Below are 72089 nucleotides of genomic sequence, written 5' to 3' on the forward strand. Positions count from 1 at the left end.
CTGATGAGAAAAGGCATATGCCATAGCACGCTCTCGCTTAACTGCCGCATCTTCTTTCTGATGTATCCTTGCAATAACTATCTCCATCGCTTCAGGGCCACCACACCATTCTACCTGTTATCCATTCAGACTATTAATTACTCAAGAATCCAAGAGAGAATGAGTTAACTACATTAAGAAAGGTCCATGTATTAAATATAATAATCGGAGACTAGGGCCTAGCAATAGTAGTTAAATTGGATGCTTTAAGTCTAAATCTTTTCTTTTTCCTTTTCTATATGAAGAAAGTGCTACAACACAAGGATCAAGAATATCGGACTTTGTATCCTGATTCCTGACAAATGGTAAGTTCTAAAGGACCAAGAGTTCCTTGATGTAGGAACCAAGCAATTTCAATATCATTTTCATAAACACAACATAGCCTTTTAAAGGAAGGAGATGCTATTCAGTCCAATGATAATTTGGCACTATCAGACACAAGTTCATGATGCAAGTCCTCACACACAGGAAGCAGGTAGTCTTGTTGTGCCTCAAACCTGTCCAAAAATCATACAAGACGATAAAGAGACAAAATTTAAGTAGTTTGGTAAATTGCTTCACTAGAGCAGAAATTCAGTATTTTAAATGTGTTTATACAAAATTATAAACACTCATAAACAAGCTCTCTATCTCTCAAATGACCATTTGTGTTGGGTTTTCCCATAACCTATATTTCGCCCACAACCCTCTGCCTTGATCGCTCATCTTAGTGAGGATCCCTTACATTTTGCCTCTTTCTTATCGCTCACCTTAGTGATGATAGTTTTAATTTTTAGCAAATGACCTCCTTTTAGAGGAGAAGGTATAGGGGATAAACACCCACAATTCTTGACCAAGAGGAAGATTTCCAATAGCTTCTTTCAGTGCAACAATTTATGGTCAATGTTTGTTGCCAAAGAATTGGGGTGTCCTAATATGGACAAGGGACTTTCAGTGGGTAGGTGGATACACATGAGGAGGTGGCTGCGCATGGGCATGCATACTTGTGGGGATTCCAACAATCATTCTTTCCACCCAAGTGTGCCATATTAGGATGCTACAGACAGTTACATTCTTCACATGATTGCACTCCCTCATTAGAATGCTTGTTAGTTACGAGAGATTTCCGCTATCAACTGCATCTTCAAATGCGTCTTCAAATGGATGTCCAGATGCCTCTCCAAATGCATCAGCATCGTCTACATCCACAGAGCTTGCAAGGGATTTTCTTCAAAGGAGATTTACAAGTGCTTTATTGCACAATCTCAACTCCCTAGGATTCTTCTTTCACTTGAGTCCATGAGTCCACACTCATGTACACGTTGAGCAAACTGAGTTTCGCTTGAGCCACACATACGGTGGGAAGCCCAAAATTGATTTGAATTTTGAACTGTTCAGAATTCAGATCATTTTGGGCTTGATCTATGCCATTTGGAGTCTAATTGCGATGATCAAATAGTGCCGAAAAACTATTTATATCATTCTGGACTCATCTGTACAGTGGAAATGTTGAGATTCGCCATCGGTACTTTTGATTTGAACCGTTTAGAATTCAAATCAATTTTGGGCTTGATCTACGCCATTTGTAGTCCAATTGCGATGATCAAATAGTGCTAACAAACTATTTGGATAATTTCGGACTCAACCGTATGGTGGGAATCCTGAGATTCGCCATCGATACTTTTGATTTGAACCGTTTAGAATTCAAATCAATTTTGGGCTTGATCTACGCCATTTATCTACGCCATTTGTAGTCCAATTGCAATAATCAAATAGTGCTGACAAACTATTTGGATAATTTTGGACTCAACCGTATGGTGGGAATTCTGAGATTCGCCATCGGTACTTTTGATTTGAACCATTTGAAATCAAGATCAATTTTGGACTTGATCTACGCCATTTGTAGTCCAATTGCGATGATCAAATAGTGCTGAAAAACTATTTGGATCATTCCGGACTCATCCATACGGTAGAAATATTGAGATTTCCATCGGTACTAATGATCTAGACCGTTTAAACTTCAAATCAGTTATAGGCTTGATCAAAGCTAGTTGGAGTCCAATCTCGGTGGACTCATTTGTTTTGGGTTTGATCTCAGCTAGTTGGAGTCCTATAGGACTCATTTGTTTTTGGCTTGATCGTAGCCAGTTGGAGTCGTGCCAGACTCATTGGTTTTGGGCTTGATGTCAGCCAGTTCGAGTCTAATGTCACCAAACTCAATTTTTTTGGGCTTGATTTAAGCCAGTTGGGATCATGAAGTTTGAGGAGCAAACTTTAGATCATTGGACTATGCTGATTAACTTGTTATATCAGCATGTTTTGACAGTCATACAACTCATGAAGCATAATGTTATTAAAAGGAGAACCGCAACAGATCTTATTGTTGCTTTCTTTGAAAAGCCAGTTGCAAATAACAAAGTGTTGATGAAGAAATTGTTCAAATTCAAAAAAGGTAGAAAGTACTTTTGTTGCCCAATAGTATTTGGCGTATTTGTCAAAAAGTTGGGAGGTCATGAGAATTATTATGAGTAATTCTGCAAAGAAGTCGAAGTTGAAGTTTCATAATGTACGAGATCTTATCCTAGATGAGGAGGTGTGTAGAAGAAATTCTGGCAAAATCTCAAGTTTGTTGGTCCTGAATGTTGATAATCAAGGCAAAAGATTGGATTAGTCAAAGTCCAGGAATAAGATCGGGGGCAAATCAAAATCTAGACAACAAATGACTCACTAGGAATTGTGGCAAGACAGGCCATAAGAGACTATTAAAATCAGGAGAAAACTGAGAATGATGCTATGAATATGGTGACTGAAGAAATACATGACATCGTATTTCTTGTAGTGCACAATGCTGTTAAAGATAGCTTGAAGACAACAGTCATTCAGCAGTGTTTTCTAAAAGATGCGTGGAATTTCACGAATGATTCATTGGTCCTAGCTCATGGTAATGATCGTGCGAATTAAATAAGGAAGTAAAAGGAATTCAGTTTTACTTTTCCTCATCTAAACCTGAAGAAATCTTCCTAGACCATGACATGAAGCAAAGGTGTGGGAGATGGGAATAGAACGTCAAATGTTTTAGAGATGTCTACAACTAAAGTTAATGATCACATGACTGCCAAGATGATTAGACCTCCATGGTGGTTACTACCTTAAATTATATCCTGTTGAATGAAGGTAGTGAACTACAGTATGAAGAAAAATCTTACAAGAATGGAGATTATGGAAGTCGGAGACTACACACAAGATGGACACATCGACTGAAGACAGCAGTAGGATGATGAGTCAGTTGCCTAGGTCAGAGATGGAGACCTCAGCAACAGGTTCTTTGATATGTATCAAGGTCCGTGCGAGATCATTGATTTCCAATGTAGTGGGAGATGTGTTGCCTCATATAGATGTGTTGATTAAGGGCCTTGTATGGATGAACTAAAGTTATGCATCACTTTAGTTAGTATTTTAACTTGAAGACATGAGCTGTAAAATTGTAGAAATGATAAGGGATCATGCTAGAGATAGAGGCTGGCATGTTGAGAACTAGTCTCTAAGTTGGAGATTGGTAATTGTTGGGTTATGGAGCCTGGTTTGAAAGCTGTAAAGGCACTAGGTAGATTGTTCGCTCGGCTATGACTCAAGTGAAACTCAGTTTGCTCAAGGTGTACATGAGTGTGGACTCATGGACTCGAGCGAAAGAAGAACCCTAGGGAGTTGAGATTGTGCAGTAAAGCACTTGTAAATCTTCTATGAAGAAAATCTTTTGCAAGCTCTGTAGATGTAGACGATACTGATGCATTTGAAGATACATTTGTAGAGGTATCTGGAAATCTATTTAAAGATGCACTTGAAGATGTAGTTGATAATGGCTAACAAGCATTCCAATGAGGGAGTGCAATCATTTAAAGTATGCAACCGTTTGTAGCATCCTAGTATGGCACACTTGGATGGAGGGAGTGATTGTTGGACTCTCCCCAAGTATGTATGCCCATGTGTAGCCACCCACCCACCAAAAGTCTCTTGTACATATTAGAATATCCCAATTCTCTGGCAGCAAACATTGACCATAAATTGCTACACCGAAAGAAGCTATTGGAAATCTTCCTCTTGGTCAAGAATTGCGAGTGTTTGTCTCCTATGGCTTCTCCTATAAAAGGAGGTCATTTGCTGAAAATTAAAACTATCCTCACTAAGGTGAGTGATTAGGAAGAGGTAAAATGTAAGGGTTCCTCACTGAGATGAGTGATCAAGGCAGAGGGCTGTGGGCGAAATATAGGTTCTGGAGAAATCCAGAATAGAGGGCCATTTGAAAGATAGAGAGTTTGTTTATGAGTGTTTGTAATTTTGTATAAATACATTGAAAATACTGAATTTCCACTCCTGTGGACGTATGCAAGTTGTTGAACCATTTAAATATTGTCTCTTTATTGTCTTGTATGATTTTTTGAGAGGTTTGAGGAGCAACAAGTCTAACCTCTAGGTCATGAAGCTTGGCCTCAAGTTTTAGCTGATTCTCTAGTTTCTTCTGTCTAAGTCTGCCTTCTGTCACCATGCAGGTCTACGAGTCCTTATATGGGACTGTATGTTGCACCAAGTGTGAAGATGGCTTAACGTTGTTGTAGCTTGCCTCTTAACAGAATATGCTTGGGTCAGGACTTGTAGTCTTACTGCCCCTTACAGACGACATAAAGTTCTCCTAGCCTGCAAGCAACAAAATAAATCCCCAAGACATCAAATAGGAAAATAACATGACATTAAAGTTCCCAGTGTTCACATAAATAACCAATTAAAAGTTATTTTTCAAGCAATTGCTTTAATCACTAGTGGCACGAATGTCTGAATCTCTTCTATGCTTCTTTTTAGAAAGAATGGATAATTGTAGTCGTTACCTCCAATCTCTCCCATGAGAAATAGAGAGGATCCAAACATTTCATTGCACTCTGTAAATAACAGTCGCATTAATTGTCAGAGAAAAGGACTTTTTAAGCATTTGAGTGCTTAAAAAAGCTCAGGGAGATAGGGAAAATGAGTGCTTGCAATTACCAAATTCCAGCCGTTGATTAGCAGAAGTGTTGTGTTGAGCTAAATATCAACTTAGCATTTAAGTTATTTATTTAGGTAATTTACTTCTAGCTGAGTACCTCATTTATATGTGCTCCCTGGCTAGAAGGTGTTAAAACATATAATTGGTTTCAAAGAATCCGCTTGTCTAGTACTAGCGTGTATGCAAGAAACAATCACAATCTCCTCTCTAAAGCGATTTCAAAAAGCTTCAGAGGTGGTGAGTTTTACAGTCCCGTTGGTTCTCATGGCTAGCGGAGAACGTGGTGGAGCGGAAGGATTAATGGCTCAATGGAGAAAGCTCAAACTAACTGAGGAGGAAGAAGAAGTAGTGGAGATAATGCAAACTGGAAAAGAAGAGATTGATCGTAAGGGAGAAAAGAGTCTGATAGGAAGGGTCTGTTCAGACCGTCCAGTAAGCAAAACTTTGATTAGCAATACCATGGCAAAAATATGGCGGATCAGCAAAAGGGCAGTCTTCCAAGAGGTGGAACGTAATACATTCGTAATCTCATTCGAAACTCATGCAGATATGTACAGAATCCTTGAAGGGAAACCGTGGTCTTTTGATTCATCTCTGTTTGTTCTGATCCCATACGAGGGGAAGTAAAGTCAGGGACATGGCTTTCGACAAAGAAACCTTTTGGTTACAAATCCACAACATGCCACTAGGTTGCATGTCTATGGAATGGGGAAAGCAAATTGGAAGATCAGTGGGAAGGGTCTTAGAGGTCGACGTAGAAGAAGACGATACTGGATGGGGAAGGTGTCTAAGGGTAAAACTAGAGCTAACATTGATGAAGGCTATCCCGAGGGGTTGCTTTATCGATGTAGAACAAACAAAGCACTGGGTTAATTTCCGTTATGAAAACCTACCCAGAATCTGTCTTAAGTGTGGATGGATTGTTCATGGAGAGATGGGCTGCCTGGCTAAGCATGCAGACCAAGCAGTGGAGGGAGGGTCAGAGCCTCAATTCGGGTCCTGGCTAAGGGCAGAGAGCTTCTCGATGCGCAACTTAAATTCTTACAGAAATAATAAAGGAAGGGAGGATTTGTACACGAGAGATATTAGTGGTCAGGCCGAGGTGGAGGGTGGCGAGGGAAGTGGGGAAGGATAACGACAAGCCAGTGGAAGGAACATGCACTCTTCATCAACCTTCTCCAACACATAGGGACCAGTGACGGTCGAAGATGGAAGAAGAACAGTGGAAAAGGAAACAGTACGAACCTCAACAGTGTCAGGGGAAGGTATGGCAACCTTGGTCGAAGTGCAACAACCCAGTATGGGAGATATAGTGAAAATAGGCCAACATCGGGAAAAAAAAAGGGCGGGAAGACAAGCTGTTTGAGGAACAGGAGAGCAGGCCGGGTCTCTATGCTGGGCTTGAAGGGGACCCAATAAAAAACCTCTCGGCCCCAAAGCCCATAAGCCAGATGCTATCAACCTCAACGACTAGCTCTCTTGCCAATGGGATCGATAGAGTTGCTTGTTCTGGATACATAGAGTCAAAGAACTGATCGAAGATGGAAGAGGCTAGCAAGAAATCTGAAGCAACCATCCTCCTCAACTATGGTTACCCATCCCCAAGGGGAAAAATGCCTAGCTAAGGTAAGTTTGGCAAACTTTAGCCCCCTGAAAAAACATAAGTCAGGTACTTTGAATGGCAAACTTGGAGAGGAAGCCCTCTCAGTGGATATGGTGGAGGCTGCAAGGCAGCCCCACCAGGGGTTATGAGGATCCTAAGCTGGAACTGTAGGGGGCTTGGGAACCCCCAAACAGTTCAATACCTTGGTATGTTGATCAAGGAAAAGAAGCCCGAGGTGGTCTTTTTAATGGAGACCAAGCTATCGTATACAAAAGCTTATAGGATCTCTAAGAGGTTCAGGTTTCAAGGCTGTGTAGTTGTAGATGCAGTAGGAAGAATGGGGGGGCTTATGCTCATGTGGAAGGAAGAGAATTTGGTAGAACTCATCAACTACTCTCAACATCACATTAATGTGTGAGTAAGTGATGAATCAGGCAGTAATAGGTGGTTGCTATCTTGCTTCTATGGCCATCCTGTTTCAAGTTTAAGAAGTAAGACTTGGAGCTTATTATCATCTTTTAAGCCTGAGGTTGGTGGGTGGGGAGTCATAGGGGATTTCAATGAAGTTCTTTACAGTGATGAAAAGGAAGGAGGAAATCCTAGGAGTGAGTATTTGATGAGAAAATTCAGGGAGGTGATAGAGGAAGGCAGCTTGTGTGATTTCGGGTGGGCTGGAAACAAATTCACCTGGAGCAATTGCCATGAAGATGAATCTGTCACTAAAGAGAGATTGGATAGAGCAATAGCTAATGTTGATTGGAAATCTCTATACCTGGTGCATACAGTTGAGACTCTCCCAGACATCTGTTCTGATCACAGCCCAATATTGTTAGATTACAGTATTGAGAGGTGCTCATTTCGAAGATGGCATCATTTTTTCAAGTATGAGGCCAGCTGGAACAATGAGGAGGGTTACAGTGAGGTTGTAGCAAAAGCATGGAGAAAACATATGGGAAAGAGGAGCAGGATGGAAGGGTTGATGTGGAAGTTAGAAACCACCCAAAGGAAACTCAGTCAGTGGAGTAGGAATTTGAATAGAGAAAGGCTAGAGGCAATAAAAGAAAAGACTCACCAACTAGATACTTTACAAAGGAATGCAGGGTCTGAGAACTCAAGAGAACAAAAAAAGCTTCAAGTGGACCTTAATCACCTATTAAACCAAGAAGACATAAAGTGGAAACAGAGGACAAAAAGACACTGGCTGGTAGAAGGAGATAGAAACACCAAATTCTATCATGCCTATGTGAATCAAAGAAAAAAGAAAAATTCCACCAGGAGAGTGAAGGATATGAATGGGAATGAATTAGTAGAGAGAGATGCTATAGCAGGAGGTTTCAAGGCCTACTTCAACTCAGTTTATCAGTCCACTTAGCCTGATTCTATATGCATCAATATGTGTATGCAAGGAATAGAACAAAAGGTATCTAATGAAATGAGATCTAATCTGGAAAGGAATTTCACTGCAAAGGAAGTAGATGTGGCTCTAAAGCAAATGTCTCCCTTCAAGTCACCTGGACCCGATGGATATAGTGTAGGTTTCTATCAAGAACATTGGAAGATTGTGGGGCAGGATGTGTCCAGTGCAGTAATGGAGTTTCTAAATTCAGGGGTAATGCCATGGAGTTTGAACCATACCCATCTAGTCCTTATTCCTAAGGTAAACCAGCCTATTTCAGTCCAAGACTTTAGACGTATATCACTATGTAATGTTGCTTACAAGCTAGTCTCCAAAGTCTTAGCAAATAGGATGATAGGTGTCTTAGAGAAGGTTATTTCGTGGAACCAAAGTGCCTTTCTACCCAATAGGCTCATCACAGACAATATAATGGTGGCATTCGAGCTGTTACACACCATGCATTCAAAAAGAAAGGAAGGGAGGGTTCTATGGCAATTAAGTTAGACATGTCAAAAGCCTATGATAGGGTGGAGTGGAATTTTTTAGAGGCCATCCTGATTAAGTTGGGTTTCGGCATAAAGTGGACTAATCTTCTGATGAACTGTGTCAGAACAGTCACTTACTCCACCATTTTGAATGGCATCCCAGGAGAGGTAATCACACCTACAAGAGGTTTGAGACAAGGTGACCCTTTGTCACCTTATCTTTTCCTTTTATGTGCTGAAGCTCTCAGCTCTCTTTTGAGTAGTGCTGAATAGAGAGACATCATCAAGGGGGTTGCAGTATCAAGGAATGGCATCAGAATAAACCACCTTCTTTTTGCCGATGACTGTGCTATTTTTTGCAGAGCTAAGTTGGTTGAATGGTACCAGATCAAGGGCCTTTTGTCAGTATATGAGGAAGCATCAGGTCAAACACTGAATAAAGAGAAGACAAGTGTGTTTTTTTAGCTCTAATACAAAGGTGGAAACAAAGAATTTTATCTTGCAACAGGTAAATGGCTCAAGGTGTAACAATTATAATAGGTATCTCAGGCTTCCAACAATTGTGGGCAGATCAAAATACAACACATTCAAAAGTCTTAAGGAAAAGGTGTGGAAGAGGGTCAACAGCTGGAAGCATAAGTTTCTATCCTCTGCAGGGAATGAAATTCTTATTAAAAGTGTGTTACAAGCCATCCCAGCCTATGCCATGAGTGTGTTCAAGATGCCTGGAAAGCTACTAAAAGAAAGTGAAGCTATCATAGCCAAATTCTGGTGGAATCAAAAAGAGGTAGGAAAGGGTATCCATTGGAAATCATGGAGCAGCATGGGGACAGTTAAAAACCAAGGTGGGTTAGGTTTCAGGGACTTTAATAGTTTCAACAGAACCCTCTTAGCAAAGCAACTATGGAGAATGATAAAAGAGCCACTGACCTTAGTCTCAAGAGTTTACAAAGAGAAGTAGTTTCTGAATTGTGATGTGATGGAGGCTGAGTTGAAGGGTTCTCCATCGCATATATGGAGAAGTATTTGGTCTAGTAGGAACCTGGTGAAAGAAGGATTATTATGGAGGGTTGGAAATGGATTTGGAAGGAAAAGTGTCTGCCTCGACTAGTAACATATCAAGTACAGACACCCACCAATACTTTAGATTCAAACTGTAAGGTGAGTGCTCTAATCAACGTAATTACTAAGTCATGGAAGGAGGATCTAGTCAAGGCCATTTTCAGTGAAGAGGAAGCAAACTTGATTTGTTCAATCCCCATTAGCAAGAGGGGGGCTAGTGATAAAAGGATATGGGCAGGGTCTTCCAAAGGAATTTTCACAGTCAAAAGTGCTTACTACATGGATACTAATCTTTCAAAAAGGAGTAGGGGAGAGTCTTTTTCAGGAGGGGAATATGCAGGGATGTGGAAGGATCTATGGAAGTTAGAAGCCCCAGGGAAATCAGAGTGTTTGTATGGAGGAGCCTATCCAACATACTTCCAACAAAAGATATGTTGTTTAGGAAGAGCATTGTGGAGTGTAACCTCTGTCCTATCTGTACAAGAGAGGTTGAAACTGTAATACATACCCTGTGGACCTGTCCAGCAGCTCGAGATGTGTGGGGAGTTGATAGTAGCAAGCTCAAGAAGTGGAACAGCTCCTTCTGTGATTTCCAGTAGCTCTGGAAAGAAATGTCAACAAGACTCGACAGAGAGGATCTACAGATGGCTGCAGTACTGTGTTAACTTCTATGGAGCAGGAGAAATGTTTTTATCTTCAAAGACCAGTTCATGAGTCCTGAAACCATTACAGCAATGGCTCAGGCTGAAGTTACAGTGCTAAGGGAGGTAAAGCTCCAGGTTAGTAGCAGGCTGGAAGAGGGAAGGTCAGTTGCAGTGGAAAGTAAGCAGTGGCAGTCACCTGTGTGGCCTGCTGTAAAGGTGAATTTTGATGCAGCATATGATAAGACTTTGAATAGAGTTGGAATAGGCGTAGTAGTGAGAGATAGTGAAGGAAAGTTAAAAGCATGCCTAACTACATCAAGGGGCCAGGTATTCTCAGCTGCCCAAGCTGAAAAAGCAGCATTGCAGAAGGCTTTAGATATGTGTATAGACATGGACATGAACCAAGTTGTCTTCGGAGGAGATGCAAAGGCAATCATAGAGGCTGTCAATTCAAGGAATGAGGATTGTTCTTGAGGTGGCCAAGATATAGATGATTTGCAGCATGTGATGAGGCTTCATCCGGGTTGGAAGCTATCTTTTGCTTACAGGTCTGCTAATGGTGCTGCTCATAGTGCAGCAAGGTTAGCTATTAAGGAGTCCAACGAAAGGGTGTGGATTGAGAGTGGAACCTTGGTAGTTATGAACTCTGTTTTGAGTGATGTATCAAATCTTGTTGCAAGTTGATTAATGAAAGCAGTTTACTATCAAAAAAATAAAAATAGAAGTACTAGCGTGTATGCAATAAAATAGATTTTTTTCGTTTATCGAGAATATCTTATGATCGAGTTGGCAATCAGGTTAATTTGTTTTGGAAAAAGCACCTTTGTCTCTCAAAGTGACTGCTTGATAATTTTTTTTTTCTTTTTTCTTTTTTAATTTAGTGATTAAAAAAATTTTAAATGTATTGATATATTTTTTTTCTTTTTTAAAAATATTTAAATATATTAAAAGAATATGAAAAATAAAAAATAACTAACAGCCAAATGAAATGGTGCTACTCGAGCGACACAGCTACTTAAGCGGCAGAGTAGCCGCTTCATATGTTTTGAAGAAATATTACATCTAAAAATATTTTATGTAAAAACAAATTTCACAAATTTACAGTGTTTTGATGGACAAATAAATTTGTCAATTTACATCAAATATTCTATTTTAAAATTAAAATATTTTTACAAAATCATATTAATTATAAATTTATTATTTAAAAAATACTACTTTTACATAAAATACCTACCAAAAATTTGTACCGAATTTATTTTTTAATATATTTTTTTACTTAAAATACTTTTTTTTAATAAGTTTATAGTTTTTTTTTTAATTTTTTAAAAAATATTTGAAGTGTTTAAAAGATAGAAATATTTGGTATATCTTTTTGGCTAAGGCTCTATACTGATCTTATTTTTCTAAAATTCTTTCGCGTTGCAACTATTGTGCATAGAGCAACACGCTGAAAATAAATAATTTTATAATAAAATATGTACGACGTGGTAGCAACACAAATATATGGAATTGAGATAGACACCCAGTTCGAAGCGGAAGTTGCACCTTTGAAAAAAGACGAAACAGCTAGCAAACTTACTTGAAGATGTCATAAGTAACAGTGGAAACGTTCGGTTTGACACTATTTTGAATAAAATTTAAGACTCAGTTGATAATATCAAATTTGTATTTTTTTTAAAATTAATTACTCGTAGGTTAATCTCATAAATTAATATTTTCAGTATAAAAAAAAATTTTGATATTTTCAATTTTATCAATTTAGTCTGATTTTTTGATTTTAATATATTAAATATATTAATATTAGTAACGTATTTATTAAAAGAAATATGTTGAGAATTTATTAAATAATAAAATATATTTAATATATAAAACATATGATTAAATAAATATTCATATTCAAAATTAAAATGTTATGTTATAGATTATAATATATTATTTCAGATATAATTATATATTATATATAATATAAAATATATTATATATAATATTAAAAATTATATTATAGATAATATAAAAAATTAATAAAATATATATAATATGTGAACTAGTCTGGCCTAGTTCTGTGTTGGAAACGTAAAATCGATTTTAGTTCGGTTTAATCTAAGCTGGTTTTCTAGTTTATTTTTACACCCCTAACCATAAAGTAGAGCTGTACAAGAATTTGAAAAATCAATCGGGAGTTCGGGGCCAGTCAAGACGGTATCAAACCTACCGTCGGAGTAAGGAATTGGCTGAAATTGATGTAGAATTGATCGGCCAATGGTAGAATTAAGTTAAAACTATCGTCGACTGGTTCGATCCCAGTTTCAGATTGGATCAGACCTTTGAACTGACCGAATATATAACTTATATTTTTTAATATATATTTTAAATAAAACAACCATGTTGGTAGAAAATAAAAAACAAAGAATGAAACAAATGGTGTCGTTTCAATTTAAGTTTAATCCATTCACATTCTCTTCTTCTTCTCTCTCTCTCTGTAGCTCACATCGCATGATTGCGACTCGTACTGCAAGCCATCTCTCTCTCATCGCGATTCACATTTTTGATTCTCCATTTCTAAGTTTTGCACCAAATGCAATATCAATGGGACACTGAAAACCAATCGGGACCACGTTGAAACTGACGTCGCCAATTTTCTCTCATCTTACCAGCTGGTTTCGACCAATTCTATCTATGTTTAGTGAATGTCGATTGGATTTCTGTTTTGTCCAAAAAATACACCGAAGTGATTGATTTTCACCCCTACCATAAAGTATTGTGATTTCAATATTTCGACGGTGGGAAATAATTAAGTTTATTTGTGCTACTTTTGGCCGTCTTTTGCTTACGGTTTTTTGTTTAGCTTGTCGTTTGTCCCAGCTAGGGGTGTGCATCCGGACCGGATTTTTTTTCGGTCCGGTCCGAAAATCCGGATCCGGGTGAATCCGGGCGGTTATCCGCCTAGATTACACCCGGACGGTTTTATAAAATCCGGATCTGGTTTTATAATCCGGTAATCCATAACCGGGTTCTACGTCCGCTGGTTTTATTATATGCCGAAAACGACACCGTTTTAATCTTTTATTTCTTTTCCTCTCAACTCTCTCGAACTCTCTCGAACGGATTGCAAATTTCGAAGGAAAACCTCCCTCACTTCAGAGTCTTCTCTCAACCCTCAACCCAGCCGTGCCGTCTCTCAACCCTAGCCGTGCCGTCTCTCAACTCTCTTGAAGCCTACGGTATGTTAATCTCTCTCTCTTTGTCTCTCTCTTGGTTTGGTTGGTTTTTTTTTTTTTTTTTTTTTTTTTTTTTTTTTTTTCTGGGCTTGTATTTGATTTTTTGGGTTGCCCACTTTAGCTAGATCTGAGTTCGAATTTATATATTTGAGTTTCTGTGTGTAGATCTATAAAAAGTAAAGGATTTCTGTAGTTGGGGCTACGAGCCTTTGTTAGGGATGTGAGTTTTTGCTCCATTAATCTCTCTAGATGCTGTGATTGTGTTTATTATACTTTTTTTTTCTCTTCTTTTTGGTTTAGATCTGGGCTACGTGCCGATTGCTAAAATCTATCCCTATCTCGAAACCGACGTTCTGCTAATCTCTCTCTCTCTCTGTCTTTGTCTTTCTCTCGGTTTGGTTGGATTTTTCTGGGTTTGTAAAGGAAAATATTACTTTCATCATTTTCCTTTCTCTTCACTACATTCCCCCCTAAAAACATTTTTAAAAAACTGATGTTAGTTGCAACACTTCATATCCTGAAATATCCCAAACTTTTCGTCTTTTGTTTTCCTTGTTTTGTATTTTTAAAGATCAATCAGTCCATGAGACCTCAATCTTGTGCACTAAGGAACCAAGGATTAAGGATTAATGGCATTTCATAATAACGATTTTACTCATCATTTTTATATCATATATCATAGATAATTTTTTTCATTTTTTTATTTGTTTTATGATATAAAAATGATGAGTAAAATGATAATAACTCAATATAAAAATGATAAGTGTCATCGTAAATAATCACATTTCTCATGGTACAAAACAATTAATTATGTATAAGTTGCAACATACAATCAAACTTTAGACCACGTACATGTGTATATATATATCCACCATGACCTATAAAAATAAAATAAAAATTAGAAGTTTTCCTTGTGGAAATCAAACTTGGTGGTTGTTTTCCTAGAAAAGTCTTGAGCTAGCCGTCTAGCTGCCCATCCAGTCCATGTACCCCACAGTAAAACACCCCTGCCACAATTCAAAAACACACAATCAACCTCAACTATAAACGAATACTAAGGTCTGGTTTGGAATATGGATAGAGAGATGCTTCCATTTCATTATATTTTCTTTTCATCATTTTCCTTGAAATTATTGTGAATGGGTTACTTTTTTATGTTCTTTGCGAAATATAATCTGAAGATAAGTCAATGAGTAAAGCTCAGCATCCTATGTGTTTTTAGCTTGACAAAAGTCTTGAAATGAATACTAAATTAACTCCACTAATGGCTGCGTCCCCCTCTTCAAATTGCAAAGAAAGTGACAGAAAAAAGTGGACTTGTCCACTAGCATTGATTCTATAACCTACAGACTCAGAAAGTAGAAAGAATATTCGAAGGTATTTAAAAGTTTAGTTGATTCTCTCTGTTATCTGTCGCCCTTTTGGTTGTTCTGATAACATTTTTATCCTGTCCGTCTAATTATTGGTAAGGAGATGTCAATGGCGTCAGAATATTGGAAGGTATTTAAAAGTTTAGTTATTGTCAAGACAAACATGGTTCTTAATTTTCAGTTTGTTCATTCTGTTTTATTTTTCTCTAAGATGAGATAGACTGAAGAAGATGATGAATACTTTCTGCAAAGAAGTCACTAGGATGATGCTGTAGATCCTCCATCTGAAGAACAAGCAAGAGGAGGGGAAGATTGTGGTCATTCTTTTGTCTTGAAGGATGATCTTTTTTTTTTTTAATCTGTTAATGTATTAGTTTAATTAGTTGTGATGTAATATTATTTATTTTGTTTTTTGTAAATTTATGTCTTGCATTATGATGTAAGAACAATATTATCTAGTTTGTATTTTTATTTATTTTGTTCTTCAATTAATTTTTTTAGAAAATTCTTTTCAAGTGTTTTAATTATTTTTTTAAACAAAGCTGAGCAATTTAAATATGAGATCAGATTTAAAAAAAAAAAAAAGTGCTATAATTTTTTTTTAAAGTTATAAAGATTTTTTTAGAATTTTTTTTCTTTCAAAACCCGGATTGAATCTGGGCATAACCCGGATATCCGGGATTAAAGACCAAAAAAATAAAAAAATCCGGATATCCGGATTGAATCCGGTTATCCGCCCGGATTGAGTCCGGGTTTAATCCGGGCGGATAACCGCCCGGATTTGGATCCGGTTATGGCCGGATACCCGGATCCGGATCCGGATGCACACCCCTAGTCCCAGCTGATGAGGTTTGAAATCAAAGAATAATACATACATACATACGTACATACATACAACGTATACATTCAAGTGTATTTAAGGGCGCACGTGAATGTTGAGAAAGGTGGCCAGGGGGGTGGGTTTGTACTTTGCGCATTATTATCATTTAATAGCTCCAAATGATTCAATGCTTGTATGCAGCATTAGAATTAGAAATAAAGTCTTTATTAATGTCATAATAGAAAGCAGGATCTAGCAACAGGATTGGTGGAAGGCTCTTTCAAATCAAGCAAACTTCTCTTCTCTTATTTGTAATTATACAAGATTGCTGCTACATGTCACGGCGTGAACCAGATGTTAGGATGCCAACTTCAGATCGAGAAAGAAATCATCCAAACACCCTTTTTATTTATTTATTGAGGATTTGGAGGGCGGAAGTTTGCTGCAGAAACTCGGGATCCCCACTCCAGCAGCTCTTTGCTGGTGTCATGCTTGTGCACGAATATTTCAATGAAACATAAAGAATCTTTTTGTGCTCCAGTCATTGTTGCAATCGCTTCTGTCAGTTCACTCTCTGTTTTTACCTGCAGTTTACGGCCAGTTGAATCCATGAATATACTTTTGGACCGAATTAAGCAACGTGCAATTAGTTTGTTAACTATAAATAATATTTTTTTTTTATGATTTTTTCTTTTTTTTATAAATTTACGGCGTTATTTAAGATCTGTACAAACAATCTTTATGCATTACTCAGCACCTTAAAGATTTGAATAATTTGTGAATGGTGTGATTTTCCCGAGTTTCCTGGATCGATGAACAAAATACTCAATAAGATGTAAGAACTAATTCATTTCATGGATGCTAACCTTGGCAGTCCAGCATTTGCCTTCGCCATTGTGGATGGCGTCAACAAGGCCAGTGTAGTCCCAGTTCTTAATCACATTGTATGGGCCATCATGAATCTCTACTTCAGCTGTATAACCTCCATTATTGATTAGGAATATAATGGTCCTTTGTCCACATCGAATCATTGTTGAAATGTCTTGAGCTGTAACCTGAATAAAATGAAAACCTCTTTTAATTTTCAAGTTCTATATCCCAAAACATAGAAATCCCATTACAAGATTTGACGACAGCGCCAGGACAATGATCCCCATAAATCCCCAAAGCAGGTACAATAAAAAGTTTGCTTGATGGAAACAGCAGGGACAGGATTTAAAGGAATAGGTACCCGGCCCACCCATTCCATTGCTATCCCTACTTCCAACCAGCACAAATGTGTTAAAAGGTATGTGTAAAAATTGTCCCTAACCTGGAAACTCCCATCGCCAATACAAGCAATCACACGCTTATTTTTGGCAGCCTGAGCATATCCAAGAGTGGCACCGACTGACCAGCCAATAGATCCATACTGCATTTGAAATTCGTACCTTAAATGCAATTGAAATAAAACATTGTTACCCAGCCGATTTTTGATAAACATTTCATATGCGGTGGTTATGAAGGAGTAAGGTGTTCAACGAAAACCCCTGGCTTACCCACAGTTCTCAGGGAGGCGAAGCTTCTGGCAATTGAACCCGGAGTCTCCATTCTCAGCTATTACTGCAGTGTCTCCATCAAGCATCTCCTGTTTAATAAATAGGTGAACTGATAAAAAAACAGCAATATAAATGGACAAAGAAATGGGAAAGACATCAAGACTCGATTGTCGAGTACTACTAAGATTGTGTTTAGTGCTCAAAATAACCAACCCAAGATATCATAAACCTTAACAAACCATTAGAACCAATACAAAAAAACATGAATTATAATTGGTGATACTTGTGTCGTACCTGAATGTGCTTGAAAAGAATATTAACCCTTAGAGGCTCATATTTCTTAGATTTTAGAGGGTTGCCTGGTGGCACAAAGATCCGGCGGTAATTCTCAAGAGCAGTGCTGTTTTCCTTGAGCTTTTTGGCCAATGCACGCAAGAAATCAGCCATGTAAACATAGCCAAAAGTGGGACCATTGGCAATTGTCACAACATTAGGCTGCACCATTATTGCTTTCTCCTTCTTGATCAAAAGGGAGTAGCCAACAGAGCTGTAATCATTAAAGATGGGCCCGACAAAAACATAGGCATCGGCAGACTCCACAATCTCCCCAACAAAGCTGGTGCTGACAGCACCCCAATATGTCCCAATGAAGTGGGGATGGTGCTCTGGAACTAGTCCCTTGCCTGAGGGCATAACAGCTATTGGATACCCGCTAGCATCTGCAAGCTCTACGAAGGCTTTTTGCGCCTTTGCTGCCCTTAACTTGGGCCCACCCACAATTACAGGCTTCACAACGTTATTCAAAAACTCAGCTGTCGCTTCCACGGCTGCTTCCAATGCTAACTGGTTACTGACCCTACATGAAGAGTGCGGCCATTAGGAGCGATCACTTCATTAATATATAACTAAAATTGATCCAATGATTGTAAGGAACTAAAAATCCTTTCTTCAAACTTGATCCCTTCAAAATTGGGCAACAATTAGATGACATGGTTTGGAATTGAGTTTATCAAATCCCATGTGGCTGAACAAAAGTACATATCTAGTCCACATGTGGCTGAAAGAAAGTTTAACAGGTTTGGTAAGTAAGATGATAATTTTGAGTTGAGATGAAAGTTGAAAATATTATTTTTGAATATTATTATTATTTTGAGATTTGAAAAAATTGAATTGGAATTTGAAAATGTTAAATTATTTATTATATTTTATATAAAAATTTAAAAAATTTATAATAATGAGATAAAAATTTTAAGTTGAGATGAGAATATTGAATTGAGATATTTTTACCAAACCTGGTCGCACATACTTGCCGTGATCAGTGAGATGGGAATGATCCACTGCAAAAGTAACGTAGAGCGACGGGGCAGATATATAAAACAGCCAGCTAGAATGGTTGTCTATTAGAAACTATAGCAAGCAAGGTTCTTTCTCTACTCTACAGTCATCTAGGTTCAAGCTAGATTTACAGTGTGTCGGCCAAGTCATGAAACCCCGATATCGACTCAAGATCAGTCCTGAAAAACTAATGAAAACCCAGAATCTATTAGTGAGAGAGAATCCATACATCGGTGCTAGAAAGAAGGGCACGGGCTCCCCAGCGAAAGTCGAATGAGGAATACTAGGCAAATTACAACTGATACTAATATAAGCCGGCTTGCTTTCCTTTAAGGCAATCGAAATTGCTGTGTCAATCAGCTCGTGCGCTTCATCCAAGTTATTCACCACTGCCTGCAACATTACACATCACCACCCAATATCATAGTATATAAAAGTGACTTTCTTTCCCAAGTTACCTGAGCACAAGTGACTGTCTGAAAGCACCTAAGCTCTTGAGAGAAATCGGGCAACCCGATCGTGTGATGGAGAATCCGATTAGTACCAAAATCGTTGGTGTTGGGCCCACCAACAATACAAATCACGGGCAAATTCTCACTGTAAGCGCCAGCAATAGCGTTGATCACACTGAGCCCACCAACCGTGAAGGTGACCACGCACACGCCCACGCCCTTGGCACGCGCGTACCCGTCGGCAGCATAACCAGCGTTGAGCTCGTTGCAGCAGCCAATTAGGTTCAGCTCCGGCTCAGCGACCAGGTGGTCCAGAAGGGTCAGGTTGAAGTCGCCAGGGACGGAGAACACATCCGTGGCACCGATCTCCACGAGCCGCCTAGCCAGGTGGCGCCCCAATGTTCCTGTTGAGTAGGCTGGGTAGATCGGCACGCGAGTCGAGTTGATGTGATTAGCAGCTTCCATGATACTTAACAAACGCTTTGATATGAATCAGGTTTTGGAGTTTTTGACAGGTTTTGATGGTGTTAATACTGATTTCGGCAAAGTGACCGGTGCTGGGAAAGAGTGGCTTTATGGAAATTAAACGTGGTAGATGTTGTGAGGATGAGAAATCTCATGCAGCAACAGATGGAGGGAGGGGGGCGAGAGAGATCAGCACAGAGGTGCGATTGGTTGCAGGGTCGTTATTGGTAGCGTCATATGTGTCGTTACATACTGTTTGCTGTGGGTTTAATTACTCTTGATAATACTGCATGCATCCAGTTCACAAAAGCTGGTTTCTCATGATTCTGAGATCCTACACACTTTATTCAAAAATAAATAAATGTTCTTAGGAACTGTGAACTCACAGTCATCGCCTCTCTTTTCTTGTAATCAGAAGAATAAAATATACATTTGGTTAAAATGAAGACAAATTAGAACGAACAACCGGCACAATAAATAACTCTCCGTGTCGTATGCTTTCTTGTCTGTACGTATTTGTCCATTAATGCCTAGCCCTCCTTAATTATAAAAACCTTGATGTTTGTGAATTATATATCTATATTCTACTTAGCATCTACGCCATATGTAACTGGTGAGTAGAATTTTTTATGAATGTCCAATGAAAAATTGTCTAATATTTAACCAATTGCCGACATTACATTAATATACTGAACTGAGTATACGCAGTTGTCTCCTACGCGAGGGAGGGCCCAATATACCTTGTAAGAGTATGGAATTAATTATTATACAACACGCTATTATCTAATTTATATTCTGATGTAATACATTTATTACTATTTAATAATAAAAAAATATATTATAAATAATTATTTAATAGTAGTAAATGTGATATATCTTATTTAATTAGTGAGATACAAGTAAGATGATAGTAAAGTGTATAGAATTTTTCTTGAAGATAGATAATCTCAACTTATTGTAATTCATCTCATTTCATCAATATAAATTTTTTAAATTATTTCCACATAAAATATAATAAACAATTTAAAATTTTAAAATCTTAAAATAGTTAAGTTCACTATTAAAAAATTAATTTTTTTATATAACTCTCATATTTATTTTTTTTAAAATAATATACGACACTTTTTTTTTTTAAATTAAAGAGTCCGAGCCACATGTTTAATAGTGATATTTTTTCAATTTTCTTAATAAATCTTCACTTATAGTGGAGGAAAAACATAATTACATATCCAATTATTAAAGAAAGCATAAAAGACAACCTTCCAACAAACGTCAAAGGAATAATAAATAAAAAAAAACAACTATTCTTATAGCTCAGCACTTTCTTATATGAGGTAGGCCGACTTTATCAGTTTTATCTGTATCATACATATAAAACCCTAAAAAAAGGATCAGCATGCTAATCCCAATCAATTGCAGCACTAATTATTTAATACTCTCAAGTCCCAAGAAAATGTTGTCATTGATCACTACATATCCTCCCTTACTTGATTATGATCTCCGCGTGTTGTTATGAATTATTTTAATTAGAAAAGTATTATAATAAAAAATAATTTTTATAAAAATAAATTATCTATAAACCGATTTTAACTTTACAAAATAGATTAAATCTATTTTATAATAAAATCAATTTTATAATAAATCTGTTTGATGATGTCTACATTTTATATAGATAAACAGTACCGCATTAGTGAAGAATGATGCATCATGACATGCCTAAATAATAATAATATTAACTACTATTATATCTTTATATATAAAAAGAGCCTATCAAACGGAAAATATTGTTTTAACAGAAATTTCTTGTTTTAATGGAACGATAGTAATTTTAATTGTTTTCGTTAATTTTCCGTTAAATCAGTCGGGGCCATCAAGTTCCTTTATCTCATTGGTTGCTGTAAAAGAATATTTATGAGCAACACGAAGCGCCTGTTTGGATTCCTCGCTCTCGCTTCGTCTTCCGCATGAGAGTTCCCGATGAGGTCATTGGATTTATGTTCTGCGCCAAATTGCATCCTCAGTAGAATACATATATACAACCTCTTTAGAAATTTTGCCAGCCTTTTCATCTCTACCATTGCCGCACCTCTCTCTCTCTGAGCTTGCAATCAAAGCTTCAAAGGCAATGAATGGGAGCAAGTACTTCGAGATTGGAGGAGCGGAAGAGTCCTTTGGAAGACCTTTGAATGCAGAATCGATGCTAGAGGACGAGGAGGAGCTGCGATGGGCGACTATCGAGAGGTTTCCCAGCATTAATGGATGAACTTAGCGTTGTTGAGGCAGACTCCATCAGAGTAGGGGAAAGAAGACTCTAAGACCGAGACGATCAACGTGCGGAAGCTAGACCGTTTTACCCGTGAGCTTGTTGTGAAGAATGCCTTGGCCACCAATGAACAAGACAACGATAGGTTGCTCTCGGCCATTAAAGAGTGCTTCGATAGGTATAGCACTTAAGATTCTATGTCTCTGTTTCTCTTTCTATCATTATTCTTGTGGTGATTTGGTGGTTGGTGGATCGTCTAGGGTTGATATAGGGTTTTTTGTTCTGTCAGATGGGGCAGCAATCTCTAATCTACAGCTTCGTGGCTCGGGGCATGGTGATCCTTGCCGAGTACATCAAGTTTACCGGAAATTTCACTAGCATCTCCTCCCAATGCCTCCAAAAGCTCCCTGCTTCCAACAACAAGTTCACCTACCAAGGTCTCAAACGATGCTGTTAAATCCGGAGCACTAGCCTTGCAACTCGAAGGCGAAGTGGGCAACCGTTCAGGGTTCAGAAAGTTGATTAGAAGAAAAGAAAAATTGATATTAAATGTAACTCTGTAGATGTTTGTATCAAGACTTGTTTCAAACACTGCTTGGAGTTATCTCTAATTTCCAGGTAGGGGAAGTTCTCTGAGCCGACAAGAATGGAACAAAATCCTTATTGGAGTTGATGCTGAGTTTGAGGTTGCGGAGCGGGATCAGAAGAAGAATAGGAGAAAAAAGATGCAAAAGAAGAATGAGGCAACAAAGGATGATTTTGGTTCTCTTTTTGGTGATGGCATAACTGGAACTTGTCTCAAACTTAACAAATACCCTGGAGGGCTGATGCACATGGAACTTGTCGAGGCTGCTAATCAGCTAACCAACTACATGGGCACTGCTTACATTCTCTCCAATTTGGCAGCTCTCCTTGCAGATACTTATATTAGCAGATTCAAAACTGTTGTCTTTGTTGGAAGCCTCGAGTTTTTGGTATGCTTAATTACAAATCCTATATCAATCTTCTTGGCGTCAAATATCTAAGCCGTATACTTCTGTCAAAACTCCTCACTTCTCTTTGAGTTGTGGAATGCTATAAGAGAGCTTTTTAAAGGGAAAGGTTACAGCAGGGGAAAGAATTTGTTAGACTTTCCCATGCTCTATAACTTGAAGTATATTTCAGACTGACCAAAACAACAATGAACTGTAATTATAGAACTTACCGCAGTACTGATTATGGAAATGGATTAAGAGAGTTTGCTTGTTTATCAGGGACTAGCATTGTTAGTAGCTTTGTCGCATCATTGTTAGCATTGTTAGCATTGCAACATCTTTGATCCAGCTTCTCTCTGTGAGAAAATTGATGGTGCAAATGCTGCCCTCCTCTTTGTTGGTCTGTATATGGTTGCTGTTGGGCGTGCATCAGTCAAAGCTGGGCGTGATGAAAAAGACCCAAAAGAAGCAAGGCAGATGTCCAGCTTCTTCAATGGCCTTTTACTGGCCGTATGTGTTGGTGGTGCTATTAGCTTGACGTTAATTGTGTGGATTCAAGATAATAGAGGTTGGGACTGGGGCTTTGGGATCTCTTCCATCTCCTTGTTCTTGGCTGCGAGTGTCTTTGCTTCAGGACTGCCAATTTACAGGATACAAGTGATTCAAGGAAATAGCCCCATCATTGAAATCATACAGGTTAGCATGATTGTTTAAACCTCTTGTATCAATATCTTGGTTTGTTCCTAAAGACAGGAGCACCTTTTGTTGTGCATAATATCGCTGCCTTTCAACTAAGACCAAGCTTAGTGCTTGCATTTATTATCCATTAATTCTTGATCAATGTTTCCTGACTATCCTGCTTGTATTTCTTCTTTTCTCAGGTCTATGTTGCAGCTATTCACAACAGACATCTTCACCTTCCTCAAGACCCCATAGATCTCTATGAGATTGAAAATGACAAGGAAGCTGCTGTAGAAGCAGAATTCTTACCTCACAGAGACATTTTCATGTTCTCTCCCAACCTTGAGTTAATTTGCACATAAATTGACACAACGCATGTCTCTTTTTGGCTCTGGATCTCCAGAATTTGCACAATTCTATTTTTATATCCATCGCAAAAAAGAAGAGTTAGTTCATGCACCAATAGAAAGCTACATGCTCTCCTATATATGTGTGTGTGTGTGTGTATATTTATATATATATATATATATATATATTTGTTCAGTTGTTTCTCTTTGCTTTAACATTTCATGCTAAAATCCCACAAGTTTATCTTATGATTTGATAAATGTTGTTAGAAATGAGTAAGATGCAACAAAATACACGTGATCATTTTGAGAAGATTTTCTTAGAGCATGAGAAGGTTACATTGCATTTCGAGGCTCAGGAAAATGGCTTGAGCAGCATGAGAAGCAATTGCAGCAGCAAGAGGCTCAGAATGAAACTGATAGGAGAAAACTTCATGATGAAGAAAAAAGGGTAATTTCGTTTTATCCAGATTGATTGCTTTTGTAAAAGACCATATTTTTTTTTTTTAAATCTTATCTCACCAAACTAGGCAAACGTGCTTTGCACGTTGCTCCCACCTAGTATATATATATACACACAACACCGACAAAAACATTAATTATCATATCATTTATCTTGTTTATTTGAGGAGTAACTAAGCAAGCGATAAATAATCCATATTATATCTGTCAAGCCACGTCTAGTTTATCAAGAAAATAATTAAGGATCGCGGAAAGCTACTAATAATAATTAATCCCGCTCAACATGAACAACTATACATATAATCCAATGTTAGAGATAATGGACTATTATTCGAATCTTTTCAGATTATCAACACATGCACACACACACACACACACATATATATATATATATATTATCTTATTTCTACGATGATTTTTTTTAATATAAGTAGAAACATGCTTTGCAGTATTCAATTCATTTATAAGAGTCCGTAGTACATGATAATTTTTTTTTTTAACATGTGGGGTATGCCGAGAGGTAATCGTTGGGCAATAGAGTAGCACGACTCTTAAGAAAGTATGCGGCTTTAGAGGTAACTTTGACAAACCAATTAAAAAGCCAACTTTATTATCATTGCAATTGATGATTGGGGCAGTAATTACCAATTAAGCAACTTTCTGCTTGGGGTATTGAGAATTGTTAATTCTTCCTTGCATGGCCGGAGAGTGGAGACACCCTTATGTATTATATATGGCTTTGAGAGCAGTGGTAGGCTGGTAGCATCTTCCTCCTGGCCAGAACTTCCTCTATCTCATCAGGCATGTATTCAAATAAAATCCAGCAGCTGGGCTCTCCTTCGGGGTTGAATTAGCTACCTCATGCATATTGCCCATCCTTAATCTTGATGCACTGTACGTCCTTAATATATAGCCTCCTCAACTCTGATTATTAATCCTCACAAGTCCTCTTCTTTTTTTGAGAGGCCTTAGTGGAAAATGGGGGGCCATTACAGCCCATGGTGTACGCATGCATAATGGAACCTAATTTGGGTAACCATATAATTACAATTTCTTTACAACTATTTTATAACTTATTTAAGTTATTTTTAATCAATCAATATAATTATAACACTCTATTAAAAATAAATTTTAACATTTTAAAATTATTTTTTATTTTATAAAATAATTATAAAGAAGTAATAAGCGGATCATTTTCCATCTAATTAATCAATGAAAATTATGAGGTGTTCTTACCATACAGAGATATTAATATATTCTATTATAATATATTATATAATAATTAGAATTATCTTTAATTTTATATCACTTCTTCGCCTGGGACGTTGGAGCTTGGCATTTGCGCTGTACGTGAGAGAGTTTCTGCCTCCTACAGCTCGGCCTGAAGACTAGGAGAAGTTTAGGAAAGATGGAAAGACCTAACAGCTGACAGCCTGCCAGTCAGGCGGGGATAAGCTTGCTTCTTATCCCTGGAAAATTAAGGATAGCTACTCGTATCCAAGTTCTGACCGAACTGACTAGCTTTCTTTTTCTTTTTATTATTTTTATTTATTTATTTATTTATTTATTTTCTTTTATTTATTTATTTATTTATTTATTTTAATAATAATTTCCTGAACAAAGCCGGCATGCTTTGAAACCTGGCCGAGCAGCAGAAAGTCAGCACCAAAGACAGAAATACTAAAGCCTATCTCATTTTGGCCCTTCCAGTGGATCTTGAAGGATCCTTCACTGATCACCATCATATCCATTAATTAAGCCTAGAAAAACTTTTCATGCCTAATTGAAAATAGATTGGCGCTATTTATAAGGGACGAGGATCGATCTACTTGTTTCATCCCTTGGCCCATAAATATATCCTTTCGGCTCCCGGCCGTTCGATATTGATGGAGAAAATGATGGTATACATTCTTGGTCAATTTAACCGACAACCTTTTCAAGTTTTCAGGAAAACCAACGGTTCTCAACTCTGAAGACAGAAAGTCTCATCTGATCAGTGTATCGTATTCAGTATTCATGTAGGTTTCCTTTCGTAGTACTTGTCACTCTAGCATCCATAAAATTACGTTTCTTCTTCGTATAATTTCCTGTTACTTCTTTTCTTCTTCTTCATTAAAGACTGTTCATCATTTGGGGAAGAGAGCGTGCATGGCCTCCGGCCAGTCTCTCCTGGTGGCTCTGTCGCTGCACTGCCCACGAGCTTTATAAGATAAACTCTCTCCGAAAGGCCTTTCTCCCTTATACGACGTTGTCAAAGTATATATATAAGAGGAATACTACACATCATCCCATACCACACATTTTATATATTAAAATATTATTTTTTATTTTTTAATTTTTTATTTCATTTTATTCTTATTAAACTAATTGAGTTATTCTATTTATCATCTACACACTACATATTTATTATAGAAAAAATAAAAAAAAAATTAAAATAAATATAGTGTGTGAAGTGTGAGTATGACAAGAAGAATTTTTCTATATATAATATTTGTACGTAATATGTTAGAAAGCATGAGTTCCAAGCTGCATTGGAATTTGGAACTCTGATGCAAAAGAACTAATAATTATAATAATAATAAGAGTAATATTAGATATAATTATACATTATGTAAGTGCATTCTTTTTTAAAAGAAAAATTTTATACACTATATTACTATCACACTTGCATCATATTAAGTAAGATGTGGTACATTTACTATTATTAAATAATTATTTATTACATATTTTTTTATCATCAAATGATAATAAATTTACTATATTATATATAATAAAATATAAATAAAATAATAATATGATGTATAGCATTATTCATAATTAGAAGAAAGGCTCTTACATATTTACCCTGAAGCGAAGGAAGAAAACAACGCCTGTAAAGAACCGGCCGGGCGCAATATTCATGGCAAAAGTAATTTGCATCCAACTGGCTAATACATAATTAGGGAACGTACTACTGCTAATTAGTAATTAGTACTAGTTTCTTTTTCAGCATATTCGAATAATGCCATTCGTATAAGTACTCTTGTTCACATTTCTTGTACCTCTCATCTAATTGTTTACTTTTACGTACGTGTTGCCTTCAAATAAAAAATATTTACGATGAAGGTGAAAAAATGTACACAAAAGTGTGCACAAAATCTGTGGCAATTAATTCTCGTGGCTTGTGAGCTCAAAAAGAAATGGTTACATCTTAAACAAAAATTTTATGTACAATTAATTTTACGTATTTTTTATACACTTTAATTATGTGATTGGTTGTATTATTTTTTTAAAAAAAAATATAAAATAACTATTTTAACTAACCACATTAATAAAATGCACAAGAAATATACAAAAATAACTATATATAGCAGAAGTCGTAAACTTATATATTTATGAAGTCCTGGTATCTAGAGTAGAGTGAGCTATATATCCATCCTGGCCATAAATGTTTTCTTGGAATGATATTATTGATAAGAGAATTGCTATAGTTACATAAATATCTCAAAAAAGTAAAGTTATAAATTGATATGGATCATATATATATACTTTAGATTTACTTTATCATAGAAGTCATTCTACAGTAGAATGTATATCATTAAGCTATATCAATTTATAAATTTATTTTTGTTAAATTGATCTTTTCGTTCTGTATTAATAATAGATATCCTTGCAACGGAAACAAAATTCCCATGAGTACATAATCGGGCAATCACGTACAAGATAACGAGAATTTGCTTGTTACCGTTGCTTCAATCAAGCTACATTATTAATATTCAAAGTCTCAGACCATGATCCAACACGAGAGAATCGAATTCTGATCCATAAATTGCTCACAAACGGACACTTGCCAATTATATGCATTTTTATTGTGATCTTTAGTCTCGAATTCTACTGACCATATTACATATATCTTGTAACCTCAATATTCTCAGAATTACACACACACACATATAAAATGATAACATAAAAAGACTCTCGCACTACAACAAAATTGAGATTTAGTGACGCTTTAGAATTGGTGACAGTCCCTAAACTGTCAGTTTTTGTGACGGTTTATGCAAACCGTCACTAAATCTAGATGAGAATTCGTATGACGTTCGAATGTAAGCAAATTTACGTTCGAACGTTACATGAACATTCGAACGTTAAAGATTTTTACGTGCAAACGTAATATTTTTTAGCGCCAACATTCGAACGTTAATCCGTGACGTTCGAACGTTAGTAGGTGAAGTTCGAACATTAGATAGAGTATTTGATAAATATGACTATAATTTAAGTTTTATGTAATTTTTAAATAAAATAATGCATCATTTGTGAAATTACAAATTTAAAGATTGAAATTTGAAGCGCAATGATTTAATATTAAAATTAGATAAGCTAACTGTAGTATATTATATACTATATATATAATATATAATACACTATATTAAATACTAGTTAAGTATATAATATATATTATATATATAGTCTAGTGCTATATACTATACTCATTATAGTCTAGTATATATTATATAATATATATAGTATATATATACTCATTATATATTATATATATAGTCATTACATATAATCTATAATATATAATATATTATATAGTTAATATATATAGTATATATTATAGTATATAGTTAATATTATATATAGTTAATATACTATATATATATTATTATATATTATTTATAATAATAGAGTATATTTCTTTCACATACGTTCGAACGTTAGTGGGTGTAGTTCTAACGTTAAATAGAGTATTTGGTAAATATGACTATAATTTAAATTTTATGTAATTTTTAAATAAAATAATGCATCATTTGTGAACAATTATTACAAATTTAAAGAGATTGAAATTTGAAGCGCAATGATTTAATATTAAAATTAGATAAGCTAACTGCAGTATATTATATACTATATATATATATATATAATATATAATACACTATATTATATACTAGTTAAGTATATAATATATATTATATATATAGTCTAGTGCTATATACTATACTCATTATAGTCTAGTATATATTATATAATATATATAGTATATATATACTCATTATATATTATATATATAGTCATTACATATAATCTATAATATATAATATATTATATAGTTAATATATATAGTATATATTATAGTATATAGTTAATATTATATATAGTTAATATACTATATATATATTATTATATATTATTTATAATAATAGAGTATATTTCTTTCACATACGTTCGAACGTTAGTGGGTGTAGTTCTAACGTTAGATAGAGTATTTGGTAAATATGACTATAATTTAAATTTTATGTAATTTTTAAATAAAATAATGCATCCTTTGTGAACAATTATTACAAATTTAAAGAGATTGAAATTTGAAGCGCAATGATTTAATATTAAAATTGGATAAACTAACTGCAGTATATTATATACTATATATATATATAATAGATAATACGTTAAGTATATAATATATGTTATATATATAGTCTAGTGCTATATACTATAGTCATTATAGTCTAGTATATATATTATATAATATATATAGTATATATATACTCATTATATATTATATATATAGTCATTACATAAAATCTATAATATATAATATATTATATAGTTAATATATATAGTATATATTATAGTATATAGTTAATATTATATATAGTTAATATACTATATATATATTATTATATATTATTTATAATAATAGAGTATATTTCTTTCACATACGTTCGAACGTTAGTGGGTGTAGTTCTAACGTTAGATATAGTATTTGGTAAATATGACTATAATTTAAATTTTATGTAATTTTTAAATAAAACAATGCATCATTTGTGAACAATTATTACAAATTTAAAGAGATTGAAATTTGAAACGCAATGATTTAATATTAAAATTGGATAAGCTAATTGCAGTATATTATATACTATATATATATATATATAATATAATACACTATATTATATACTAGTTAAGTATATAATATATATTATATATATAGTCTAGTGCTATATATGTTACTGAAAGTAACGTTCGAACGTATATGCATATACGTTCGAACGTGAAAAAATGCGGGAATCTTCCCACACATTTTTAACTAACGTTCGAACATTAAAATTTAACATTCGAACGTTACTTTTTAAACGTTCGAACGTATATGCATATATGTTCGAACGTGAAAAAATACGGGAATTTTCCCACACATTTTTAACTAACGTTCGAACGTTAAAATTTAACATTCGAACGTTACTTTTTTAAATGTTCGAATGTATATGCATATACGTTCGAACGTGAAAAAATGCGGGAAATTTCCCACACATTTTTAAAATAACGTTCGAACGTTACTTTTTAAACGTTCGAACATCATATCAAATCAGAGTAGTTTTAATGAATAAATGCACGGGAGGAAGCAGAATCATTTCTTCTGCTTCTCCTGTGCGTGAAAGAGAGAGTGAGGGTGAGAGAGGGTTGTGGGTTAGAGAGAGTGTGTGTGTTAGAGTGAGAGAGGGTTAGAGAGAGAGAGAGTAGAGTGAGAGATGATTAATATTTTTGCTCTCTCCATTGATTTTGGTAAGGAAAAACTCTTTTTTCCTTTAAATGTTTTGCAATTTTATGATATTTATTTTGTGTCTTTTTATATATATGTCTTTAACTAACTAGAGTTGTGATTTTTTTGAAGGATTGGTTGTTGTGACTTGTTCAAAACTTGTGATTTGTAAGAGGATATTGTGAGTGATAGGTATATTTCTAAACTTTATTAATATGTTTATATATTTTGTTGTGCTTTTGTTGTGGATAATGATGAATATTTTGACGTGTATAATGTGAGTTGATTGTGGATTTTGAAGGATTAGATATGGGTATAATATTGTGAATTGAGTAGTGAATTTTGATTGTATATATTGTGAATATGTTTTGAATTGAATATTATTGATGAATTAGAAGGAATTGAATTGTTTATGTTAATGAATTAGAAGAAAATCTTTGTGATATGGATTATGTAATATGATGAATTAAAATGAAAATTTGTGTTGTGTGTATGCTTGTTCTTAAAATGAAAATATAAATATTTGTGTATATTTATAGATTAAAATGAATATGTTTTACAATTGTGTATGGGAATTTGAAGCATATGTTATGGTTATTTTTTTGTGACTATGTTTTGGTATTTGTGAATTAGTTATTATTGTGCATATGTATATGTGATTTGTGAATTAGTTTATTCTATAGGGAATATGTTTATATATTGTGAATTTGTATATTACAGTATCTATTAAAATTGTTGGGAATATATAAAATATTGTAAATTTAGTTGTGAATATGTTTATATATTGTGGAAATATATGATATCATTTTGAAAAAATTTGTGAACTTTTATTGAATATGTTGGGAATAATTTATTAAATTATGCAACATGTCATTAATTTAATTTTTATTTGTATTTCTTTTAAAATGTTACTTATTTTGCAGCATTTTTTTTTTATCAAATGAGTATATGAGATCAAGACAATAAGAGTTGGAGTCTCTCTTGGAGCAACAGTCTGATTTAGAAATGCGTTTGCAGGAGCAACATAGAGACCAGGAGGAAAGAATGTGCAGTGAAGTTTAAGAACAAGTGCAGAGGGAGATGAGAGTCCAGATAGGGCGTGTTATGTCACTGTAGTAGAATCGTGGTGGGCGAGGAAAGAAGAAGAAATGAAATCAATTCAGTTTTCTCATTGTATAGAACTTTTAATATCTAATTTTGCAACTATATAAAACATTGTTAGTTGCTAATTTGATGGTATAATATGATGATACAATTTGTATATTTTTTAATTTTATGAAAATAGTATTTTTGATCTATACGTTCGAATGTATATAACAAACGTTCGAATGTTGGTTTACATTAGAATTAACGTTCGAATGTAATTACACAAAATTACGAAATAACGTTCGAATGTACAACCCAACGTTCGAACATGTTCACCTTCAAAATGAATACAACGTTCAAATGTTTAAATGATTTATGTTCGAACGTTTTGTTTGACGTTCCAACGTAAATATGATACGTTCGAATTATAACCAACGAATGTCAAATTTTCTCATTCGAATGTCAATCAGTCGGGTTAACGTTCGAACGTTCTGTTGGACGTTCTGTTGGACGTTCGAACGTTACATTCTGTGACAGATTTCAACTGTCACAAAAAATCCCACGTTCGAACGTGACATCAAACGGAAGACTTCCAACCGTCACTAAAAATATTTTTTGTGACGCTTGTACAGTAAACTGTCACCAAATGTAATCCGTGACGCACATTACGTGACAGTGGTGGTGACGGTCAGAAACCGTCACCAAATATATTTCGTGACGTTTTTTCCATTTCTTGTGACAATTTCATCTATCACTAAAATCTATTTTTGTTGTAGTGTCGGTTAAAGAGAGTTTAAACCGACAAACGCATGCAAGCAATCCCATCTTTATTTGTTAAGGAATCTAGCTAGGGCAATACTGATGGTGGTGAAGTGTGATGAATATGATTGGAGCACCGGGTGTAACCCTATCTGCATCTGTGCTAGTTGTCCAAATGTCGGTGATCAGCGCCCTCCTTTTGTTAAGATTTATCTTCGACAGGTCAAAGCCTAGTTCACGCAAAAGAGAACAGCTATTTATTATTTTCCGCAAGTTCTTACGCCCTTGATAATTGAGCACGTCCAAGCCCCTCACATGTGCAGATAAAATGACTAGGACGATCAAAATGGAAGCTTTCAGGACATTGAAGTTGGCCATTCTGCAGATACACGAAGAAACTGTGCAGCTAGAAGAAGTTTTGTTTTTTTTTTTGATAGGAAACATACTTCATTAACAATAAAGCTTACAAGATATTAGAATCAGACCAAAGAACATTAGAAATTACACCAGGGTATGCACCCCACCATAAGCTAACATTCTGAACACTTAAGCCATATTTGGCAAGTAAATGAGTTGCTACATTGCAGTTTCTATAAGTATGTTGCACATCACAGATACTGAATCGAGATATCAAATCCTTTGCCTCACGAATGATCGACATTGCCAAAAGTAGCCTTTGAAGGGCCTTGCTGATTGAACTCAGTGACAACCAACTGAGAATCACTTTCAATAACCAGGTTATTAATCCCAAGATGGATATAAAATTGCAAACCTCGGAGGATAGCTAAAGCCTCAACTTCCACAACAGTCATAGCAGAAAATTCTTTCTTTGCAGCAGACATGATCACTTCTCCTTTAGAGTCTCTAACAATAGCTCCTATATCAGCTACAAAACCGGATGAAGAAAAGGCTCCATCTACATTTAGTTTGAAAACACCAGGAGGTGGAAGTTCCCATCTGTACTTATTTCTAATAATAGAAATAGGTTTATTTTTGAGCTCTTTGTACGATTTCTGCAATGCCAAAGGATTTCCCAGAATAACATCAATACTCATTGCCTTATTCTCAAACATCTTCATATTTCTTCTATACCAGCAGCTCTAACATATTATGAAAAACAGATCAAGCATATCATGTCTCTTATTCTGTTGCAGCCTCAGAACCACATCCAGGAACATATCATGTTCCTTCATAAGAACCATTGATGGGAAATAGAGAGACCAGACCTCTTTGATAGCTGGGCAGAACAAAGAGCATGAAGAGTATCCTCATTTTCAGCATGACAGAATACACAACCATCCTCTGTTAACACCTTCTTTTTCTTTAGATTTGACTTTGTGGGTAGGATTTATTTGACAGCTTTCCAAGCAAAGATCCTCACCTTTACAGGAAGTTTCATGCTCCATATAGCTTTCCACATTTTCCTTAATAAATCAGCATTTGAGGATTCCTCATTCTGTCTACCTGGACTTAAATCTTTAAACAGTCTATAGGCACTTTTGACAGTATAAATACCATTTGCTTCCTTCCTCCAGCAGATTAGATCCTCTCTATCTTGGCTGAGCACAATCTTTGTAATGTGAAGAGCTACTTCTGGTCTAAAGAGTGTAGTAATTTTACCCACATCCCACACTCTCTGATTAGCAATAAATAAAGAATTAACAGTTGCACTTTCATCCCCTGTCAATTCTGCATTCCCATAATGAGAGGGACTGATATGTTGCCCAGCAATACTAGTAAAGCTAGGAACCCAAGAGTCTGTCCAAATCCTCACCTCCTTTCCCGAGCCAATTCTCCACTGACAGCCTTCTTGTAGTTTGTGCTTTGTTCCCCAAATACCTCTCCATACAAAAGAGGGGTTATAACCCAATGCAGCATCTAAGAAGTGTTTTTTAGGAAAATATCGAGCTTTGAAGATCTTATGGAGTAAAGATTCAGTGTTCTGCATAATCCTCCAACCATTTTTTGTTAGAAGAGCATCGTTAAATACACTCAAATCTTTAAAGCCCATCCCTCCATTTTATTTTGTATTACACATCTTTGACCAGCTCATCGTTAAACACTCTCAAGAAGGAAAGAAGAAGTTTTTGTTAAACTAGCTGGATTGATGGGATGTCATTTTATGAACAGAGGCTGTCACGAATATATAGAGAAAATTCATGGGATTTTTTCAAAGCAAGGCTTATTAAACAATACGGATTTAGATTTACAAGCCTACAAACTCCAACGATGACCGTTGCCTTTTTTATGGGTAAAGTCTTTTATCTTTTTGAGTGAAATCCGCTGATAATTTCCTTAAAAATTAAACGAGGAGAGCTCCTGCTTTGTCCTGGCCTACTTATCGAAAAAACTTAAATCGATAGAAAAATATAGATTTTATTATTTATTCTATATTTTAACACTTTTTCTTATATGTGTGCCAAATTCTCTCTCAATGAATGACTCAAGAAATGAAATATTTAATTAAATATAGTATAGTGTAAAGTCAGTGTTCAAACTCAGGACCTCTATTCGGATATCTTGTGAAATTACTATTTGTCTAGTCAAAAGTTTAAGCTAATTGAAAATAATAGATTTTATTATTTATTTTATATCTTAACATTGCTAATGGTATATATATCTTCTCCATCCTATCACCTTCTCTAGTTTCTTGAATTGATAATTAGCTACATTAATATAGATTCATGTCCAAGTAGATATTGTATATTTGTATTACTCGATCTTGTCATCCACTTATGCGTAGTGTGTACATGTAAGTTCTAATTGGGCAGTTCGTGGAAATAAATCAAATTTTAACAATAGAAATTACATAGATCGATATTGGCGAAGCTGGCCTCTGTACAATAATATAATAAAAGCTCACTATTTTCTGTTTGATAGCTTTGATCATTTAGAAGTAATTAGGCCCCGCGTCCAAATGTGTCTTGCCCACTATAGATGATGATGGAGAATGGTTGGTAATAAAAAAAACTCCGCCCGCTGATTGTTAAATTGCATTATATATGATGTTGTCTGCTTTATGCTTAATTGCTTATCCAATTTATGAATGCATGCTTCTGTTTTGCGGCTTGTAGATTAATCCTAATGGGATCTCTTTTAATTCCACAGCCACAGGTGATACAGGACGTCATAGGAAAGACAAACCTCAACAGATTGATAACATTCTAATTGAGAATCGGTCAATCGAATGATGTTCTGATCTATTTCTTAATTTTTGGCCTGACGGGCGGAATTTGCAGAGTCCTGGAAACTACGTACGTACAAATAAATGTTAATTAATACATTTGATATATCGGGGAAACAAATGATATGATCGAGTTAATGTTGTAGAACAAAAATGGAAACACAAGCGTCCACTATAACAAATTTGACTTTTAGGGACGAAATTTGTTGGGGATGAAATTTATTTAATCTCTAAAAGTAAATCTGTTCGAACGATACATATTTGTTAGAACCGGATATTCTGGGATAAATTAGATTGCCTCCAAAAGTTTAAACCGTTCGAACTAATAAAATTTTGTTCGAACAGATAATTAATCCTATTCGAATGCAATATAATATGTTCAAATGGTTATTACCTTGTTTGAATGGAATTATTTAATTGTAATAATGTATTGTTAAACATGTCCAAAATATTAAAGTAATACATATTTTTTTATATTAATTTGTTGTCATTTTCAAAATAAATAAAATGTGTATATATTATATATTATGATTTACAATGAATTAAAATATTTACGAATTCATAAATTAATTTTATGTAATTAATTTAAAAATATTTTAGTTAAATAAATATTACATTAAAGATAGTGTCATTTTTTTATTATCGTGAACGTTAAGTATAATAAAAAGAAAACATAATTAATAATAAAGAGGCAAGCAAACACCAAAAATAAAAACTATACATTAATTACATCCCAAAAGAAGTTAGACGTTCTATACAATATAAAAAAGTAAAATAATAACTAACAATATTTTGTTAAGTAAATCAAAATTCTCCTGTAAGATATATAAGCGTCCATCCAAATCCCTAAGCTTCTCCATGATGGGCTCAATGAACTCCTGTTTCATAATTTGGCAATGTTCTGCCAATAGAGCTAGTACCTCATCCAAAGTAGCCCCAGCAGGCTGTCTCTCAATACCGGCAGTGGCAGTAGCAGTAGAAGCTGGATCAATAGGTAAAGGCAAATCCTGTATTGCATGAGTCTTCAGCAAGTGACCCTTACTCTTGCTAAATGTGATCTTATTAATGGGGCCCATCTGTGACGACCTCCGCTCACTTGAAGTCACTGCAACCCACGATTGGAGCAGGAAGTTAGATATTAACAGTGTAAATGGTAGACTATCTCTTACCCAAATAGCGTGACTTTGTTTGAATGCAGATGAAGAAATACAATGCCAGATCAATCGGCTCTCCCTGTGCTATCTGTAACAAAAATCTGGCTCGCTGGACCCCAAAATCAATCTTATATTTTTTCGAATTAATGTTATACCCGACAATCAGATTAAGCATTCTGAAAAATGCTATGCAGTGCGCCTATCGAATCACTTTACTGCCATCATATGGAGGAGCTGAAGGGTCTCGCACTAGCTCACGAACCTGATCGTCTGTGAGACTATCATCAGATACCTCATCGCTGCTCTCACTATCATCCAAGTCAGCATCCAGCTCATCTACACCCGACGCTGGCGATGAGAGTACGATTGGTGTGTTTGCATCAGATGGTGTAGTTGTTGGTCACGGTGTAGCCACTACAGGATATGCACTTGGCTCCTGCTGCAAATCAAGAAACTCAACAATAATGCAGGGAGAGAAGATAATACTCACTCCCTGAATAATTAAATTGTAGTACAGAGCCTTACCAGACTGCTCTCCCTTGGCACAGTAAAACTCATCAACCATCTCAGGATATGCTGTGCTCCTTTGCCAACAGATCGATGTCCATCTACGATTGGTGAAGATGTCATGTATGCTCTGTCCCTCCCAAGTAAATCACGAAAGTCATCTAGAATGATCTCCCGCTCAACTAGTATAGGCCTCACGGCCTGCTGAGAAGGAGTTGCTCTGCTACTTTGGCTTGTCTGGGGTCGGGAACGTTTTCTTCTACTGCTACTTGTCATTAGTATAATGTTAATCAACAAAATAATTATGTAATTATATTATTGAAGAAGTTTGAAATATTGAAATGAATTGAAATAATTCATTCGAATAGAACATATTATTCGAAGACTAGTTATTTTGTTCATTCGAACAGGAAACAACCATATTTGAAGACTTATTTGAACGAAATATATTCTGTTCGAATGGATATAATGCTATTTGCTTAGTATTTGGCAACTATTTATTTGAATGGATTCCAATTCGTTCGAATAAGCACTGGTAGACAACATTTTTAGCTCGAATGACCTTGAATTCCATTCGAATTAGAATAAAATTGAGCCAAACAGTAATAGCTGAGTCGACTCAGTCCCAAATTTAAAAATCAAAGATTCTTAATAATGTATAATTAAAAATCATTAAGCACTCTAATTAAAATTATTAATACTTCAAATATACTTATAAAATATTTCATTAAAAAACTATAATGTATAATTAAAAATCTTTAAGAACTCTAATTAAAATTATTAATACTTAAAATATACTTATAAAATATTTAATTAAAAAACTATCATGAATAATTAAAAATCTTTAAGCACTCTAATTAAAATTATTAATACTTAAAATATACTTATAAAATATTTTATTAAAAAACTATAAAGTATAATTAAAAATCTTTAAGCACTCTAATTAAAATTATTAATACTTAAAATATACTTATAAAATTTTTTATTAAAAAACTATAATGTATAATTAAAAATCTTTAAGCACTCTAATTAAAATTATTAATACTTAAAATATAGTTATAAAATATTTTATTAAAAAACTATAAAGTATAATTAAAAATCTTTAAGCACTCTAATTAAATTATTAATACTTAAAATATACTTATAAAATATTTTATTGAAAAACTATCATGTATAATTAAAAATCTTTAAGCACTCTAATTAAAGTGATTAATACTTAAAATATACTTATAAAATATTTAATTAAAAAACTATAATGTATAATTAGAAATCTTTAAGCACTCTAATTAAAATTATTAATACTTAAAATATACTTATAAAATATTTAATTAAAAAACTATAATGTATAATTAAAACTCTTTGTGCACTCTAATTAAAGTGATTTGTAATGTAATTTTGCAATGTATTTGTGATTTAGAATGTGATTATAAACATTGTTATATTTACTACTGAGCTGCTGTATTCACTAGTTAATTTTACATATAATTAAACCTTAGACCCGTTCAAGAGTTGTGGCTAAATATTCGCTTAAAAAATATTTGGATACAACTCTTGAATTGTCCAAAGTGGATAATTTGGGATTCTATCATCTATATGGCATATATATTCAGTTAAAACTTCTGTGTTAGTCAATTAAAATTTTGGCTTAGCATTTTCTTACATTTTTCGGGTATGTAGTTCATAAGTTTCTCGGCCCATAAATAGGTCGATGATTTATCGTGACTAGCTTACTAGGAGAATTATAGGGAAATGCTGTCGAAATTTTTACTAATATATGAGTTTTGGAATGAGTATATATGCAATATAGATGATAGTCTCTCGAATGAAATAACACCAACTATCTTAAAAATAGATCGTAATTAAACACGTATATTGTAATAGTTTCTTGATAGTGTTTATCCCATGAATTGAGATTTTTATAGAAGGATGAGAGTTGGATGTTGTTGTGAGATAGATTTGATCGAGACTATAAGGAGTACGCACAAGGGGTGAAGTCTTTCTTAGAATTTGCTTGTGGGTGTGTTGACGGTCGATGATTTATAAGATGCCTGTGCAAGAAGTGCAAAAACCTTAATTCATATAATATGATTGTAGTAGAGGATCATTTATTCGTAAATGGTATTGACCCTAAATACTCACATTGAATTTTACATGGCGAACCATTTCCTAAAGGAGTTAGATTTGGCAGTCAATGCAATCAGATGGACGAATGTGACGAGATCGATATGGACGACATAAATATTTACGTTTTGTTTATGATAGTTATGATAATGGAGAAGATATGACTGAAATGTTAAGGGATCTTGGTGCAAGCATATTTGGTGCCAGGGATGGAGAAGGAACATCATCTATACAATTATTTGAGGGAAATGAAGACTTTGGATTACTGTGAGAGGATGCACAACGAGAATTGTACAAAGGATACACTCGTCATAACAAGTTGTCATTTACTGTTAGGCTGCTCCATATTAAGTCTATTTGTCGTATTTCTTCAAAGGCTATCGACATGCTGCTTAAATTATTTAAAGGGGTTCTCCCATAGGATAACGTAGTACCTCGTAATTTTTATGAAGTGAATAAATTAAAGCGAGGGTTAAGATTTGACTATAATATCATCCACGCATGTAAGAATGATTGTATTCTCTTTTAGAAGTAATATGTAAAATTTGAATCATGTCCAGTGTGTTATGAGTCAAAATGGATATCAGATAAGCATAATGTAACCCATAAAATGCTAAGAGATATTCTGTTGATTCTTCTATTTTAAAGATTATTTACTTTTCAGATAACTGCAACATATATAACTTAGCTTCACATAGAAAGAGTCTAAAATAATCAATTTTGCTTGTATTCTACATATTCCTTACAATAAAAAAAATTTGATGACGAATACTTATGATTTACCGAAAAACCTTTTAATGTATGTCTTGGTTTTGCAACATGAGCACTTCCAATGTGCTAGCAGGTCAGCTCGTACATTATCCGCCAGCTGTAAGCTGTAATATAACCCAATATTCCACGTCCATTGACCAGATCATGATGACGGCCCCGATCGATCGCATGCATGGATAAGCGCTAAGACCTTTAAAAACATAAAGTAAAACTTGGTTTTAGTGTAAAAAAAGTGAAAGGGACAATTAATTTTGCAGTGTTCACAGCTTCTTAATGCTGCTGACGGCCGGCAGGCAAGTAAGATAAGCCAAGCATTGTCAGCATTTTGATGATACTGTATTAAATTATTATTGATCAATACGCATGTAAATTAGTGGCTGCTGGTGCGTGCATGCATGCGTGAATATTAATGAATCAAACTCCTATTCATGATTACCTTTGATTAATTTAAGTACCATGCCTCCCGCACTGCATTTTGATTCTACAAGCAAAACAATGCCCAAATTCAAATGAGTACACACCACACAACCTTTTAATTGGGGCGTGTAGTGGGTACCCTTTTTGAATGTGGATAATACTATAACTAAATTAAAATATCAGAAAAAAAAAAGAGGACCATTTACACAAAAAGTTTGAAAATATCTACCCATTTATAAAGTACCCTCTATACCTTCTCAACCACTCTTCTATTTAAAGAAAATTCATGAAAATGGACCGATTTTATTAAGAGATTTTGTAGTATTATGATGATTTTATATTTTAGAATATGTAAATATCTTAATAGAATATGAGTTTTAAGTTATACGGAGTAACTCTCCGATCCATGCAAGACCGGGGCGTTGCATGGATTGGAGAGTTACAGAAGGCATCACTGGTTGATTTGATGTATTCAACTTTTTATTTATCTGTCTACAGGATGTGTTTAGATCGGAAAATTAAAGAGCAGACGTGTATCATGTACTATCAAGAGTTGAATAAAAATTTTCAAATGTACCCTGGAGCATAATTGTTTAAATGCCAAAAGATAAAATACCAAAAACAACTCACAAAAATGTGATTTTTTTGTTAGGGCTGTATCAATATTGAAAATATGTAAATGTGAAAAAATAAAAAAAATAAAAAAGATAATATTTAAATGCAAAAAGTCACTTGGCCTTTCGAGGAGCCAAACCCTCTACAATTATCTTGATGAAAATACTTCAATAACTTCTTTAAGGAAATAATGCAAGCATAAATAGGAAATGCAAATAACTATAAACTAACTGCTAGGGCACGTCTAACATGCTGAATCGTGGCCCATAATGGAAATAGTGAGACTTGGACCCATTTCACTCAACATAGCCCAACCCACGTCTTCAACAATAACTGACCCACTCAAATAACGTAAAAGACCCAAATGACCTTAACAAACAAATAAATGACCAACATACATATATTATCCAACAAACCCTAATTCACTTTAGATTCTTTAGACACCTCTCCTATCTTCAAGGCTCACCTAACACACTCCAATTCTTCAGAAGATCTTGCCCCCAAGACCTGGGTATCTCCACCACATTACAGCTAGATCCTCCCACATAGCTTGCCTTTCCATTGCACCAGTACTTGACGCCTGCATATCACCCCTTTTTCAGTAATCTTCTCTGAAGAACTCAATCTGGTTCAAGATCTAGGGTTCCTTCGGGATACATCTGAGGAAGGTTAGGCAAGGGTTGGATCTTGACCCATACTCCATAATCCTAATCCTTACCTGAACAATTCAAAATCATCTGAAAAATATTGTGAAAATAATGAGTGAGTTATCAACAACTCAATAAGCAAAAAATATATACTAGTGTGCAAACATATACTAGAATGCTTATAGGGGTAATCAAGTGTAGATACACTTGATTATTATGTCATACTAAGGAATAAAGACCCAGTGCTATACAAATGAGCTAATCTCATAGACCTCATTTATAATCAGCACCATCAACAGTTTTGAGGAGCTAGGCATAAAGTTCGTTACACAGTTCATGCCCAGCAGGAGAAGAAGGCAATCGATTGCCTACCTTCTTGCCGTTAAATAATGGGAGGATGAAAACTTAAATGAAAAGAGCGCATGACTACAGATGACTAGAATAAAAAGATTACACTAGCAGCACTCTTGGGCAGTATCTAGCCCAGAGTCTCTTCATGGTAGAGTTGGCAATAAAGACCCCCGTCACACTACGAGAATTCATGGACCGAGTTGATGACCTTGTTAATACAGAGTGCACCCTTCGAGGCTTAATTGTGATGACCCCAGATTTCTATTTGGGATAAGATAGACATTTAAAGCATTGGGACATGCAACACAAAGTTACCTGCTTCCGTTCATGACATATAAGATGCAATATTCCTAGCATGCATATAGCACTATGCAATATTTGCAGTGGATAATTTTTTTTTCTTGAGCAATACTATGCACTAAACTTATAATATCCCAAATAGTTAAATCGTAATCCAAGCATACTTAATAAAATAAACATTCACGATTTTAGTACGAGTCTCAAAAGACTGTAATATTAGAAATATGGGAGACCAAATTCCATATTTACATTACCAAAATATACTATTGACGAAGTTTGTTGGGTTACTCATGTAACTCAACTAATGAGGCAAGAATACTGTCCAAAAACTAACTATGGAAGCTGTAAGCTTTGCGTCGTATTTGTGGCATCTAGTCAACCTCCTCCAGTTTACTAGCGTCTGCTCCATGCTCTGATCCTGACATATCGCCTACCATTCGCGGGGAATGGTAGTTGGGACTACTATGATGAGATTTGATTACAAATCTCAGTATGTTAACAGGAAATTCCCACACAGGTTAATGATGCATGCATGACAGTAAAAACGTGAATACATAATTAAAGTCGTAAGTAAGCATAGCATAACTTGACATATAGCATGTCATAATTGGCATAACCTGAACTAAAATGTGAACTAAACTTGACTTGACATGACATAAACTTAAACTTAAAATATAACATGGGCTAGCAACATAACATGAATGTGAACTTGAAACATAATATGAACTTGAATCATAGCATGAACGTGAACATACATAGCATAAACATGAACTTGAACTTAACATAAACCTAATCATAACATGACATAAACATAAAATTGAGACATAATGTAAACATGAACATAACATAACATTAACGTGAGCTTGAACATAACATAAACGTGAACATAACACGATATGAATATGAACTTGAAACTTAACGTGATCATGAACATAACATGTACGTGAACATAACAAACATAACATAACATGAACTTGATCTGAAACTTGACTTAATGTGGACTTGATCTGAAACTTATTCTTATCTCATGGTGTCACCATGATTGCTTATTCTTATCTCATGAGGTTACTATGATTGCTTGTTCTTATCTCATGGGTTCATTATGATTGCTTATTCTTATCTCATGGGGTTACCATGATGGTGTATTCTTATCTCATGGGGTTACCATGATTGCTTCTTCTTATCTTTTTGACATGAGCTTGGACTTGAATTCTAACAATCAAAATGATTCCGCAAGTCGTTTCGTCAAGAATAGTGATCAATCAGAATGATTCCGCTCAACATATTTCATTAGAGATACTTAGACAATCAAAATGATTACATCATGAGTATTTAGAAAAATCACATACCCTAGCAATCAAAATGATTACACCAAGAGTACCTAGTAATATTCTGAAAATCAGAGTGATTATATCATGAGTATTCTAAATCACGTACCCTAACAATTATAATAATTACACCTAATAATATTCTGACAATCAGAGTGATTATATTACGAGTATTCTAAATCACGTACCCTAACAATTATAATAATTACACCAAGAATACCTAGTAATACTTTGACAATCAGCATGATTACATCACAAGTATTTTTAAAAAATCACGTACCCTAATAATCAGAATGATTACACCAGGAGTACCTAGTAATACTTTGACAATCAGAATGATTACATCACGAGTATTTTAAATAAGATACCCTAACAATCAAAATGATTTTTCTAAAAGTACCTCATGTAAATTACAAATGGAGATGCTCGGACAATCATAATGATTACATCGTGAGTATCCTAGACATAACTAACTTGAGCGTAACTCGAAAGACATGACTTACTTGAGATGGAAACATTTCGTAACATGACCTAATATGTATCAGATATCATACTTAACATGACTTACTTGCAACAGTGAATATTATATGATATGACATACATGTAACATATGGCATACTTATAACATATAGCAATATATAATAGAATAAATTGTGTAACAGATAAATATTCATGACAAAATAAATCATGTATAACAGATAAACATGTAATGATGTGGCATGACATGACATATATAGTAACATATATATATATATATATATAAACTGTAGTTTCCTTACCCATCACACATACATAATAAACTGATAGTAAATTAAAAGCTAATTTACCTCGATCGCCTCGTTTTATGATAATAAAGCGTGAAACACGAGGAACTATAAAAGAATATTCTAAGAGTTAAAAATTTAATTACTAACAATTAGAAATGTGTAAAAGAGACAAATTAGAGTAAAATTACCATTTTACCCTCTACACATGAAAAAATGACTATTTTACCCCTAACTTAAGGATTTCACATCCTAATTTCAAAAATTTTCAAAATTTACATTCCTCATTTGCATTTTGTCCGAAACTCAAATATCAACTTAGAAAAAAATTTAAAATAAATCACAATTATGAAAAACACACTATGACCGAAATATCCATAGGTCATTTCTCTTGATTTTTGTTGCAATTCCTTCTAAGTTCAAAACTCATGCTTAAACCAAAATTTTGCAACAAAGATATTCCTATCCTAAGTTTAAAACTATACTTAAAACATCCACTTAGAAAAAGCTAATAATTAATACCAAACTTGTCTGTAAAAAGATCAAACCCTTGAATCACAAGCTTTGATCCTAAATTAAAACATCTCCAAGAATTCTAAAAAATCAAATCTTACTTCTAATATATTTATAAATCATCCTAAGATCAACCATACTTTAAATTATCAAACTAAAGTCCCCAAAATCATAAAATAATACTTGGAATTTTTAGTTTTACACTTAGTCCAAAAATAGAAACTTTTTTTTTAACTAGCTTTGATAAATCTCTTGATCAATGGTTTAAGAAGACAAGATCTTCAAACTAAAGCATCACATGATTTAAAAATATGTCCTAAAGAATATCTAACCATCAAAATTAAAATCACATGGTTAAAAATCAATAAAACATGGATCTAACCCAAAAATATCAAATCTTATGCCTGACCGAAATCCTCTTGCATAGAAAAAATTATATCTTTAAAACTAATACTAAATATCTTCAACATAAAAATAAGAGACTTGGGATTGTCATATAAAAATATCAAAACCTTTAGAGTAAGATCAAACTATGAAATATTCAAATTTTTTCCAAATAAAAACTGTTTTTCTACTTACAGTTTTAAGTTTCTAGATCTAAGAAAATCTATTATCAAAAACTTTATTCATGCAACAAAACCTTTGGAAACTCATAAAAATATACTAAAAACACTTCATAAAAGTTTCGGACCAAGATATGTCCATTACCTTGGTCAAAAACTCAAAAACATAACATACTCTCTAGTTTCATGCCTGGAATGACTTTTCCATGATTAAAAATACTTTTGACCAATGAAATGACCATATAATGATATGAATAATATATATACGGAAACTATACTCAAACAGGAACAAATTATATGAAGGAGTCATCATGTGAAAATAATTACAAAGGGTTAAAATCTCCACACAATAAGAATGGGGTGAAGAAGTGATTAAAGAAAAAGAAGTGTATCTTGTACGACTCTAAAATTCTGGAGGGGGAAGTTATGAGCTTGAATGAATCTTGATTGAAGGTGGCTATGTAACATAAAGTGGAGAATAGTAAAGGGAAAGGACTGTCTACAGAAGCTGTAAGGTATGGAGGTTTATGATATGGGTTTCTCCATCACTTCAAGGCACTATTGGCCGCAGCCAAGGGCAGTGAATGGTCTGCCATGTGGGGGAGAAAACTTCTTCCAGAAGCTTTGCTAAGGTGGAAAAATTCGTGGGTCTTGGTAGGCCTTAAGCAAGCGGGCTTCAATTTGGGGTTTAAAGGGGGTTTGTTTCGGGTTTGAGATGCTATCAAGCCCAAATCCAATTTTTCTTGACCCAATCAAATTTCTAAGGTTTAAAAGGTTGGATAATGATATCATAACAAGGATTTGATGAATTAATAGCATGTGAAAGTGATTTAATCAAGTGACTAAACACAATGCTAGAAATCGAATCAAAAGGGGTTTGGAGGCCACCTTTAGGTTTAGGGTTTTGGTTTTTAACCAAGCTTTTGGAGTTTCAATTGGATTCCAACCATTTCGGGCCTCACTAGGGTTGAAACCCTATTTGTTCTGGGACACTTTGGTTGATCAGATGAAAAGAAGTTTTGCTTAGGTGGCATGATCTCACACCTTGATTTTTTTCACAAATCCATCTAATGGTTTGTGCCAAGTGTATAATACTATTCACTATGTGTAGCGAAGATCTTGCCAAGTGTCCAAATAGAACTTCTCTAACCCAATTTGGATATTCCACAATGTGATTTTGAAAACACTGCACTTAGTATACTTATTAAAGTTACTATTCACTCCAAAAAAATACATAATAAACTTAGTACTGAAAAATATAAATATTCATATTAACCTACCGTGAAAATCATTTACCAAAACTTAACCCCGAAATGCCCCTAAAAATAATTTCATAGTTTTGAACAGGCGTTTCTTACAAAATTATGAAAATGGGTTATTGCTTCATAAAATCCTAAATAGTCAACTGAGTCTAGTAGCTTAGACCATATGTATTCTAACACTTCTAACTACATCAAATAATTAAAATCACATTTCTGGCACCATAGTGAGTGATAACACTGACTATGTTAATAAACTAAAACCTATGAGATTAGTCGATTATAGGGTTTTCATAAGATTCCTAAAGTCAAAATAAATTTCAACAGTGAATTTCTAGCGGGCTGTTACATTAATCACCCCTAGAAAGTTTGAGCTAGAATAGGCAGAGAGTAGGTCCAAAAGAAACATTGGTGGCAAAAGCCAAAAAGAGGAGCCCAAGACAAGAAAAGGATAGTATAACAGGAGGGAGGATAGCGGGGCACTATCCAGGAAAACACAGTCGAGCATGAGTGTGCAAGACAAGGAATAGTCTCAAGTCGATAGCAACCTTAGACAAAAGGCTCGTAAATATTGCATGTATCACAACAATGGAAGGACACCGAACAGAGGGTTGTCATCACTTGAAACCACAAATAGAAGACTTACAGGAAAATAGAGACCTAAGGCAACAAATTGCCCAAACATTCCTTGCCACTCAAACCGACGAAGGGAAAGAGACCTTAAAGATCGAAGGCCCCATAGAAACAAGAACCCAAAGAGAAGAAGGGCAATGAGAAAAATCTTGGAGAACACCCCCTATAGAAATCAAGATAATGTTCCCATATGCAAAATCCGGCTCGTCCACCTCTAGTTGGAAGCCGTACACTAGGAGGGCAAGATATGAAAAGATTTTTTGTGTCGAGGGATCGGTCAAGCAGGCTCGAAGCTAGAAGGCAATGGTGATATGCTTTGATGAAAATCACTATGGGGGATAATTTATCCCCAAGATGATGCCTTAGTGGTAACAATGTTAGTCGCCAACCTCACCACCTATAAGGTATTAATAGACAATGGGAGATCCGTTGACATACTTTTTTTGGAGGTGTTCACAAAAATGGGAATCGACTAGGGCCAATTGCACCTTTCAACAACACTCTTAAAAGGATTCTTGAGGGAGACTATATAGCCCGTGGGTTCCATAACCTCATCGATGATAGCCGGAATAGATGCATGCAAAGCTACCACCATGACTGACTTTCTAGTGGTCAAAACGAGATCACTAGGTGACCGACCATGAACAATCTAATGGCCGTGACTTCTACATATCACCTAAATATGAAATTTCCAACCAAAGCATACATAGGGGAGGTGCAAGGTGAACATGTACTAGCAAGAGAATGCTACGTACAAGAACTTAAAGAAAGGGGAAAGAAGGTGCGTATGGCATAACTACTCATAACCGAGTCGCAAACTCCACCCCCATTGCCTGAACTCATAGTGCGGAAAGTGGAAACTTGAGATGAGTGAAATCTAAAGTAGGGAGAGGCCAATGAACCCCTTAACTGGTAGCACTAGATAGTGCACCCGAAAGGAAGATGAGGATAGGCACAAGCATGGAGCTCGCGATGAGACCATAGTTGATACAACTACCCGCCAAGTACCAGGACATCTTAGCCTAGAGACATGAAGACATGCCCAGAATTGATAGAGCTAGGTGTGATCGAACACCATTTCAGGATGGATCCTAACACTAAAAACATTAAAAAAAATATAGGAGCTTCAGTAATGAGAAGTACACCATAATAGTAGATGAAGTTGATTGACTACTTATGGTGGGGTTCATTAGGAAGACCCATTTCCTGAAATGGATCTCTGATGTGGTCATGGTCTGGAAATTGAACAATAACTGGTGAATGTGTGCAACTTCACTAACCTAAACAAAGCATGGCCCAGAGGTAGCTTTCCTTTATCACGCATCAACTTGATCATGGATTCAATAGTTGGGCACAAAATGTTGAGCTTAACGGATGCCTGCTCTACATACAACCAAATCTGAATGAGTCCTAGTGGAAAGGTGAAATCCATTTTCATAACAGATCGAGGACTGTATTTGTTACTAGGTAATGCCTTTGAGATTAAGTAATGTCAGGGAACCTTTTAGAGATTGGTAAACTGAACATTTAAGGAACAAATAAGGCATAACATGGAAATCTACGTGAACGACTTGCTCATGATAAGAAGCCTTCACGATCCTCAAAGGTGGGGAAACAAGTACCTGAGTGGGCACGTTCGATAACTTGGTTCTTAACCATCAAGGAGCTGCTGAGTGAAAAAGAAAAGGCAAGGAAGGTGAAGAATATGGCTACTCAATTCATTGTCTTGGATGGAAAACTATAGAAATGAGAATTCTCCTCTTTCATTCGTAGGTGTATCTCCCTGAAAGAAGCACATTATGTTATGAAAAAAATGCATGAGGGAATATGTGGGAACCAGTCAGGTGGAAGAACCTTTGGCGGGAAAGGTGATAAGCGCCAGTTATTATTGGCTCCAAGCCCTCAAAGATGTGGAGCAATTCCTCAAGAAATGCACAAAGTACCAAATAGACCCACCAATTCCACACTATCCGCCTAAAAAACTATTGTTGATTACTTCCTTGTGGCCCTTCGCATAATGGGGACACATCATAGGACCCATACCCCTGGAAAAATGAGGAGTGAAGCTCATCATAGTAAAGGTGGACTACTTCACTTGGAGTTTAACTAGTCCAATTAGGTCCATTATGGATATATTTTATAATCGAACCAGTATACACCAGTTTTGAAAATTTAACAATTGATATTGGATGGATTCACCACTGAAATACCCGAATACAAACTTAGTCAGGAAGGGTACCCACCACACGCCCCAATTGACTAAAGATTAAATGAGGTCTATGAGATTACCACTAGGGGAAATGCCTTAGTGGAACTCCTTTATCCAATCAGAAGTGTCTAAAATGAAGTGCTAATCCTTGAATCAATGAAGTACAGTCAATAGATCTTGAAAGGTTCCTAAAAGAAAAGGATACTGAAGTGGGATTGCACTCCAAGCTAGTGTGTGCCCTATGGTGAAGGCGAAAAGTGAACTGCCATAATAAGAATCATTATAAGTAAGAGGTAGTCACCTTGATCAAAGTGAGCCAATGGTTGATGTGGTAACTAGCGGGGATCACATGGTGCATAAGGGAGCCATTAACTATCCATTTATATGTTAAAGTCAAAGATTAAGGCTTTAAGCTCTAAGACATGCGATGCTATGCTATATGAACAAGAACTCGAGTTCATATGCTATGTTATGAGAACAAAAACCCGAGCTCACAAGTATGTTTATAAGAACAAGAATGAAATGATGAAACGATGTTTATGAAAAGAAAGAAAAGGAAAAGTTATGAAAGTTCTGATGCACATGGTGATTTCAAAATGTCACATGCATAAGTAAAGTTTTACATCTATGCATTCATTTTGAGTTTGCTTTCATATGCTTATGATATCTATTACATGTTATTTGTTTACTTACTAAGATTTCTTGAAATCTTACTGTTATAATTTCCATTACCATTCCTCTACCTGGAATGGTAGAAGTTGTGACAAGAGTCCAAAAAGATAGTCATGGGAAAATGCAAGAGATCAGCTCCCAAGATCCCTAAGGAGACTTCAAAGAGACGCGAGATCTCTCAGGAGCCATCTATTTTGGAAAGGTTGGAAGCTGCTGACCAATTCATCACTAAGTTATTGCACTTTTTGAGCAATTGAGGAGGATTATGAATTAGGATAAGGCCAAGTAGGATCGACCTTATTGAAAGACTTTTGTCAAGGGGACCCTTTTGATGAATGATTTGTCTTGATAACACTTTTATGTTCTTCTTCAAGTAAAGCAATATCTTGATCCATGGAGAAATTAGAAGATTCGGTTTCTGAGTCTTCATCAGAGATTGCTATTAATAACACAAGCAGTGTTATTGGCAGAAGTTTTGGTATTCCCATTTTTTACCTTTTGTAAATCAAAAAGCATTTGGTTAATTTTTTCAATTGTTTTGGCTTGGTTAGTCTTAAGACTTAGACCTTGCCTTAATTCAGTAAGCTGACCAAAGGTTTTTCAATCTTGATAGGTTTTTCAAATTTTTCTTCAATACAATCCAATTGTTGACCATTAACATGTAAAGAATTATTGACAAAGTGGTGCGTACCCTTAATCTTCCGTTTAAAACTCAACAAGATTTAAAATCTATTAAGAAAATGTTTAGAGATGGGTATATTAGCATATAATACTAAAACAGACCCTCAACTACCATATCATATATGGTAGTGTTTTGCTAATATATATGCTAATATATATAGTTGAGTTCCCTTTGTTTCTACTTTCTACCCGAGTTCCATTTTTTATGTTGCCATTTATTGATTCTTTAAAACCACTTTTAGATAATTGTTGAGAATGTTATGTAATTAATAGAGTGTGTCCAAGCTGTCTCCTACAACTAAAGAACTTGTAGTTGTTTTTTGGCATACCATTATTGTCAAAACATGTTTGGTTTTTCAAATCAGGTAAAAGTAAAAGCAAATTAAGTAGGAGATAGTCTTGTTTGAGAGTATATTTTTCAGTCCGAAGAACTCTCCAGAACAATTAATGAGAGAAAATTTTCGTCGAATCATTCAAACCAATTAAGTATATATCAAACATTTTCATGAATAATTAATTTTTCTTTTTGTTCTTTAAGGGAAACTAATATCACATCTTATCACAAGATCATGCATCATGTTATAATTATAAATCTACTCTGATGATCATATGATCTTATCATAAAAGGTCATGTGTGTTATTATAAATTAAAGAGTAATACTAAGTACAATTAGCTACAAATAGACAAGTTGCACACATATCTTTTATATAAAAAAAAAAATGTGGGTTTTACTAAAAAAGATATTTTTTTACACATTTTCATGGTGGGGTCTAGTATTTTGTTTTACAAAAGGATTGCACGGAGCTAATCTATTTGAATCTTGTATAAATCATCACTCATCAGTAATACCCATGAGCTTTTCAGATGAGAGACTTCTGAGCATGAGATAGAACATACTTAAACATATATAAGTTGGAGGTCGATTCATGATTTGCACAATATTTATATATACTTGTCAATAAGCTATAAACAGAACGTAAACATAATATAAATCTACTGATAAAAGAAAAATGCCAAATTTGAAGAAAAAAGGAGTGAAGGAATTTGTTATATGCAAAATGTTTACGAGCAAGGTTGGTTTACCCTTAATGGCATGTGTGGAGATTTTTATAGGTTTCTACTATGATCTAAGAATCATGCAACTAAAAAATAAAACAGAAAACTTAATTGGCTAAAAACATTTAGAAGGAAAATTAAGTTCAAAACATAGTTTAAAGATCATTAATTATGGGTAAGTTAATTAATGGCCTTAACTCAAGTTAGAAGCTTAATTATAAACAATTGGGAGTCCGAAGGAGCGTGGGGTACTATTTGAGCTTAAGAGAAACCAATGGTATGATGTATATGGGCTTCAAATAGAAGTGTGAAAATACAAGACAAGGCTTTGGGCCTTGTTAGGTTTAAAAAGACCATGAGTGGGAGTTGCATGGTTTATGGGCTTTGGGTGTGGGTTGATGGGAGGCCTTGGTTCTAGATTCTAAGAGGTCATTAGAGGCCTCAAGATCTACAAAGATGGCACTTGAAAGGCTTGCATTATCATAAATAGGCCATGGGTCAAAGCTAACACCAAGTTAGGCCTAAAAAACCTTTTGCTTTCCTCACACTTGGGCCAAATATTTCTAAGGCTATCCCAAAAAGACTTAAACTCTTATATTGCTTGGTTCAAGGCTTCTAAGTCTTAGCCTACAACATTCTAAGGGTTTAAAGGCCTTAAGTGAAGCACTAATAGGCTTGCTTAACCATTAATGATATTAAGCGCCATAGTTCAATGGGTAAAACACGTCTAACTAACTCCCTTAAGGGGTAAAATATTATAAAGAATAATAATAAATCTTATGCTAAAAATATAAAGCCAAAAATATAATATAGTATTATAAGCTTATTTTAAGGGAGACTAAAGGATAATCCTAATAGGTAATTAGGCGAGGTGTTATAATGAAGAAACAAGAGTCATCATTGGTATTTTTCTTTAGTACCCATTTTTTAGAAATTAGCTCTTATAAATTAGCTGCTAGGTATGTGGTAGTTAATTACACTTCAGGTAAGATCACGCTATATGAATATTTGGCCTATGCTTTGTTTGACTCCAGTGCTACGAGGTCTTTTGTATTGGTTTGTGAGAATGTAAGCTATTGACACAAACATTACCTCAAGTTGTAGTAGTGTCAATTCCTTATAGGAGTACAAGCATTTGTACCCGAGTCCTTAGGAACTGCTTGTGAAGCCTAGGCAGAAGAGTGATGGAAGCAAATCTAATCATCTTCAATTTATTAGGGTTTGATATTATACTTGGGATGGATTGGCTATCCAAGCACTTTGCTATGATAGATTGCTGAAACAAGGAGATCATCTTCGATCCACCAAAAGTTGGACGAATCCATTATACGGGAGGGATTGTGAAGGCTACTGCTTCTCTAATATTAGCAAGGAAGTGAATCGCTAGTGGTGCTATGGCCTATCTAGCATTCATAGTAAAAGATTCTAATAATGATAAGGAGATTTAGGGAATAACCATAGTTGAAGAATATCATGAGGTACTTATAAAAAATATATATATATATCATGAGGTTTTCACTGATTGCCTACTCAGATTAACCCCAAATAGAGAAACAAAATTCATTATAGAGCTGGAACATTTACAACCCCTGTCCATAGAGCACCCTATCACATGGCCCCATTAGAGCTGAAGCAATTGAAGGAGCAGATTGAGGAATTATTGAAGAAGGAATTCATTCCACCTAGTTTGTCAACTTGGGGTGCGTTGATTTTGTTTGTAAAGAAGAAGGATGGATCGTTAAGAATGTGCATTGATTATAGGGAATTTAACAAGGTAACAATTATAGGGAATAACCAAGTATATAATACCATGTATCAATGACCTATTTGATCAATTCCAAGGAGCATTAGCATTCTCAAAGATAGACTTGAGGTTAGGGTATCATTAGCTCAAGATTAGGGAGCAGGATATCCCTAAGACAACATTTCGAACCAAATATAGGCACAAGATTTCTTAGTATTGCCCTTTGGTCTAACCAATGCCCCTGCCACATTCATGGATATGATGAAGAAAGTATTCAGACCCTACCTTATTCATTAACAACATACTAATCTACTCCAGAAGTGAGGAGGAGCACAAGCAGCATCTCTCTTTAGCGTTGGAAAAATTAAAAGAGTAGAAGTTGTATGCCAAATTCAGCAAGTGTGAGTTTTGGTTTTAGGAGGTGAAATTCTTAGGGTATGTGATCTCGAGCCAAGGAGTGGTAGTCAACCCAAGCAAGATTGAAGCTGTGGTGAATTGGAAGCGTCCCACCAATGTACACAATATCCAGAGCTTCCTGGGATTAGCTGGTTAGTATAGGAGGTTTGTAGAGGGATTCTCCAAGCTATCAAGACCTCTCACTCCTCTAACCAAGAAAAATTTCAAGCATGTTTGGACGAAGAAATGCGAGTAGAGTTTCCTAGAACTTAAGAAGAGGCTCACAACCGCACCAGTGTTAGCACTACCTGAACAACATAAGCCTTATGTGGTATATGGCGATGCCTCTAAATCAGGACTTGGATGCGTACTCATGTAGGAAGAAGGGGTTGTCACCTACGCTTCACGTCAATTGAAGAACCATGAACAAAATACCCCACCCATGACTTAGAACTAGCCGTTGTAGTTTTCGTCTTGAAAATTTGGAGACACTACCTGTATGGCACAACTTGCGAAATCTACATTGACCACAAAAGCCTCAAATACTAATTTAGTTAGAAGAATTTAAACATGAGGCAAAAAGGATGGTTGGAAACAATTAACGACTACCAGTGTGAGATTAAGTATCACATTGGGAAAGCTAACGTCGTAGTCAACACACTAATTAATCTATAATATTGTGATTATTTTGCACTTAAATTCCAGTAAATCACACTTTTCTTATTAGTAATTGAATGGGTTTGGCCTCAATAAATAAATTCTAACTCAATTGATCACAACTTAATTTTATGGTCTTAATTTTCAATTTATTACATGAAATTGAGGAAATTAATTGTTGTGCACATGTGCAGGTGAGCGACATATGTTTGACGGACTCATATGATTGAAAATTTAGCATATTATATGCTCTTCAAGCTGATAAGCTGATATGTGCATCGGAATGAAACTAGACCTCACTGAAATTCTATGCAAAAGCACCACACTTCAGGATCCACCGTGACTCACCTTGACCTTTCTTTCCAAAAGCACAACATGTTCACTTCAAGTGGTCTTCCATCAAACGAAAAGTGGATTCAATAAATTTAATTCCATTCACTTTGATTCCAAGTGGACCCATGGTTGCATACCACATGACTTCACTTTGATTCAATGAATTTATCATTCACACGGAAAAGTTCAACCTCACATGGCACGGTTTGTCTTCAAGTGCACATGTACATTTATTCTCTTCATGTTATATCAAGCTGGATCCTACGTCTGGAAGAATGAAAGGAAAACCGGTGCATGATGATTAAATAAAAAGAGCCGGTGCATGATTGAATAAAAAAATAAAATCATTGAGGGGAAGAAGTGATGAGGCGAGGATGATTGTGAGCTGGCTGAAAACGTGGGTTGGTGGAAGAGGCAGGAAAAAGAAGAGCTGAACGTGATCCCACGTCTGAAATGTGAAGGCCGGTGCTGTTTTTTTGGAAGAAAGAAGAGAAAGAACCCGTGATTCAATGAAAAGAGGGTCGATGCAGGAAAAAGAAGAGTTGAACGTGATCCCACGTCTGAATAAGAAAAGTTGGTGCAGGAAAAAGGAAATTGAGCGGACACATAATCCCACATCTGGAGTCGGTGCATGATTAAAGTGAAAGAAAAGTAAAGCAAGTTCATGATTAGCTGTCTCTCCACCGAATTTGACATCATTGAAAGAAGTTGGTGGGTGGGTTCATCATAGGAGTGTTAGTTAGTTTCATGCAGAGTTAGTTTTTGAATTTTCTGAAACGGATACGTGGGGAGTAGTGGTTGTTTCTTGAGTTTTCATTAAATGTTGGATGAGAAGGTGTGAGTCGGAAGGGATTATTTTTATTTTGCTGACTATGAGACGTGTAGGGACGTGGGAGTGGGAAGTCGGTGCTACCTTAATTTCTTGTAGGAGTTCGATCGGCTGGAGATTATTTTCAGACAGTGAAAGGAAGTTTTAGTCGATGTGGATTTATTTTTCTGGAGTAGTTTTAGTCGGTTTTGATGATTTATTTCTGGAGTGGAGTTTTAGTCGGTGTGGATTTATTTTTCTGGAGTAGTTTTAGTTGGTTTGGATGATTTATTTCTGGAGTAGAGTTTTAGTCGGTGTGGATTTATTTATCTGGAGTAGTTTTAGTCGGTTTGAATGATTTATTTTTGCTAGCTAGTCTCTTAAGTTGGAGTGGAGGGAAGTCTGTAGAGAGGGATGTAGGTAGTTGTACCTAGAAGAAAGAAGAGAAGTCATGATTAAATGGGAGTGTGAAGGTCGGTGCTGGAGTTTGGAATAAAAGAAAGAGTCAGTCGGTTTCATTGATTGTAGAAAGGTTGTGAAAAGAAATGAGAGAGGAGAAAGTAAAGTGTGTATCGGTCTGGGATTTGGATTGATTTTATATTGTTCAGTTGGTGGGAACAAGCTGGTTCTTTTCTGCTGTGGATTTCAACTGAACGGTGAAGGGGAGTTTTCGTCTAAATTTTTCATTTTCTATTTTTTTTATTTAATTTCAGTTTAAAGTTTAAGGAATATTTTTGAGATTTTTTGCTTTGAAGTTTGGGCAATTTATTTGCTGTTTATTTATTTCGTGTTATTTATTTTTCTCACTTCTTTAAGCTTTCATTTGATAGTGATTACAATTACTATTAATTAATTTTGAGAATTTGTGATTTGAATACAAGGATGAACTCTAAAATCTTGGTTTTGGGGCTTTTCAATTTTCAGTTTATATTTTGTCAATTACTTTCTAATCTAGTTTAATTCTTAGTTTAGTTTTATTAATCTCTTAGTTCCATTGCATATTAGATTGATTAAAGTTTAATTAGGACTTAAATAATTTCAGTTTCATTGTTTAATTTTCAGATTAATTAAGATTTTTCAGTTTAGTTGACTCTCTGATCATTAATTTCAATTTGTTAGTCTTTTACATTTCATTGCGACACTCAAAAATCTAAAATATGAATCTTGTCCATGACTAGTGCCCTTTTTCATTCTTGTTACACTTTTCCATCCATTGCACATAAGTAATTTTTCCTGAGGAGACGATTTAGGAATTTATTCCTAATTATTACACGACATCCTCCTGCACTTGGGATAGCCTTTGTGCTACTCATTTTTGAGTGAGTCACACACTGAGTCTTAAAACGTAAAAGGATGATCCTTCAGATTGTGCCCCAAAAATGGAGTCACTCCTGAATAGTATGAGGAGTTTACTAATTAAGTATCTCCATCCTTAAAACGCAAGAAATTGTGCTTATAGAATGGGACGAAGTGAAGAAGTGATAGATAGAAGATCCCAAATGGTTAGGAGTCAGGCATAAGGTTGAAAAGAAGGGGAAGCATATCGGACTCCATACACAGTTTATGAAGTACATCGAGCTCCATACACAGTTTATTAAGGAAGTACGAAGATGAATCAAGATATAAGGTGACATTTCTAGTGGGAAGACATAGAGAAGGATGGGATTTTGTAAATAAGTGTTCTATCTGTAAAGTAGTCAAGGCAGAGCATCACGGACTTGCTGGTGAGTTACAAGCACTTCAAATCCTAGAATTAAAATGGGAAGATATCTCAATGGACTTCATTGGTTGGATTACCAAGGACCTCAACAGGTTAGAACTCTATTTGGGTTGTGGTCGATCTCCTAACAAAAAGTGCTCACTTTTTGCCAGGGAAAAATATCGACCCTATGGAGAAGTTAACTCGATTGTTTGTATAAGAAATAGTGCAACTGCATGGAGTTCCAAAGACGATCATATCAGATTGGGATACGTGTTTTACCTCTCATTTTTTGCAAGACCTTCAGGACACAATCGGTACCAAATTAAAATTCAGTAGTGCCTATCATCCTCAAACTGATGGGAAAACTAAATGAACAATCCAGACTCTAGAAGGCATGTTAAGAGCTTGTGTTCTACAAGATAAAGGTGATTGGGAAAAGTACCTACCATTAATCGAGTTTGTCTACAATAATAGCTTTCAGGCCACCATTCATATGGCACCCTACAAAGCTTTGTACATAAGAAAATGCATATCTCCCTTGTACTGGGATGAAGAAAGAGAAGAAAAAATCTATGGTATGGAAATTCTACAAGAGATGAAGGAGCAAATTCAGTTGATAAGAGAAAGGAGAAATGAAATTCCATTCAGATTTTTGACTGGAAGGAGAAGGAACTCAGGAATTGAAAAATTCCTCTAGTTAAGGTTCTTTAGCGAAATCACGATATTGAAGAAGCCACATGGGAGAAAGAAGATGACATGAACACCAAATACCCTTATTTGTTTGGATTGTGACTAGTGTGAAATCACATTGAATCATGGCATACACATCCATTCATGCATGTGTGGAATCCATCTCTTTTAGTCATTATGACCTGTATCTCCCTCGTTATTTACAACATCACAGTGGCTAGTAATGGGAGAGCCGCTCGACGATTATATATGACCCCCAGCCGATTATGGAGGCTTTGAGCCGAGCAATGATGAAGAAGGTTGAACGATATGATAGACTCCTATTGGACTGAGCAAGAAAGATTAGAGTACCACTGGACACATATTCTTGATCATGATAGGAGGGGTAACATCAAGACACAGAAAGCCCTATCTCATGAGGAACATCAGCCATATGACCCCATTAGGTGGATGGGTGAGACTAAGACTCGTTGACTTAGATACCAAACTAGCTCGATTAGTCCCACTGCACCCGATATGCCTGAGTCTAGCCAGACAGCAAAGCGACGATAGGCAGTGCAGAGCAGCTGTACTCTACACCTCCCACTGATACGTTAGAGATGTCTGACTCTTCATCGAGCCATATACGCTTCTATCAGGAAGGAGATCCAGAGATCGAGAGCAATGAATTTAGGCAATGGAAGACGAATGAGCAGCAAGTCAATGCATATTATGACTCTGAAGAGGATACTTACTACTATAACTCGTAGGACGAGTTAACAGAAGATGACACTAAAGGCCCCTCTTCTAGCTCTAAGCCTTAGAGCCACTGGTAAGCTTATACCTTAACAATTGTATGTTGTGTGTGTGTGTGTGTGTGTTTTTGTAACTCAGTCCTTAATTTGATGGGCCAAGGATAGATTCCATAAGCAAAAAACCATGTGGATTTAAAAAGCTTAGGCCTTTCTTGGCAAACCTTAGAAATTAGGCCCGAACAAGAGGAAGGAATGAAGCATTTGGGCCTAACTTGGTGAGAGTAAAGGCACTTGGCCCAACCTTAGAAAGACATGCCATTTTGATCCAATCTTGGTAGACATTTGAGGCCTTATATGAGTCCTCAAATCAAGACTTAAGGACCACTCAATAGCCCACACCAAGAGACTTACACAAATATCCCTAGAAGCCCATCAAGGCCCGAAAATCTTGTCTTCCATGTTTACACTTCTAATTGAATCCCACATACACCATACCATTGGTTTCCCTCAAGCCAAAGAAAAACACACCCCTAAGGTTCCAATTTCTAAATAATTTAACTTCTAAATTAAGTTAAGGGCATTAATCAACTTACACATGATTAGTGACCTCGAAACCATGTTTTAAGCTTAATTTTCGTTTTAATTATTTTCCAAATTTTTTTAGCTAAGCTTTATTGATATTATTATTATTTGTCATCATTGTTAGACCAAATTAGAAGTTTAATCTTGATCCAACACATATCAATGGAGGCAAAGACATGTCAATGCCCAATTACAAGAAATCAGCACACAAGTGCACCTTGTTATGCATTGCATCAAATCAGCCCCCTAGCCCACGCCATTTCCATTACATTTTCATGAATAATTTCACCAATCACACATCATCTCATCTCTTATGAACTAGATCATGCCTTGAGCAAAATTCCCCCAAGTGAGCAAACCATAACCCCAACCAATTTTTGCTCTTGTTTGAGCCATTCCCATATGAAATCACCCCTTCCCTCCAATCTCCAAGAACCCCTTAAGTCATAATGGGAAGTTTTGACCCAAGTGATCCCTCAAAGAGAGCCAAACAGAATGGCTTTTGCACTGAACATCACTCAGCAACACGCTCTTCCTTGAGCAGCACACACTTGAGCACTTGGCAGCCAATCCTCCACCATTCATCACCTTAGAAAGCCTTCAAAGAGTGTCACGATACCTACACAAATGAGCCATGGAGATAAAATAAAAGTGATGCAAGCAAGAGATGGAAATCTATCCATATTTTCAGACTACTACTACCCAACGGCATCATGGCATGACTTCATGCATTGTTTTTCCTCTTTTTCTTTTTATTTTCACACCATGGCAGCACCTGCACCCACATAGAACCTTGCAGCACCTGAAATGAAGAAATCTTGAGATGTTATATAACTATGCACCTGTGTTGAACCCACAGTTTCAAGTTTTGTGTAATTATATATTTACACATGGATTTTGATGATAACAAATTAATTCAAATAATCAAGGAGTCTCAAGCTCAAGTTATCTACACAATGGAGTCAAGCACATCAAGGAACAAAGCATGAGCAAGAAGGTAACAAGTTCACATTAAAGTCATAGAGTAATGTTGTAAATCTCTTAAAAATTCGAAATTAGGATTAAGGCTTAAAATTAATATTTTATCATAAAGCATTAAAATACATTTTCAACATATGCATGAATATTTTGAAAATTATGAAAAATGATTGATTGTCATCTTTTACATGTGTATCTTTTATTTGAATATTTTTAAAAGTGATTGATGTTTTTTTTTACTTATGCAAAAGGTAGACATTTTTGTTTGAAAAATTTGAAAAGTAAAGTGTGCTCCTTTTGTCATATGCAAAAAGTAAAAAGATTAGGTTTGAAAATTTTAAAAAGTAAAGTGTGTTCCTTTTGTTATATGCAAAAAGTAAAAGATTATGTTTGAAGTTTTTGAAAAATCAATGATGTTGTCTTTGACAATTGAAAAAGAAGAACCTTTTATTTGAATTTTTTGAAAAAGTGAATGATGTTGTCTTTGACATGTAAATCTTTTTAAATTTGAATATGAAATCTCATATGCCTATAAATAGATCATTTGAGAGCTTCACATTTACAACATGCAGAGCATACAACATTTATTCAAAACTTTCATTCTCTCTTCTCTAAGCATTGAGCCTTAATCTTTACTCATTTTGAGAGAGATATAGTTTGCGCTGTATTGTTCTTATTTCACTCATTGATGAGTGTTTTCTGATAACTTACCCACCATCATATCTTGTATCAATAAAAGGGTGTGTAGAACCCTTGTGTGTGTAGAAAGTGTTCTACACATGGAATAGTTGAATCACCATGTGTAAGGTAATTGCAAGTGTAGAGGGTGTTCTACACGGATCCTTTGTAGCGGTGTTGTTTAAAGGTGTAATAGGTTTCTATCTCCACCTGAATGAGATTGAATAATGAATTTGGAGATCCTCAAATGGTAGCTTGAGGTGAGGACGTAGGCAGTGGGGCTGAACCTCATTAACATACTGAGTTTGCTTTTTTCTTACCCTTACTCTTTATATTTATTGTTATTTCGTATTTTGTTTATATTTTATATTGTATATTTGATTTATAATTGTTATTTTTTTAAATACAACTCAATTCACCCCCTCTTGTGCTAGTCATCTGGGAAACAATTGGTATCAAAGCAAGGGCTCTGTTATGAGATTAACTATCTTTTGAGTTAAGATCTTATGACTAACATTGTAGCTTCATTTGGTGAAGGTCAATTTAGTAATCGGCCTCCACTCTTTTGTGGAGACAATTACTCATTCTGGAACGTTAGAATGAGAATATTCCTTCAGGTTCAAGGTCGAGAAATCTGGAAATGCATTATAAATGGACCTTATATTTCAAAAAAAGTGGTTGATAGAGTAACGGTCAAAAGGAAAGAAGAAGAGTTTGATCGTGAAGATGATAGACTTTATACTTTAAATTTAACTGCTATGAATTTATTATTTAATGCTCTCAATGAAAATGAGTTTAATAGAATAATAACTTGCGCTACGGCAAAAGAAATTTGGGATAACTTGGAAGTTACTTATGAAGGAATTTCGCAAGTTAAGGAATCAAAAATTTATATTTTTACTCATGAATATGAAATGTTTAAGATGAATGATGATGAATTTATTTGTAGTATGTACACTCATTTTATTAATATCATAAACAACTTAACAGCTCTTGGCAAAGTTTATTTCAAGGTGGAGATAATAAGAAAAATTCTCAACTCTCTACCAAAATGCTGGGAATCAAAAGTGACAGCGATTCTTGAAGCTAGAGACCTCAAGAAGCTCGAAGTGAATGAACTCATCGGGTCACTTGTCACTCATGAGTACACATTGAAAATAGGAGAAGAAGAAGGAAAGCCAAAAAAGATCTTGGTACTTAAAGTTGTTCCTCACGAAAGTGAAAGTGATAAAGATGAGGAAAATAAAGACAAAGATGAAGAAGTTGCGATGATAACCAGAAGAATTCAGAGGTTCTTAAAGAAAAATGAAACTCCTCCAAGGAAATCCTTCAAAAAGTTTTCCAAGAAAGATTCAAGTAAAAATGACACTTTAATTTATTATAAATGCAATAAGTCTGGTCATATCAAACCAGATTGTCCTCTGCTAAAGAAAGATCGAAACAAGGGTAAGAAAGCAATGAAAGCTACATAGGATAATGATTCAAGTAGTTAAGATAGTGAAGCAAGCAATAAAGAATCAGCAAATCTGTATCTTATGGATAAAGATGACATTCAGGTAACAAATCTTGATAATATTGAAGTTCCTTTATATAAAAAATTGCAAAATGTTTTAGAAGAGATATATGAGGAACTTGAAAAATTGGGTATCAAGTATACTGCTTTGAAAAAGAAAAATTCTTCTTTAATAAATGAAATTGATATTTTAAGAAAAGAAAGAATCATTTTGAAAGATAAAAATCTTAAGTTGAAAAAGAAGAACAATGATTTAGAAAATATTGTTGAAAACTTTACAAATGGAAAAAGAAATTTTGAAAAACTTCTTGGTAGTCAAAGATGCCAAAACAAAAATACAAACCTTATAAAAACTTATTTGATCATCCTTCTATATCAAAGTCTAATATTCAAAATTCTTTTCATAAAAATAATTTTGTCAAAAAAAGATACTACTATAATCACTCAAGTTCTTCATATATACCATATACTATTTGTAATTTTTGTAATAAAAATGGTTATAATTATCATGCTTGTCCTATTAGAAGAAAGCATACAATAACTATTAGGGTCATTTGGGTACCTAAAAATCTTGTTTCTTCTAATACTAATAAATAAATGACCCAAAGAACTTGGGTACCAAGAAAAATTAATTTAATTGTTTTTATAGATATGCATGAAATCATCCATAAGCAAAAACAAACGGTTTTTAGATAGTGGATGTTCAAGACACATGATGGGAGACAAGACTAAGTTTTTTGATCTTAGATCTAAAGAAGAAGGATATGTGACATTTAAAAACAACTCGAAAGAGAAGATCGTGGGAATAGGTAAAATTGGTAATGAATCTTCTCTCATAATTGAAGATGTTTTACTCGTTCAAGGTCTAAAACATAATCTTTTGAGCATAAGTCAATTATGTGATAAATGATTTACAGTTATTTTCAAAATAGATAAGTGTATTATTTTGAATGATCATGATTATAATATTTGTTTTATTACTTTTAGAAGTAACAATATTTATATAATCGATTTTGAAGAAATTACCTCACAAGATGCTATTTATTTTTCAGCTCAAAATGAAACTAGTTGGTTATGGCATAGAAGATTAGGTCATACCAATATGAAACTTATTTCCAAACTTTTAAAAAATGATCTTGTAAGAGGTTTACCAAAAACAAATTTTCTTAGAGACAAAATTTGTGATGCATGCCAATTTGGTAAACAAACAAAAACTGTGATGACCCGCTTTTACGTGTATTTTCACTGAAGAGTTGTTTTAATTTAATTAATATATTGATTTATTTATTTTAAATTAATGTATTTAAATTGGTTTTTAATTTATTTGATGTTGTGTTTAATTTATTTAGTCGTTTTACAGTTTTTAATATCGTTTTCAGTGGATCTTTTTTGGTTTCCGGAGTGAGGACTGGACCTCATTTCTTTCCTCCATCTTTTCTTTTCTCTTTTCCTTTTTCTCTTTTTCTCTTTTCTTTCTTTTTTTTCCTCCCATTCTTCCCGTGCGTTGGTCCCTCCCCGTGCGATTCCTCTCTCTCTCTCTCTCTCTCTCTCTCTCTCTCTCTCTCTCTCTCTCTCTCTCTCTCTCTCTCTCTCTCTCTCCCTTGTGCGTCCGTCCAGCCACCCAGACCCACCGCTCGCCGGCGACGTGGCCCACACCACCACCACCGAAATCTTCCCCTCCCTCCGGTGAACCACCCCACCAACTTTCATCCTCAACCGTGTCGCCGTTTAGCCGGAAAGTCACCATCAAGCCACACGTTGTTAGCCCCGATTTGTCGCCATCGCTCCACCTCCGGCCACCACCTCTTCACCACTTCATCACTGACTCCTTGCCGTCCTAACCCACCCATTTCTGGCCTCGATCCGCCGCCAGAGCAGCTCCCACGAGCTAGTTTCCGATTTGGGCGTTTAAGCCCTTCCACCGCCATTTTCGCCGCCACCCACGACCAAACTCTACTTCCTTTAGCTTCATAAACATCCCTAGGCCATTCCCTATCAATCCCAAATTTTGGTTTATCCTCGTTCGAAAGTGGGTAATTTATTACCCTCAGCCACAGTGTAAATTACCCTGTTACGTTGCTTTTGCTCCACCTTTTGCAACGCCGCGAGCTTTTGAAAAATACCATATAGCACTGTAAGTATTTTTTAAACTCTACTTGTAGATTTAAATGTATTTTACTCTTATAATAAATATTTATCTGCTGGTTAGTTGATTCCGGACTGAGTCTGAGGAGTTCGGGGGTCGGATGGATTGAAGACGGAATGCTTGGTTTTGGTTGTTTGTGATTGCTTGATTATTTGTGCCATGATGTGTGCGTTACATATTGCATACATGTGCAATTTATTTTAAGTGAGAAAATCATGTTTTGTTGGCGTAAATGGATTTCGGGTGCGTGTGTCTCACGAGCCCAAGCCGGGATGGGTTATTATCTCGGTGGAGCTCCTCTGGTCACTCGAGAGCGTAATATACTGAGTGACGTCCCTTGAGTTGTCGCTGGGCGACGACGGGAGTGGGGGCTAGAGGATGCTTGGCTACGAACGCACTGGGCATAGAACTGGGCATCGCTCTATGCATCGACTCCGTGGCCCTTTGCTGGCGAGGGCTAGAGGATGCTTGGCTATGAACACGTGAAGCGCGGAACTGGGCATCGCTAGTTTAGGTGTCACACGCGTGGTCGTTACCTGCGGTGTGGCACAGGAGCCAGGGTGTGCGGATGACCCTTAGGGGAGGTCATGGTGCATACGGATTAATTGGTTAATGGTTTGAGTTGGATATGGGCCAAATGCAACTTTTGGCAGGATATTTGGAAAGGTTATGTTTTTTTGGGCCAAATGAGATTTTTGGCGTGCGTGGAAAAATTATGGTTTTATGGGACATGTGCATTGCATTCTTTCATGCATGTTGTTTGAGATAATATGTTTTTATCTGGTGGTATTTGGATTTTACTTACCTGCGGCACCATTTTTGGTACCGTAGATTTTGGTGCAGAGTTCGAGGATGAGGAGGAGGCTGAGCCCGAGGATGCAGTCCGCCGGGGTGCTGAAGTTAAAGTCTATGCTTTGTAGTTAGTTTTTAAAACAATATTTGTGTTATGTAATATTTTATTATGTATGTTTTGAACAGCTTTGTACTAAACGAGAAAAAATTCTGATAGTTAGTTATGACTTTCGTTATCCGCTGCATTTTCTTTTGCACATTTGTTGCTTATACACACACTTGGCACTCGTTGATAGGGTGGTGACCCGTGATGTCATCATCCGGACGTCTCGATTTTTCCGTGTCTATGCGTGGGGATTTGGGAGCGTCACAGGTGGTATCAGAGTGGTTTGGCTCTGGGTAAAACCACATGTCCCATAGGGATTACCAGAATGTTTTTAAAGTTGTGTTTTGAAAACTTATTTTAAGTAAAGTTGTTCTTTGACATGTTTTATTTGTTTGAACTTGTTTGCTTGTTTTTATTTATTTAGTTATGTTATTGCATGCTGGTTTCTTTTGTTTCTTGCTATGTGATGTTGGTTTTGGTTTTTGGTTTTATGTTGGTTTTATTTGTTTTCTTAAAGGGGGTCAAAGTTTGTGTTGTGGCAGGAAAAATGGTGAGACCAAGGATATATACTCAGGAGCCACGGAACGATAGATCGAGAGATGACTCCATAGCCCAAGCAATAAGGCATATGACGGAGTTCATGCAGCAGAATTTTAGGCCCCAACAAGGAAGGCCTTGGCCACAACAAGGAGGACTTTGGCCACAACAAGGAGGTCCTTGGCCACAACAAGAAGGGTATTGGCAGCAACAAGGAGGTCCTTGGCCACCTTAGGGAGGACTTTGGCTATACCCAGGAGGGCCTAGTAGCATGGTGCAAGCCGGGTGTACCTATGAGCGCTTTCTGGCACATAGAACTCCACACTTCACTAGAGAAGAGGATCCACTTCAAGCTGAAAAGTGGGTCAGAGACTTGGAAAGAACTTTTGAGGTGTGTGGTTGCACTGAGGTGCAACAAGTACTCTATGCCAGCTATCTGTTGCAAGGCACCGCTTCTGATTGGTGGTATACCAAGAGAGTAATGTTGGAATCAGAGTTGGGATCTTTTGCCGCTGTGACCTGGCAGCGCTTCAAGAAAGAGTTTAATGATCGCTTCTTTTCCGCTTCTGTAAGGCGCCAAAAGGCAAGAGAATTCTCAAGCTTGGTCCAAGAGAGAATGACCGTGGAACAATACGCCCTAAGATTTATAGAACTTGGGCGATTTGCTCCCCACCTCATCGCCACAGAGGAAATGCGAGTCGAGCATTTCTAGGAGGGACTACGTCCTGATATACGCCGTATGGTGGTCAGCCACCGGATATCCACTTTTCAGGATTTAGTGGACGTGGCCACCCTTGTAGAGCGAGAGAATAATCTGAGTATGGGCTCCTCTCCAGGACATAAGAGACGGAGTTTTTCTGGTGAAGGAAGTTGCTCGGGTTCGCCTTAGAAATTTATTCAGCGGACCGGGACCCGACCACAAGTGTCCTTAAGTGTTCGTATGGGAGGACGGATGCCAATTTGTAGAATTTGTAATAGAGCTCATGAGGGCGAGTGTCGGCTGAGTGGTGGACCCCAGTGTTATTGATGCGGCCAAGTGGAACATATTGCTCATGAGTGCCCCATCAGAGTTCAAGGAAGCCGTGGAGGTAGACGCGGTGGAAGAACAAATCCAAGACAAGCAGTACAAGCCCGGATTTATGCTGTCACACCTGGAGATGTGGATGATGAGGCACCAGCGACCCATAATGCTGGAGTATTTACAGATATGGATTTAATTTAATTTTATGTTGGATTTGATTTTTGGTGTGCTTTGATTTCTTTGTGTATTTAGATTTCATGGGTTTATATGTTTGGTTCAAGGAGAGTCCGTTTATATGAGTTTTATGCTTGCACTTTGTTTGATTCGGGTGCTTCACAGTCATTTGTATCTTCCACTTTTGCTCGGATGTGTAATTTGGTTACGGAACCCTTGCCGAAATCATTGGTAGTGGCTCTACCCAATGGTGAAATGGTGTGGTGTTCCAAGGTTGCTTTGGGTTGCCCATTAAATTTTGATGAAAGGTTCTTGGATGTTGATTTGGTGGTGTTTTAAGCTGTTGGGTTTTGGTATCATTCTCTGGATGGATTGGCTATACCGATATTCTGCGAGTATTAATTGCAGAAGTCGGGTAATTAGCTTTCAGCTTCCAGATGGTGATTGTCTGGAATTTGCAGGGAGTAAGCTAAAAGAAAAGCCGGTAATTATATTGGCAATTCAAGCAAAAAGAGAGATTGTATAGGGAGCGGAAGCCTTCTTAGTCCAAATTGTGTCTACGCTGTCTGAGAAGAAGTCTTTGGTAGACATTCCCATTGTGGAGGAATTTCCGGACGTATTCGTGGATGACTTACCTGGGCTACCCCCTGTTCGTGAAATGGAGTTTGTTATAGACTTGGAACCTGGGCTCCTGTACATAAAGCTCCTTACCGCATGGCACCGGCTGAATTAAAAGAGTTGAAGACTCAGTTGCAAGAGCTGGTAGATAAGGGGTTCATTCAACCAAGTACTTCGCCGTGGGGTGCGCCAGTTCTGTTTGTTAAAAAGAAATATGAAACCCTTCGTATGTGCATTGATTATCGGGATTTAAATAAGGTGACCATCAAGAATAAATATCCTCTAAATATCCTCTAGCGCGGATAGATGATTTATTTGATCAGCTTCAAGGAGCAGCTGTGTTCTCGAAGATTGATCTGAGGTTAGGATACTACCAGTTGAGGATTAGAGATAAGGATGTGCCCAAAACTGCTTTCAGGTCGAGATATGGGCATTATGAATTTAAGGTGATGTCGTTTGGGTTAGCCAATGCCCCTGCTTCATGGATTTAATGAATCGGGTATTTAGGCCTTACTTGGATTCCTTTGTGGTAGTATTCATTGATGATATTCTAATTTATTCCCGAGATGTTGAAGAGCATGTGTATCATCTTCGTCTAGTTCTTGGAAAATTGAGAGAACACCAGTTGTATGCCAAGCTCAGCAAGTGTGAATTCTGGTTGGAGGAAATCAGATTTCTTGGGCATATGATTTCCCGAGATGGAGTGGCTGTTGATCCTAGTAAGGTGGAAGCCATTTTGTCATGGCAGCGTCCGACTACCATGCGCGAGATCCGAGTTTCTTGGGACTTGCCGGATATTACCGAAGATTTGTTGAGGGATTTGCTCGCCTATCCGGACCTCTCACAGCGTTGACTAGAAAAAATGCAGAATTTGTTTGGTCATATAAGTGTGAGAGAAGCTTCCAGTGTTAGCGCTCCCAGAACCGCATAAGCCATTCGTAGTATTCAGCGATGCATCTAAATTTGGATTGGGTTGTGTTCTTATGTAGGAAGGACGGGTTGTTGCCTATGCATCCCGTCAGCTAAAGGATCATGAGAAGAATTATCTGATACACGATTTAGAATTGGCTGCGATTGTTTTTGCTCTCAAGATCTGGCGACACTTTTTGTATGGGGAAGCTTGCGAAGTATACACTGATCATAAGAGCTTGAAGCACTTGTTTTCCCAGAAGAATCTGAACATGAGGCAGAGGCGATGGCTGGAGTTAATTAGTGACTATCACTGCTAGATCAAGTATCATCCGGGGAAGGCAAATATAGTTGCTGATGCTTTGAGCCGAAAATCGCACTTGGAAGATGAAGCCGAGCCGTCAGAATTGGATTCTTTACTTTGTGGGATGAGAAGGCTCATTATTGAGAGTTCACAACAAGTGGAGGTATTATCTTCAGTTCTTGATATTCGGGTAACTGATTTTGAGGAATTGAAGACTCTTCAAAGGAAGGATCTGAAGTTGCTGGATATCAGAAAAAGAGTCAGAAAATCTCGAGGGCCGTTGCATTACAGTATGGATAAAGATGGAATTTTTCGATTTCAAGATCGTAGAGTGGTCCCTAAAGATTCAGAATTCAAGGAGCAGATCATGGCAGAAGCTCATGCGGCCCCTTATTCAGTTCATCCCGGCAGTACGAAGATGTATTGGGACTTGAAGAAAAATTATTGGTGGGATGGAATGAAGAGGGATATTGCCTTGTATGTTGAGAAATGTCACACATGCCGTCAAGTCAAGGCTGAGCATCAAAGACCTGCTGGTATGCTCCAACCCCTTCCTATTCCTGAGTGGAAGTGGGATGACATCACGATGGACTTTGTAGTGGGCTTGCCGAGGACGCCTAGTGGGAAAAATTCTGTTTGGACTTTGTTAATGAAGAGTGCTCATTGCTTGCCTGTTAACAACACTGATTCCTTGGGTAAGTTGACCCACTTGTACGTCAAGGAAATGGTAAGGTTGCACGGCATACTGAAGAGTATAGTGTCGGATCGAGACCCAAGATTCACGTCTCAGTTCTGGAAGAGTTTGCAAGTAGCATTGGGTACTAAGTTGAAGTTCAGTATTGCATATCACTCGCAGACGGACGGCCAATCAGAGCTCACCATTCAGACCGTTGAAGATATGTTACGGGCATGGGTCATGGAATTTCAAGGGAGTTAGGAAAACCACTTGTCGCTCATAGAGTTTGCGTATAATAATAGCTTCCATGCGACCATTCAGATGGCTCCTTATGAAGCTCTTTATGGGAGGAAGTGCAGATCACCTTTGTGTTGGGATGAAGTCGGGGAGAGTAATATAATTGGACCCGAAATAATTCAAGAGATGCAAAGCCAAGTTCGGATCATCAGGGATAAAATGGCGGCAGCTCAGAGTCGTCAGAAAAGCTACGCTGATACCAGGAGGAGAGAGTTATCTTTTGAAGAAGGTGATTGGGTTTATCTCAAAGTCTTTCCCATGAAAGGAGTTAAGCGTTTTGGTAAGAAGAGGAAATTGGATCCGAGGTATGTCGGCCATTTTCAGATTCTGGAGAAGGTAGGGTTCGTCCCCTATAGAGTTGCTTTGCCAAAATATTTTGGGGATATTCATGATGTCTTCCATGTATCATCCTTGAAGAAGAGTTTTGGACAACAACAGCTGCGCTTTGTCAACCCAGAGCGTATCCAGTTGCAATCGGACCTTACTTAATAGGTTGTTTCGTCGCAGATCATAGATTGGAAAGAGCAACAGTTGAGGTCCAAGACGATACCTTTGGTAAAGGTGGCATGGGGAGATCCGTTAGCTCAAGATTTCTTTTGGGAGCGAGTAGCGAACATGAGGGAGCAGTACCCCTACTTGTTTGAGTAGTGACGGTACGTTTCTTAATCTTGGTCACAGGTGGTTTTATGTGGAATTATGTGGCTTGTTTCAAGTTGGTGTTTGATCTTGCAAATTTCGAGGACGAAATTTGTTTTTAAGAAGGGAGGATGTGATGACCCGCTTTTACGTGGATTTTCACTAAAGGGTTGTTTTTAATTTAATTAATATATTGGTTTATTTATTTTAAATTAATGTATTTAAATTGGTTTTTAATTTATTTGATATTGTGTTTAATTTATTTAGTCGTTTTACAGTTTTTAATATCATTTTCGGCGGATCTGTTTTTGGTTTCCGGAGTGATGACTGGACCTCATTTCTTTCCTCCATCTTTTCTTTTCTCTTTTCCCTTTTCTCTTTTTCTCTTCTCTTTCTTTTTCTTTCTTTTTTTTTTCCTCCCTTTCTTCCCATGCATTGGCCCCTCCCGTCCAGCCACCCAGACCCGCTGCTCGCCGGTGACGTGGCCCACACCACCACCATCGAAATCTTCCCCTCCCTCCGGTGAACCACCCCACCAACTTTCATCCCCAACCGTGCCGCCGTTTAGCCGGAAAGTCACCATCAAGCCGCACGGTGTTAGCCCCGATTTGCCACCGTCGCTCCACCTCCGACCACCACCTCTTCACCACTTCATCACCGACTCCTTGTCGTCCTAACCCACCCATTTCCAGCCTCGATCCGCCGCCAGAGCTGGTCCCATGAGCTAGTTTCCGATTTGGGCGTTTAAGCCCTTCCAACGCCATTTTCGCCGCCACCCA

At 36.0% G+C, this 72089-nt stretch overlaps 3 protein-coding genes across 3 annotated transcripts; 2 read left to right on the forward strand and 1 right to left on the reverse strand.

The window, feature by feature from the left end:
* The first annotated feature begins 8088 nt into the window (after positions 1–8088).
* LOC122278556 lies at positions 8089–9498 on the forward strand. Its single transcript, XM_043088734.1, has 4 exons — positions 8089–8313; positions 8463–8705; positions 8811–8988; positions 9194–9498. Exons 1-4 carry the CDS (start codon positions 8089–8091, stop codon positions 9496–9498), a joined length of 951 nt encoding a protein of 316 aa, XP_042944668.1.
* A 6356-nt stretch (positions 9499–15854) lies between these two features.
* Positions 15855–19820, reverse strand: LOC122278331 (pyruvate decarboxylase 1-like). Its single transcript, XM_043088519.1, has 7 exons — positions 18983–19820; positions 18754–18917; positions 17484–18045; positions 17190–17278; positions 16964–17081; positions 16518–16706; positions 15855–16235 (listed from the first exon to the last, which is right to left on the reverse strand). The coding sequence occupies exons 1-7, from the start codon at positions 19439–19441 to the stop codon at positions 16065–16067; spliced, it is 1752 nt and encodes a 583-aa protein (XP_042944453.1). The 5' UTR covers positions 19442–19820; the 3' UTR covers positions 15855–16064.
* Positions 19821–21566: 1746 nt separating this feature from the next.
* Positions 21567–23721, forward strand: LOC122278557 (protein NRT1/ PTR FAMILY 6.3-like). Its single transcript, XM_043088735.1, has 5 exons — positions 21567–21682; positions 22020–22141; positions 22323–22678; positions 23006–23374; positions 23560–23721. Exons 1-5 carry the CDS (start codon positions 21567–21569, stop codon positions 23719–23721), a joined length of 1125 nt encoding a protein of 374 aa, XP_042944669.1.
* The last annotated feature ends 48368 nt before the right edge of the window (positions 23722–72089 follow it).

The sequence above is a fragment of the Carya illinoinensis genome, chromosome 10 (genome assembly GCF_018687715.1).
Source record: "Carya illinoinensis cultivar Pawnee chromosome 10, C.illinoinensisPawnee_v1, whole genome shotgun sequence".
Classification (NCBI taxonomy): domain Eukaryota; kingdom Viridiplantae; phylum Streptophyta; class Magnoliopsida; order Fagales; family Juglandaceae; genus Carya; species Carya illinoinensis.

Bases quoted from the DNA above. Each gene is read 5' to 3' on its own strand.
- LOC122278331 (XM_043088519.1), bottom strand. From the start codon at position 19,441: ATGGAAGCTGCTAATCACATCAACTCGACTCGCGTGCCGATCTACCCA. The intron at 16,707-16,963 runs GTTAGGGACAAT...CATTTTATTCAG, and splicing joins TTGGCGATGGGAGTTTCCAG to GTTACAGCTCAAGACATTTC. The intron at 16,236-16,517 runs GTTAGCATCCAT...CGTAAACTGCAG, and splicing joins GCAAATGCTGGACTGCCAAG to GTAAAAACAGAGAGTGAACT.
- LOC122278556 (XM_043088734.1), top strand. From the start codon at position 8,089: ATGAGATCTAATCTGGAAAGGAATTTCACTGCAAAGGAAGTAGATGTG. The intron at 8,314-8,462 runs GTAAACCAGCCT...TCTACCCAATAG, and splicing joins ATCTAGTCCTTATTCCTAAG to GCTCATCACAGACAATATAA. The intron at 8,989-9,193 runs GTGTGTTTTTTT...TATCCTCTGCAG, and splicing joins ACTGAATAAAGAGAAGACAA to GGAATGAAATTCTTATTAAA.
- LOC122278557 (XM_043088735.1), top strand. From the start codon at position 21,567: ATGAATGGGAGCAAGTACTTCGAGATTGGAGGAGCGGAAGAGTCCTTT. The intron at 21,683-22,019 runs GTTTCCCAGCAT...TCTAATCTACAG, and splicing joins CGATGGGCGACTATCGAGAG to CTTCGTGGCTCGGGGCATGG. The intron at 23,375-23,559 runs GTTAGCATGATT...TTCTTTTCTCAG, and splicing joins CCATCATTGAAATCATACAG to GTCTATGTTGCAGCTATTCA.